This window comes from Lynx rufus, unplaced genomic scaffold (assembly GCF_022079265.1).
Source record: "Lynx rufus isolate CCGP_SWC_20201006 ecotype Redwood Valley unplaced genomic scaffold, mLynRuf1.p SCAF_12, whole genome shotgun sequence".
Taxonomy (NCBI): Eukaryota; Metazoa; Chordata; class Mammalia; order Carnivora; family Felidae; genus Lynx; species Lynx rufus.
In genome coordinates this window covers 36,450,126-36,521,085 of record NW_025814826.1, presented here as the reverse complement: position 1 = coordinate 36,521,085, position 70,960 = coordinate 36,450,126, and the positions used below count along the sequence as shown (strand labels likewise).

The following is a 70,960-nucleotide window of genomic DNA, read 5'->3' as shown; positions in this document are numbered from 1 at the left end:
ATTTTGCTTTTGACATAACTGGCAATTAATTAAAAGGACTTTCATAACAACTGGAGTTTTGTGACAACAGCTTTTTAACAAATTCATCTGAGTTACACATTTTTCTATTATGTCTTTTCAACTGGTAACTGGGGCTATGAAATTTATCTCTAACCTTGAGTGTACATCTTTCTTTGGCAATTAAAATGAATTGTGTACAGACAACTTCCTGCATTCTACTTAGCCATGCTGTGGCTTCACAATGGAACGGAGTAAAAGACTTGATACTCATCACTATTATCCTATTGTAATTCAGATGTTTTGAAATAACCTGCACCAATAATATTTTTCTTGGATAGTCAACTGCTCAAAAAAATAGATCACTTGCTTTTAAAAGTTCTGCATACAATTGCATGCAATTAGGTTCTAAAGTTTCTTGAGTATGATGATGATGATAATGATAGTCATAAGTATTTTGAGAGTGATCCATGTCAAGGAAAAAATAAGTGGGGCTGAATTACTGTCAGTCATTGCTAAGAATCTATTAGCAGAATATGAATCAGTTAAAAATCTTAAAAAGATCATCAATAGTATACTTGCTTATTTCACATTAATTTATACTTACTGAACTAAAGTCAAGTCTAAAATATGTTTTGAGCCCCAAATTTAGAATGTGTTATCTATTTTTTAAATTTTTTTTTAAATTTTTTTTTCAACGTTTTTCTATTTTTTAAATTTTAAAAGCAGATACTCTAGGGAAAAAATCATAAAGAAAATATACTCCAGTGCAACCTTGACTAAACACAGAAAAAGTCTGTCAAGCTGAACAGTTGACTGACGATGACCCTAGTTGAGATGTCTGTTCTCAGCTCTATTTTCAAAAGCATCAAAGTCATTCTGCAGTCTCCTGGTAAATTGTCAAATCTGTCTGGAATTGCTGTTAGGTTCCAGCCATATCTGTCTATTCATGAAAAGTCAAAAAAAACAACAACATAAAAAACTACCAGTAAACTTTGGCCTTTGAATTTGAGTTCTCATCAAAGAGAAGTCATTGTATATTTTTTTTTCTTTCCTAAGAGCATTTACCCTTTTAGTGAAGTGCCTGAATTACATTCTCTACAATAAAAGCAAATTTCAGAATAAGTTGAAAACGTTAGAACAGATATCTGAGACAACCAAGAATTCAACCGACACACAATTTTAAGTTAAAAGAGACACCTCATAAGACATAGTTTTAGCATTACTATTTATGAACCAATTGATACAAGAGGCTTTGCAGTGCTCTTCAGCACCAGAATATTTTGAGTATAAAGATATACCTAAGAAGTAGGTATAAATTAAGATATACCTAAGAAGTAGGTATAGGATTAAAATTATAATCCTACAACTTTTGTAGAGAAAAATAGAGGAAATTAAATTGTGATGGAGTTTTCAAGAAATCATCACTGACTCCTTCTAAATACACAAGTGCATGTAACCCCCACAATTATAATTGTTCTTTAGGCTATCTGGTGTTTTATGCAAAAAATTGAATTGCTAAGATAAACACCCCCTAGGAAAGAAGTGATAGTGAATTTACAATCATCTTATTACTTCAAAATTGGAAACAGGCTAGGTCCTTGGATTCCTGGGGTAGGTCACAGTTGTGAAATTCAGCTATGCCATTAGAACAAATGGCTGACCTAGTTGTTAACTGAATTCAGACAATTAGTAGATAAAAGCACACAACTGAAATCAGAAAGCAGGTAAAACATAGAGAAAAAGCTAGTATTGAATTCAAGAGAACAAAATTCATTCTATCCCAAAGAACCAGATGAGGTACAAAAAGGGCTACAGGAAAAATGTAGAATGTTAGCTTGTTCTCTGGGAGAATAATTATTCTGAAATGATGAGGACAGTCTATGACCTTTATCTTTGGAGGCCTAGACCTAATTGGACTGATCTGCTCTTTCTCTGAAGGATTCCTATGGAACAAGAGAATCAGTTCCAATCCTTCAAAGACAGTTAGGGTCACATAATCTTGCCTAAACTTTTGGAGAACATATTTTATTCCCTGTTCTGTCCCCAGTCCATAAAACAGTGCCTGGCACATAATAGACATTAAGTATTTTTACTTATTTCACCCAGAACTTATTAGAGGCATCTATGTCCTCAAGGGTTCAAAATTGTCAATGTGCCGTGATTAAATAATACAGCAACAGTATTCAACATGTATATAATACTTTAAGTGTATGAAGCATCCTCACCAATATTATCTCATTTGACCTTCACAGTCTTTCTGAAGTAAATATTAAGTGTAATCATCATCCCATTGATGTAAAAAAACTGGGACTCAGAAAGATTAAGTGACTTTTTTCAACTGATTAAGAGTAAGTAGAGGAATTGGAAATAGAAATTAGAGAGGTTGAGTCTAAGTACTGCTCTTATATTGTAGAAATCAAATGTTCAAAATTAGAAAAAATTCCATTGATTTTCTGATCCTGGTGGCGAAGAAAGGAAAGCATATATCCAACCTCGTATAAGTACTCAAACATAGGCCATATCTTAAACCCAACATCAAATGCATGCAGAGTGCAAATAAGATGTTTATCAAATCAAAACAGAATGTTAACTGAATATAGGTATTTTCTAAAAAGAATGAAAGAGTAAAATAAGAGACATGAACTTAATCTAAAATAAAAAAAATAAGATGTGAATATGATTTCCAGAAAAATGAGTGAGAGAAGAAAACAAGAGACCATTATTTGCTAATTTAAAGTACAGAAATCCTATTTTTCAAAAACTTCTTAATTTCCTGCTATTATACTCTTTATTACAACATGACAAAGGCAGTAGGGTATCAAAAATTATTTAAATAACTGAGTTATGGGGCGCCTGGGTAGCTCAGTTGGTAAAGTGTCCAACTCTTGATTTCAGATCAGGCCATGACCTCATGGTTCATGGGTTTGAGCCCTGCATCAGGCTCTACCTGATGGTGTAGAGCCTGCTTGGGAATGTCTCTCTCTTCCTCTCTCTCTGCCCCTCCCCCACATTCTCTCTCTCTCTCTCTCTCTCTCTCTCTCTCTCAAAGTAATAAACTTTAAAAAAAAAAGAGCTGGGTTATAAGTAAAATTTTGACCAGAAATTAAAAAACTAAGCTTTTTATATTAGATTCTTTCTGATTTCAAGTTTTAAAAGAAGACACTAGCAAAATGCTATATGAAGATGGTCATCTAAATTTTAGGACAAATTGAAACCTTTCATAAGAAGTGTTTAGACAATCTATTTAAGAGTAGTTTTGCTCTATCTAGCCCTATAAGACATTCAGGGAAAATGTGTTCCATGGCTCCAGGACAAAAATAAATAGGTATCTCTACTTCAAAATAGGGAAGTTCTAATATCTCTCCTATTCCCAAACATGTGGTCAATTCGGAGCATATTACTGCTTTGACATCTCTTCTGTCTTTGCTATTGGTTAAGGTAGCAGCATCTATCTAAACACGAATCCAGATCATCTTTGTCTGAAAGTTAGTTCTCTAGACAACTAAAACTCTGGCTGCCTTTCACTAGGGCATGCTCACCAAACATCTACCTTGGGTAACATTACACATAAAGCTCTACCCTGGAGGCAAATGTGGTAGCTGAGAGATAATCCTTCTGATGGTTTGTCCAAAAAAGACCACATTATGACTACTCTCTGACAAAAGTTGTTCTTTTTTTTTCTTATTGCGTCTGTACTCAGCAGGAAACTAGGGCCATTAGTACTTTCATATCATTTGGATACAGGGACAGCCATATAAAACTGATAATTTATCTAGCCTACTGGCTGGAAGTATGGAAGGAAGTGTGCCTTCCCATTCAGAAATAGAAAAAAAGTGTAACATGGTTAGTATTTAAATTCAATTTTGTTCATTGCAGATAATTCCATTTTCATACTAAGGAAAGTTCTGAGTTTCTGCACAAAGTCTGCAGAAATACCAGGTTTATTTATGATATATTGACATTGCTCTTATGCTAAACATAACCATGGAAATTCCTCAATTTGAATTCACAATTTATCGGGGCACCTGGGTGGCTCAGTCGGTTGAGCACCCAACTTCGGCTCAGGTCATGATCTTGCCCTCCATGAGTTCAAGCCCCATGTCGGGCTCTGTGCTGACAGCTCAGAGCCTGGAACCTGCTTCAGATCCTGTGTCTCCCTCGCTCTCTGCCCCTCCCCCACTCTCACTTCGTCTCACTCTCTCAAAAATAAATAAATGTAAAAAAAATTTTAGAAAAAAAAATGAATTCACAATTTACCTATGTGGATTAATAAAAGGGAAAGTAAGAATCCTTAAAAATCAAAGTTAATTCAAAATGTCAGTGTAACCTACACACTATTATTCATCAATCCATTCATCTATTTTAAAATACTTGTATTAAATCACTAAATTTTTATCAATGATATGTCCATTATCTATGATGCATCCCTTATGACTAAACATATTGATCCACTCACCTCTTATTCCTTCCACTTGTAAAATATTTTCCCTCTTTCAATAATGAACCCAAGTATCACATTTTCTACTTTGACATATTTGTTTTCCTCCTTCCCAGACATTTACTTGTTTATTATTATTATTTTTAATTCTATTTATTTATTTTATTGAAGTATACTAAACATACATTATTGTACTAGTTTCAGGTGTACAATATAACGATTCAATAATTCTATATGTTACTAAGTACTCATCACAACAATGCACTCTTTTTGGAGGGGGGATGCAGCAAAAGCAGATATTAGAGTGAAATTTATGCTATAAATGCTTGTGTTAAGAAAAAAAGTTCAAATTAACAACTTAACATTATACCACAAGGAACTAAAAAAGAAGCTCAGCTGAAATTTAGTAGAAGAAGAAAATAACAAAGAAAAATCAGCAATAAATAAAATAGAGATCAGAATGAACAGTAACATAACAATGAAAGTATTGACCAATTTTTCCAAAAAAAATAATAAGTAAAATTAGCAATGCTTTAACTATATTAACTAAGAAAAAGAGAGAGAGAGAAAACTCAAAAACCAAAATGAGAAATGGAAGATAAAACAATACAACAGATAACCATGTTGTGACAACAGATTACTATGATCAATTATACAGTAACAAATCAGATAACTCAGGGGGAAAAAAACCCAGATAATTCCTAAAAATACACAAGTTACCAAGATTGAATCATGAATCTTGAATCCAAGAAGTAGAAAATCTTCTAGACCAATAACAAGCATACAATTTGAAATATGAATCAAAAATCTCCAGTGCAGAAAGCCCAAGACTACATGGTTTCATTGGTGAATTCTAGAAAATATTAAAAAATATTAATAACAATGACAACCTTTATCAAAATCTTACAAATAATAGAATAAAAGGAACATATTCAAAATCATTCTATGAAGCCAGTATTACACTGATAGCAAAGCAGGATAAAAACAATACAAGAACAAAAGAAGTCTAGTTTGTCTGATGTAAGTATTGCTACTCTAGCTTTCTTTTGACATCCATTTGCATGATAAATGCTTCTGTACCCCTCACTTTCAATCTGCACATGTCTTTAGGTCTAAAATGAGTCTCTTGTAGGCTGCATGTAGATGTCTTTTTTTTTTTATCCATTCTGAATCGATGTCTTTTGATTGGAGCATTTAGTCCATTTACATTCAAAGTAATTATTGATAGATATGTATTTATTGTCATGTTATTGCTTGTTGTATAATTGCTTCTGGAGATTTCTTCTGATCCTTTCTTGTCTTTGTCATTTTGGGTCTTTCCTTTGCACTCAAAGTGTCCCCTTTAATATTTCTTGCAGGACTGGTTTAATGGTCACAAACTCCTTTCTTTAGTTTTCATTTGTCTGGGAAACTTATTCCGAATGATAGCCTTTCTGGATGGAGTACTCTTAGCTGAAGATTTTCCCTAATCAGCATATTAAATAGACCATGCCACTCTCTTCTGGCTTGTCAAGTTTCTGTTGAGAAATCTCCAGCTAGCCTTATGAATCTTCCCTTATAAGTTAAGGACTTTTTTTGTCTTGCTGCTTTTAAGATTTTTTTCTTTATTACTATATTTTGAAAGTTAAATTGAAAGATGTCTTGGTGAGTTGGCCTGCTTTTCTTGATTTTGATGGGAGTTCTCTGGGCCTCCTGGATCTGAATGTCTGTTTCCTGCCCCAGATTAGGGAAGTTTTCAGCTATTATTTCTTGAAATAAAATTTCTGTCTCCTTTTCTCTCTCTTCTGCTGGGACTCCTATAATATGAATGTTCTAATGTTTGATAAAGTCGCTGATCTCTAAGTCTATTCTCATGTTCCGCAATTCTCCTTTCTCTCCTTTGTTTCCCTTCATTATTTTCCATTATCGTGTCTTTTAGTTCACTAATTCATTTCTCTGCTTCTTCCTGTCTGCTGTTCATTGCATCAAGACAATTTCCCATATCATTTATTGCATTCTTCATGGCAGTGAAGTAGGAGGACCCTAGGCTCATCTTGTCCCACAAACACAACTAGTTAACTATCAAATCATCCTAAATACCCCCAGAAATTGACCTGAAGATTGACAGAACAAACCCTACAACTAAAGGGAGAGAAGAGGCCACATCAAAAAAGGTAGGAAGTACAGAGATGTGGTTTAGGGGAGAAAAGGATCATGAGTGCTGCAGAGGGGCGGGATCGATGGTTGTAGAGTGGAGAGAGAGAGAGAGAGAGAGAGAGAAGAGAGAGAGTGAAGCACACAGGGAATGCAGAAGGAAAATATTTCCCCAAAGCCATTGGCTTAGAAAACAAGAGGGGCTGAATTTTCATGAGTTCTTGCGACCAACTGGGCTTAAAGCCTAGAGTGTTAAAGGTCAGCAGCCTTGGCTGAGATAGAGCCTGAAGGGCACTACCTTGCTCCTGGAGAGAAGGCAGGCAGACAACCAGGGGTGTAAAAACAGTGATCTAAAGAATGTACACAGTGGGGAGATTATTCGCTGTTCTGGGAGCACATCCCTGAGAGGCAGCATTCATGGAGATGCCTCTGTGGAAACAAAAAAGCTGGCTGATGCCATTTCCTTCCCCTGCCCTTCAGCATAAATGCAAAGCCGCGAGCATGAAGCAACACAGGAGCACCAATACTGGCTGCTTAACTTGCTTACACCATGCCCCACACCCCTGGTCTCTGGCAAAACTGCCCTTCACAGTCAAGTTTGCCTCAGTCCCAGCACAATGGACCCCTCACCCAGAAGAATGGCACAAGCCCCTGCCCACACCACGTCTCCTGACCAGAAAGTTCTGAAGGCCTCAGTTCTGGTGGACGTGGTGTCAGGTCTCATTTCACAAGCAGACCAGAGCATAGCTAACTAAAACTAGCCACATTCAGGTCAGGGACCACACACTGTGCACAGCAGGCAAGGAGGACCTCTGCAGACCACTGGCCTGAATGATAGAGCAGCCAAAACACAACAGCAGAGTGCAGGTAACACACACCAGACACACTTCCTGAAGTGCCAGGCCCTGGGCACTACATGACCTCTTCTTCTTAAAACCATTAATTACAGAAACAGGAGACAAAACTAGCTTTTCTAACACAGAGAAGAAGGCAGAGACTTAAATAACATGTAAAGACAGAGGAATTTATCCCAAATGAAAGAATAAGATAAGGCCATCGCCACAGATCTAAATGAAACAGATGTAAGTGACTTAATTTTAAAGCAACGATCATAAGGATACTCAGTGGCTTGAGAAAAGAATAGAGGACATCAGTTAGACCCTTCCTAGACTTTTAAGTACTCCTCCATTAGGCCACCATGGCATTTGCACAAGACTCCAACACAGAGTTTATGCTATTTTTTTTTAATTTTTTTTTCCAACGTTTATTTATTTTTAAGACAGAGAGAGACAGAGCATGAACGGGGGAGGGGCAGAGAGAGAGGGAGACACAGAATCGGAAACAGGCTCCAGGCTCTGAGCCATCAGCCCAGAGCCTGACGCGGGGCTCGAACTCACGGACCGCGAGATCGTGACCTGGCTGAAGTCGGACGCTCAACCGACTGCGCCACCCAGGCGCCCCGAGTTTATGCTATTTTATCATATATACTTTTCTCTCCAGTACTAGACTGATTCATCCTAAGGAAAGGTATCTTGTCATCATCATCTATTGTTTATTTAACCTTCTATCTACAAGGAAAAGCATAATGCCTGGGACATATGAAGGATTCAATAAATGCCTACTGAATGATCAACTAACTGATTAAATGGTTGGATATTAGCAAGTAGGAGTAAAGTTAATCATTCAGCCGTTCTGAATTATATTTAGTCTTTCTCTTGCCCATTTCAAGCTGACTGAAATAAATATCAGAAAAGAGACAGCTATAAAAATTCTGAAGAAAAAAAATCTTTCCTGAACATACTGAATAGTAATTATTCCTCTAAAATTTTTCTGTTAAGAATTGCTTTATAGGTAAATTAGGTATTTGGGGAAGCTTATGAGATAATCAGAACATTTTCTGCTTTTCATAGACCTGATTTACTTATTTACTTATATTTACTCATGAATATGAGTTAATAAGTAGAACAACAAATATCCTATGAGTAGAGTTCTTGGTTATAAGCAATAGAAACAAATTCTAATTAAAAATAAAAGCAACTGATGGGAAATTTATTAGAAGGATCACAATGGGAAGTGGGCAGGAGCCAATAGGCAACAGAAATAGGCAGCAGAAACCAAAGGAGCAATTGTGAGTGCTAGAATAAAACATTCTAGTGATTAATCCACTGTTAGTTCAACCACTCTTCCCATTCTGGTGGGTTCTTCAGGTGGTCAATCAACCTAGCTTAGGTTCATAAGCCCATTACTTAGCAGGAAGAGGGAGGTCCTCAACACTTCTGCTTTCATAGGGGGCAATCATTAACCGGTATTACCTCCCATCAAGACCACAGATGAGAGAAGACAGGAAATTCCACAAAACAAAACAAAACAAAACAAAACAAAACAAAACAAAACAAAACAAAACGGCAGGTGCCATTAAGAAAGAAAATTGATGTTAGCCAGCCAGAAAAGTTACAAACATTCCTTATAAAGCTATCTTTATAAAACTATCTTTAAAAAACATGCAAAGCTATCTTTAAAAAACGGTAGAGATGTCAAAGATGAACCAGATATGAATCCTGCTGTTAAGAAACTTACAGTCTCTGAGGAACTAGTTACTTTGGAATCATACCATATCACCATACCTTGGAAAAATTAGGACAATATATTAGGTTGAACTGTATGTAATTACTAATATAACATCATTTTTTACTTATAAAAATGGCAATTTCACATCGTTCAACTTAAAACTTAGGTTAAACAGAAATAAACCATTAAATTACCAAATTATGAGAGTTCATAGGCAACCTATATTCTGTTTTTATTCCTGTAACCATTCTTCCAAAATATATAACATATATGTGTTTGACAGCATTAACCTCTATTTACCCAAGCATTCACCTTTATTTCTTTTACCTAAGTAATAGGGTTTCAGTTGTATCTGAAGACTCAAAACAAAATAAATTGTGGCATGTTTTATATTTCATATTATTCAAATGATTACATTTTAATGGGTGAAAATAAACATAGAGAATAGATAGTAGATTATATGACCAATAGGGATTAGCATTAGCCCAAGAGAAAAAACTTTTATGACCACTATATAATTGAATAGCTTTGAAGGCAATTATCATGCAAACTGATTGTGCTAGATGTTCAAGTTAGAGTAATATATTCAGAATAATAAGCAGGAAATATTTCTTTTCAAGAAAAGCACATAACTATAAATGGGAGAACAAATAGGAATCCGTATCAGAAAAGTATTGTGTTGTATCAGGGATTAGCAACCTTCTAAAATGTGCACCAAAATTTCAAGCTCTTACTCTTCAGGTTCTTCAGGATCATGGAGAAGATGGTTACCATGCCAACTTATAACAATGTTTCCATGCCAACTCAAATGATAACTAGTAAAAGTGTGTTATTTTTCCAATTCTCTCCTTAAGATAGCACCCTCAAGCAGTGAACAGTGAACCGTATCAAGTGTGGCAAACTGGTACTTGAAGATGCCTGCCCCTCTCCAAACTCAGTGGCTAAGATCTGATCAGTTTGACTCTGAATGAATTGGATGGATGTATTTGGTACTGTATAACTCTCATGTGACTCGTGTCAGATTCACTCAGCTGAAGAGTACCCTTGTGATTTGGAAGAATTAATGCAACTTTTCATATACTTAATTTATTCTCAGAAATTTTAACATGGGGAGAAGGAAGAAAATTCCAAAAACTTTATATATTTTCATTTGGTTGTGTTTTAAAATACTGAATTTCTTCTTTTTCAGTATTTTAAGGATAAAATTTGGATTTGTGTCAGGAATCTCCAAAACCACACTTAGGCTTGATGATTCACTAGAAAGATTACCAGACTCAGAAAAGCTCTTAAACTTACATTAATGGTTCATGAGAGCAAAAAGATGCCAACTGAAATCAGCAAAGGGAAAGGGCTTATGGGGAAAACTCCAGGAGAAACCAGACAGAAGTGTCCAGGTATCCTCTCTCAGTGGAATCACATGGATACATTCAATTCTCCTAGCAATAGTGTGTGACAATATGTGCCAATCAGGGAAGCTCACCAGAGTCCTGGAGTCCAGGGTTTTTAGTGGGGGGGGGGGGGGAGGAGGGGGCAGTAACATCGGCATGAGGAACTTCCTTGTACAACTGACCTCAACTACTTATACTCTAGCCCCTCACAAAGCACAAACAAGTGTTTATCACAAATCATACTATTTACAGAAATTAGATGATCAAACTTATCTCAAGGACTAGGGCCTCAGGCATAGAAAACCACCTATCAGGCAATATATTCCAAAGACTCAGAGCTCATCTCCCAAGAACCGATCAAGGATCAGTCCTAAAGGAAAACTTTTCTTTGAAATATGCGGAATTTGGCCTGCTAAGTTAACCCTTTCCTACATGGCAGATTGTTTATTGTTATATAAAATCTGTCTCCTTTATATATATGGTAATAATTTCACCCGGGCACATAGCAAAACAATTAGAAACTATATCCCCCATCCTCCCTTGCAGCTAATTGTGACCATGCGATCAAGTTCTCTCCCCTAGATTATATGAAAATCTCACCCTAGTGCTTAAAAGGAAATTGCTTTCCTGGGGCTTTCTTTGCTCATCCCTGCACAAATGATGATGAGTCAACAATCCAGCATCAACTTATGACCCAGAAATTCTGTATCACAAGAAATAATATATCACAAGAATTTCTCACACATGTCCATGAAGGGACATATACAGGGGAGCCTGAGTGGCTTAGTTGGTTGAGTGTCTGATTCTTGATTTCAGGTCAGATCATGATCTCATGGTTGTGAGATCAAGCCCCATGTCAGGTTCTGCACTCAACATGGAGCCTGCTTAAGATTCTCTCTCTCTCTCTCTCTCTCTCTCTCACACGCTCTCTCATTCTCAAAAAAATTAATAGAATATAAATAAATAAATAATAAAGGGACATATACAAAGATGTTCATCAAGTGTTGTTTGAGGCAACAGAAAATTGGAGGCTATCCAGTTGTCTGTCACTGAAAGAACAAATAAGCAAAATGTGACAGACTTACACCAATTAGTGTGATGCTCAAAATATGTAATAAATTTCATAATACCAGCCCCAGTCTAAATGAAAACCAGCCTTGGCAATGGAGCAGGGTCCTAGAGATCTCCCACCTCTCCAGCCCCGGAAAAAGAGAGCTTGGTGTTAACCCTGTAGATGCTGGATTGTGAGCAGATCCAAAGATCTAGTGAAGAAGCCCTCAGGAAACCCTAAATAGACTATTTCCCAATCCACGTAAAGGCATTTTTACATTTTAATAACTTTTATGACCACGACACACATACCAACTGAAAAATAGCCATGTATAAAGTACTAGGCATTGGTTAGAATAAGTGAACTACATGGTCACATTGCAATATAGATAAAAAATAAGAAATAAAATTAGAAATATAGCAGAAAACCATCTAACTTAAATATATTTGCACATAAGCAACACTATACACTTTGTAAGAACAAATAAACAAAATATATAACTTGTTTGCACTTATTACATGAGCAGAGGGAAATGGCAAAATGAAATGGGGATGAAGCACATTACTAAATAAGAGGGGGGCCTTGTGTAGATGAATGATGATATTCCATTTACAACTAAACTTTCTCTGAGTTCAATAAATGCAGTCAGCTTGTCTCCACAAATTTTCTTGTGTTAATGAACTTATGCAGAAGAAAATAACTGGATCAAAGGCAAACTTTTGCCCAGATAATTTGTTTCTACCAAAAAAAATGTTTTCAAAACTCAGTTCATAGGACAGAGACAACTTATCAAGGAATCTGAGGAAAAAATACAGAGAATATGGGATTTGGGATGAGTTTTAAATTCAACTGGAAAAGACTGAAAAGCACAGGATTTCTGCGAAAGAGAACATACCAAAAAAGCATAGAGCCTGAGGTGACTGAAGAGGGAATAAAATGAGAAAGCAAATAGGATGCACAAAAAAGAAAAGTGAGAAATACAACTGAAAACAGATCATAAGTGGAAAAGTTATGGATTCTGGTAAAGAAATCAGAAGAAAATGAGAAATAATTGAATTTTGTTGTTGTTATGATCATAATTAGCATAACTATTATGTATTCAGGGCTGTACTATAGGAGGATTAATCCTGCAGCTTTGTTTAGAACAGCTTATAGGAAGGGGGTCTAAAGTGAAGAAACCAATTGGAAGGTGTAGAGGTTCAGAGCCAGTCCACCCAAAATGTGTCACTTTTGCATGCAAATTATTTTGAGCTGAAAACAATAAAAAAACAAAGACTCAGGAAGAAACTTTGACTTTCCTCCAACTGCCTAGAAGAATTTAGATGGAGAACCTAAATCCAGGATTAGAACTATCACTGTAGATAGCTACAGTATAATATTAACTAGGTAGTGAACAGAATGGAACTTAGCAAAGCCTATTTGTTAAAATTCCTCTCTATGCCCCATTGTTTATGTGACCCAGCAAATATTTGTTTACCAATTGTGAACTCTTTTTCATCTTCCTGTGAATTGTCTTCCTTCCCTTTGAAATCTCAGCCTATACCCTTTTCTTCTTAGATCCAGAGGACATATATATGCCATTTTACTTGTCTTTGGAATCTTATGTTTATGGGGATTCCCATATATACAAACTTAAATTTTTCTCCTGTTAATCTGTCTCATGTCAATTTGATTCTCAGACTAACCAAAAGAAGCTCGAAGGGTAGAGTAAAAATTCCCCCCTGCCCAAGAAAGACAATTACAATAATTCAGATAAGAGATTATCAAAGTTTCATCCTGGGCAAGATCAGAAAGAAGGTAGATATGGGAAAAAAATTGATAGGTAAAAATCTATAGACTTTGTGACTGATCTGAAAGTAAAGGAGTTGAAATGACTCAGTTTTGATGTTTGAATGATAGAAAACTATTGTTTCTCCCATAAATAAGAGATTGGGAAGCAGCAATTATAACAGTAAGAAAAAAAGAGAAATAATATTAATTTTGGTGTTCAAAAATTCTTAAGGGAAAGAACTTTTAGACATGCAAAATGTGAGCATTTTTCTAGGCCAAGTAAGAAGGAATGGTTAAAGATGAAAATTCAAGATGGCAACATTTTAACATAAGGTCCAAAAGGAAAAGCAAAGGAAAATCATGACCTTGGTAAGCAGTAAGGAAATATCTTCCATCCTGGCTAGATGAATATATAAATACATTCATTATTTTGCTATGGAAATATCTCTGGTACCTTGAAAATCTTTTGTCTCTTTGAAACCTAGAAATAAGGTCGCAGCCTAAACCTGCCATTATTTTCTTTCTTTTTGTTTTAATTTATTTTGAGAGAGGGAGAGCGCAACCACATGAGTGAGCACAAGTTGGGGAGGGGCAGAGGGAGAGGGAAAGAGAATCTTAAGCAGGCTCCACACCCAGCTCAGAGCTAGACTTGGGGCTCAGGGCTCGATTTCACAACTGTGAGATTATGACCTGAGCCGAAATCAAGAGCCATATGCTCAACCGACTGAGCCAACCTGGAGCCCCAAACCTGCCATTATTTTCAAATAGTGAATTGTTAGAATACTGGAGTGATTTCTTTTTTTTTTTCAATGTATGAAATTTATTGTCAGATTGGTTTCCATACAACACCCAGTGCTCATCCCAAAAGGTGCCCTCCTCAATACCCATCACCCACCCTCCCCTCCCTCCCACCCCCCATCAACCCTCAGTTTGTTCTCAGTTTTTAAGAGTCTCTTATGCTTTGGCTCTCTCCCACTCTAACCTCTTTTTTTCACTGGAGTGATTTCAGGGAGGACTGAGGCAGGAGTACTACCCAGTCTTGATGATTCTATTATGCATTATGTGTGCACAAACCTAAAGGTGTCTACAGACACTCCTCCCCCGTTGATGGCTATGCCCTTTGAGTTGGGACGGAGTCATGCACTCCTTCCAAGCAATAATCATTTCTAGCATAATTTGAATCTGAATAACAAAGCAAACTTTATCATCTTTTAACTGTTATTTACTCACTAAGAACCCTGAAATAGTTTTCCATAATTTCACTGATAAAAAACAATAGTACAATAATGGATATGCAGATGTTATAAGTGAGAAATGGAGTGAGATTTGTCATTCTAATCCAGAAGCATTCTTCACTTTTAAAACAAATAATTTATTTGACATAGCGAGAGGATACATTTCAGAGAGCATAACCAGTACCACATGAAGATTTGCAACTATGATTCTAAGACACGTTAAATCTTTTATTTCTCTCAGGTTCAAAAGTGATTTTATAACAGAAAACCATATTTCCCAAAGTGGTTAGAGATTTTAGAAGGTAATTTACTCAAAAGCTATTGTCAAAGGGAAGTTTTTGCAAACAAAGTCATAAATTGATTATTTTAAATCCCTCTCCATTCCCTCCTATTGGGCCTGCATACTGACATTTGAAATATCAATGCAATATATTTTTCATTTTGTTCAGTTTCACCTTGATGATGTACTCCTCGGAAGTAAGTGATGAATACTGTGTGGAGTAATTTGTTAAGGTTCCCATGATCCCCTAAAATCATTTGAAAATTCATTCTACTGAACAATTATTTCTTTCCTTCAAATTACCTGAAGGCCATAATTCTGAGCCAAATATGTATTGAGCATGTGTTATTTGCCAGACATTGTGCTATGCTAATTAAATACAGTCCTGTAGGTATGGAATTATAATGATCACATGATTTGGAGATGGGAGTTATTAACTCATTTTCATACCTCATAGATATTTCATCTTTATTCTACTCTGTAGGCTAAATCTCCATACCACTTTCCCCATAATTCAAATTCATCTTTCATACATCAGTGATATTTCCAGAACATAAATTTGATGATTTTTTTCATGGTTTAAAACTCATAAGTAACTCTTTTTGTCATACATATTAAAATCAAAACTCTTGATTTGCTTTCCAGGTTTATCTTTCATTTTTACCTCTTCCTCCCCCTTTCCTCCTTCTCCTCCACCTTCTCGTCCTTCCACTCCTTCTTTTTACTTTTTTTTTTAATTTTTTTAACGTTTCTTTATTATTGAGAGACAGAGAGACACGGAGTGTGAGCAGGGGAGGGGTAGAGAGAGGGGGAGACACAGAATCTGAAGTAGGCTCCAGGCTCCAAGCTGTCAGCACAGAGCCCAACGCAGGGCTTGAACTCACAAACTGTGACATCATGACCTGAGCCAAAGTCAGACGCTCAACTGACTGAGCCACCCAGGTGCCCCTCCTCTTTTACCTTTTAAAGTGAGTTCCTACATTTTACACTGTCCAGAACAGTCAATGCTCTTCCATGTCTCCATGCCTTTTCTAACAGTTTCCTCTATCTGAGATTTTTTCCTTAGCCCCATCTCTATCCCTGACTAGCACCACCTAATGATCCTCATCCTACCCTATCCCCTACCCTCAGCTGGTCTGGTTAAAGATATATATTCCTGCAAAGACTCATTTCAAGAATTTATCTCATGAAAACTATCTTCTCAGGAAACTCCAACTCCACTTCCAACCATTACCAGTTGTATTCTGATATAATCACCTTTTACTTTTGGCTTCTTTTTTTCTCTGATCAGATTTGCATTATTGGATCTCTGAAATTCAGTCATATTTGTTTTTTTATCTCTCTATTAGAATATAATCTCTTTAGAAAAGGGGATAATATCTTATGTAGAAAGTTTATTGTTGGTGTTCAATAAATGTTAATTAATTGAATGAATAAATACTCAATACTAGATCTATCTTATTTAGAATTGTCTACTCTTCCTAGGGACTAAATTTTTAACTTTGAAAGTAGAACAAATTTCCCTTGACTTTTCCCCCCACTTTAAGAGATCTAGAGTAGTGATGTATTTATTGCATAAAAAGATGCTATGGAAAGAGCAGTAAAATTCAGTGATTTGGAGTTGGAGTTCTGCAGTCTTATAAAACTAGAGTTGAATCCCAGCTCAGTCATTTTCTGCCCATATAACATTGGGTATATTTTTAAACTCTTAAAGATTTTGTTTCCCCATCTCTTGAACAGGGATAATAAAAGCACCACTTTCACAAACTTGCTATGAAGGTTGAATATGGCGATACACCTAAAGGCTGGCCACAGAAACTTAAACAGAGAAAGCACTAGTCAGTTTTAGCTATAATTAAATGTTACCACTACTACCAAAGTTACATAATGGAATCCAATTTTAACTTTCCAGTTCCAGTCTATTCTTCTGGTTGATTAATGCATTATGAGCATGCAGACTCCTCCCTTTTCTTCAATTAGTCATTTAACATAGGAGCTCTCAGTGCCCAGAATAGTTTCATGAGAGGCTATTTGATAGGAGTACAGCCACAAACATTGTGCTGTGATCAAGGTACAAAGCCATTTAAGCAATCTTGCTAAAAATATTAGGAAACCTGGAAACTTAGTCATCACACTGATAAAGCGTACTCCATGACACTTCTCTGGAATATAGGATAAATAACTGGATGGATGCATAGCCCTGCTTTACTTTTTCTAACTTTCTACTTGTGATGCTCTGAAGGCTTTAGAATTTTAATTAAAATAATGATTCCATGTTTTTTAAAAGGATGTTATTTTTACAAGTTATATTTTATAACTTATTTCCATTTCCTCTACTTCCCTTCCTCTGCATTATCTCAAGTCCAGTTGTACACCTGACCATAACTGACCTACTCCAAAAAATTCCCCATGCAAAAAATATATACCCCTAATAATTAAGGAGAAAAGTGGATTCACTTTTTGTTTTATTTCACCTGCTTAAAAATACCTTTACATTAGAGATGATAATAGAGTTAATGATAATGATTTTTTAATCAAAAGTGTTCAATTTCAAAATAGATTCTCCATGAAAATTTGAAAAAAAAAGTCAAAGGGTGATTAGAGTTTCTTTTTTTTTTTTTTTTTTTTTTTACGTTTTGTTTACTTGAGAGAGACAGAGAGAGCTGGGTAGGGGCAGGCTCCACACTGCCAGTGCAGAGCCTGACATGAGACTAGAACTCACGAACCACGAGACCATGACCTGAGCCAAAATCTAGAGTTGGATGCTCAACTGACTGAGCCACCCCAGGGTGATTAGAGTTTCTTATTGCGTTTCTATCACAGACTATTTCTGTCTTCATGTACCTAGATGTGATGGTCTTTAATAATGGCTCATGCTTACAGAAAAGTAATGAAAGTAATAAATAAAAGTAGTCAAAGTAATGAATATAAGGGTAAAAATCTTATATGTGCTAACTGAATGACTAAATTGTGACTAGTGAGGCTCAAAATTTCCCCCAAATTTGATGTTTAGTAGTGCTACAAAGAAAAATATAGTCTAAAGCTGACAAGTGTATTGTCAATACATTTTTTTTTACTTATAATTCAATATACAACTGGGATGCTTTAAGAGATTAATCATTTCTATTTAATTTTATATAATTTCTTTCATTATGACTATGTTCAATTATTTTGTGGCAGCAATAAATATACATTGGTTCAAAAGATAATTAAAAAGTTGCCAAAATTAGATGCTTTTAATATGAACAATTGTATTTTCTCTTCCTCTTCCTGAATACTAAGCTATATAACTTGAAAATATTATTATAGGAATTAAAGAATTCTCCCAACTTCAGTGAATGTAGAGAGCAGCACAGGGCCTTGTCATAATAGATGTTCAATAAGGGTGTATTAAATTGAATCTAAGTTTTCAAATATTTAGTTTTGAGTAAAAATAACTAAATCATATGTGAATTAACTCTATGCTGAATTCTGAAAACACAACTTCAGATGAGTTATTTGGCTTGAAAATTCTCTACTATAAGTATAGTTACCTCATCTGCAGGCAAAACCAACAGATAAACAGTAGTCACCCCTTATTTATGGGAGATATGGTTCAAGGCACCTAGTAGGTGTTGTGAGGTGAATAACGTATGCATTGTGACATAGCACGAGGCTACTACTGACCTTCTGGCCATATATCTACAATTGACTGCTGGTAACTGAGTTTATGGAAAAAGAAACCACAGATAAAGGGGGACTGCTGTATTCAAGTTCCATTTTGTCTCCTGATAAAAAGGCATGAGAAGACTTTCTGATGTCAGTAGTACTAGAAAACTCTACTTTTCTCAGGTACTATGTATTTAACAGATATATCTCTGTTCTCAAGAAACAACATAAAACTTTGTAACAAATCAGAAAAGAATGGATGGAGGCTGAAATGGACCCGCCAACTTATTTTAAGTCCAATTATCTGCATTCCCAGGATCCCTTACACCAAAGGCATAACCATGTGGCCTAAATTTTGCCAATCAAATGTACCATATGGAGTTGGTTTTGTAATTTGGCGATGTAAAACAGAGGCTTCACTCTGAGGAATTGATCTTCTGGCAAGTTAAGTGGCAAAAGTATTTGTAAGTCTTTTAAACCTGTGTAATGTTCACTAGCTGATTGTCTCTAGTGGCAGATTGTATCATAGCATCAGTAATAGAGCTAGTGTCCAGTCCCAATAATCACCTGCAGTGAGCAGCAGTACCAACAGTGCCTTCGTTACAGAAGCTTTCAGGTATGGTTGTGCAATTGTGATGCCAGAACATCTTGGCTTCTCTGTGACCCTCTCAGAGGTTCTTAAACTACATAAACTCCATTAAAAAGTTCCTTTCCAATTTAAACTAGCCAGAATGGATTCCATATCTTGTAATCCTCAGCAAAAATGTCAGATTGTAGATATTAAAAAGTTGTGGTTGTTGTTTTTGCTCTGATACTCACTAGCTGTGTACTGAAGGAAGTCAGTTATCCTCTTTGGGTAATGTTTTCTTCAGCAATAAATGAGTACTTGTAAACAAATTCTAGATGTTTCAAAGACTTAAACATAAAAAAAAAAAGCTGAGGTCACAAATGATCTACAAAGAAATATGAGTGTGTATTTACAATTTTAATAAGAAGAATTTTCTAAGGCTAAGCTATAAGCCATACATTATAATGTATAAATCATTTAAATTACAGAAAAATCTTTTAAAATCATGGGAAGTAAATACCTTAAGCAAATCACAAAATGGATGAAAGCATGCAATATATATGACAGAAAAAACACTAATTTTTAATATTCAAAAGCTCATATTAATAAAAATAAAAAATAACATAAACAGATAATAGGCCTCTTGTACTCCCAAGTAAAATGAAATTTTATTTAAAAAAAATTTTTAATAGTTATTTATTTTTGAGAGACAGAGAGAGACAGAGCATGAGCAGGGGAGGGGCAGAGAGAGAGGGAGACACAGAATCCGAAGCAGCCTCCAGGCTCTGAGCTATCAGCACAGAATCTGATACAGGGCTCAAACTCACAAACCGTGAGCTCATGACTTGAGCCGAAGTTGGACGCTTAACCGACTGAGCCACCCAGGCGCCCCTAAAATGAAAATTTAAAAAGCCAATAAGCTCAAGGGAAAATGCTCATTTATGTATAAAGAAAGGAAAATCAAAATAACAATGAGATACTATTTTTCATCTGTCAGATTAGTAAATATGTTAAAAAGTTGTATGATACCAAGTACAGATGAAGATGTGGGAAACGAGGCACTTTTATTCACTTTTGATAAGAAGGTAAATTAGTATGGCCTTTGGAGAGGAAATTTGGCAATATCTATCACAAACAAAGCATATGTGCTTTGACTCACCAATTCCATTTCAAAGATTTTACCCAAAGGATAATCTTGCAAACTTTCATGAAAATATCTAAAAGGCTATTCATCACAACATTGCTTTTCATTAGCCAAAAAAACCCACAAACAAACAAACCCAGATTTCTGAAAGTATGAAAGTAGTCCTTGTATATACATATATATGATATGATATATATGTGTGTATATATATATATATATACATATATATATGTACATATATATATGATAGAGAATCATGGTTTTTTTAAGTTTATTTATTTGAGAGAGAGAGAGCATGCACATGCATGCATGTGTGCACATGGGTGGGGGAGGCGCAGAGATGGGGAGAGAGAATCCCAAGCAGGCTTCATGCTGTCAGCCCAGAGCCTGATGGGGGGGGGGGGTTGGAACTCACAAACTGTGAGATCATGAACTGAACTAAAACCAGGATTCAGATGCTTAACCAACTTGGCCACTCAGGGGCCCCAAAAGTAGGGTTTTTTTAATGTTTTTATTTATTTTTGAGACAGAGAGAGACAGAGGATGAGCAGGGGAGGGACAGAAAGAGAGGGGGAGACACAGAATCTGAAGCAGGCTCCAGGCTCTGAGCTGTCAGCACAGAGCCTGATGCCGGGATTGGACCACAAACTGTGAGATCATGACCTGAGCCGAAGTTGGATGCTTAACTGACTGAACCACCCAGGCGCCCCCCAAAAGTAGTTTTTAAAACAACGGTAGATCCATGGATAGAATGCTCTGAAATCATTAGAATGAATTTGATCTAGAATTAACATGAGAGAGATTTCCAAGATTAAATATTAAAAGAAAATAAGCATAGTGTACCTATAGCATTGTCTCTTTGGTAAGATTTTTAAAGCATGTTCACTAGTTGGTTGCCTCTGGTGAACAGACTATACTTAAAATTTTCAATACTTTCTATAGCTGTTCTTCTAACACGTGACTTTGCCACACCCCCTACCAAGAGGTGGAGTCTAATCACCACACCCCCTTCCTTGAATTTGTACTCCTTAAATGATTTGCTGTTGGCCAATAGAGTGCAGTGGAACTGTGACCTCTGAGGCTCTGTCAGGAAGGACCAGGATGCTTCTACCTGATCTCTTGGAATGCTTGCTCTCCTAGTTCTTCGTCTGTCACATTAAGAAAATGTGCCACCCAAGAACATAGCCAAAGCTAGGAAGGTGGCTTTTCAGACAGCTCTGGAGGAGCACAGAAACACAGGATTTTAAGCAGCAAACCTAAGGTTTATTTTTGCTCTGAAGGACATCACTGTTAGAAAACTCATCAAACCTGGAACCAGAAGGAGAACTAACAGTTCAGCAAAGAAGTGCACACCAAAAGAGCCGATGGAATTCTCCAGAAACCAGCAGTTGTCAATGCTGAGGAGGGATCCAGGGGATGTAAGACTGGCCTCTGAAGACAAGCGTTCCAGTGGCCCCCCTGGGCTCCCTGGCTGGCCTGGATCCCTCAATAAGCTCTTCCCGACTCTAGGGAGTCTTCAAAACAAAGTGGCATCTCCAGGAGAATGCCTAGCAGCCCTTAGCATGGCTGCAGGAAAATGTTCGCTCATATTCCTGAGAGAAAAGCATTACATCCACCTCCTTAATCCTGTTAGACCTTCCTGGGATGGCGCCCCAAGAAAGAATGGAGGAAGGACCCTGACAGAGATGTTCCTGGAAGCTCACACCAGGTCCCTGTTCGTAGGCCCCGGCCACTTAGTGCCCTCCCTGAGCTAGTGCAGACATGCAGCGAGGACGCCTCTGATCCTGAAACACCGCCCCCGCCGGCCCTTTGAAGGCTGGAAGGGCCTCGTCCTCAGAAGAAAGAAGCCAATAGCCAAATGGATACCTCTTCAAGGAGTGGGTCCATAAGGCTAGGATTCGACTTCTCTGGCCCTGCCGCCAGCAAAGAGTCACCCCCACCAAGAAAACTGGAAAAAAGACCCTCCCTCAAGGAGACGCGAGGCTGGAGACAGGAAAGGAACCCCGAGGAGGCGGGCGAGGGTCCCATTTCCGCTCCCTGGAGGTCTTACAAGCTTGATTGGGACAAGTTCAATGGCCCGCACTTTAACGGGTCGGAAGGTGGCGGTGAACCCAGGTCCCAAAGACGCCCCCAGAGTCAGCCTCGGGGCCTGTGTCAGAGCAAATGAGTGTTGTGCCTGCGGCGGAGGAAGACTTACCTCCCAGCAGCAGGTGGTTTCAGCCTCAGCGGGTGACCCTTCCTGATGCAGACAGCTGCGGGAGCTAGCGCAGCGGCGGGCATCCTGGGTCCCGCGAGTCTTCCCCGCGGGGGCTCCCCCAAGCGGTCCGGCGGAGAGCCGCAAGCTCGCCGGTGCCCCGCCTTCTCAGAGGGGATCAGCGCATGCGCGAATGCGGTGAGGTTCTAGGCACCCGGGCTGAGGCGGATAATCTGGAGCGCTCTTTGGGACTTACTTGTTGAAGCAGTTGGCCTTGAAGAAACAGTTTTTATACTTCAAGTTCGACCCACCCCTGAAGCACAACCTTCAGAGACAGGGTCGGTGGTGCCTGAGACGAGCAGAGCGCACTACCCACGCAGTCGCACCTTCCTCAGTAAGTCCGGCCTGAGGCAAAGCTGGTGGAATTTGATTTCTTCACGAGACACGTTCCTGTGTGCCCTCCACCCTGTGTGTCCTCAGGCTTGGGGTTGCTGCTGCCCATGGCGCCCATCATGGATGTGCGAAAGTACGCCCAGAAGGGCTTGGACACGGTGGGGGAAGCAACACAGAAGGATTGCTTGTTCCTGAAAACCAGGTGTGAAGAGCTCCGTGAGAAGAACCTGGAGAGGGGGGAAGAACACAGACCTGTCTGAGGGGATTGTGTACCAGGCCATGGAAGAGGGTCAAAACAGAAGGAACTGCCAAAGCCGAAATCCAGGGTTTTTTTTTGTTGTTGTTGTTGTTGTTTGGTTTTTGTTACCATTCAACTCTTTTACTTGGTGCTTTTCATGAAAGATAGATTTAAATCATTTAATTTTGGTAAAGTAAATAAGTGTGTGTGTTTCAGTATGGTGTCTGTACAATTCTGAATGGAAGGACAGGAGGGCTGTTACAGGAGCTGCCACTATGGTCTTGTAAGGATCTCAGGGAAGGCAAAAACCTTCCCCTTGGCTCCAGGAAATAAGTTTAAGTCTCTGAGTAATGCAGAGGTCATTCCTGTCCCCAGAGTCAAACCTGTACTGCCTCTTTACTGAGGAAAATATTCCTTTAACTTGAGTATTCCGAAGCATGTCCAAAACCCCAGGAAACTTAAGGTAAACTTATTTGTAAGCAGTATGTTAGTTACTTTATTTTTTACCAATCAGTAAAAAAATTTTGTTTTAGTTCATTTGTAATTCTTTTTTTTTTTCCATTCGCAGCTGCCTTTACTTTTTTTTATCGAAGTATAACTGACATGACATATTAGTTTCAGATGTGCAACATGACTCAATATTTGCATATATTACAAAATGATCACCACAATAAGTCCAGTTAACATCCATCACCATATTCAGTTAAAATTTTTTTTCTTGGGATGAGAACTTTCAAGATCCACTTTCCTAGATACTTTGAAATATGCAATGCAGTTCTATAAACTATAGTCACCGTATTATACATTACATCTTTGACTTATTTTGTAAGTAGAAATTTGTACCTTTGGACCACCTTCACCCATTTCAGCCACCCACATGCCCCTGCCTCAGGCAATCACAATCTTTTCTTTATGTCCAAGACCTTGGGTTTTTTTATTTTTAGATTCCATATAAAGTGAGATCATATGGTATTTATCTTTTTCTGTCTGAGTTATTTCATTTAGTACCTTCAAGTCCATTCATGTTGCAGATGGCAATATTTCTTTTCTATGGCTGAATAATATTCCATTACATATATATATACATACACACATATATATATATATACACACACATACACACACACAGTTTTTCTTTATTTTATATTTATTTATATATATATTTATTTATATATATTTATTTATTTATTTATATATACACACACACATTTTCTTTATTCATCCATGATGGACATTTTAAGTTGTTTTCATGCCATGGCTATTATAAATAATGCTAGAGTGAACATAGGAGTACATATATCTTTCAGTGGAATTGCTGGATCATATTTTTAACTTTTTGAGGAAATCCCATACTGTGTTTAATAGTTACTGCTCCAATTAACATTCCCAGCTACAGTTTAAAAGGGCTCCCTTTTCTCCACATCCTGATCAAAATTTGTTATTTCTTATCTTTTTGATAATATACATTCTAACAGGTGTGAAGTGATATCTCTATTATACTTTTGATATGCAAATTCCCTGGTGATGAGTGATGTTGAGCATCTTTTCATGTACCAGTAGGCCATTTGTTTATCCTCTTTAGAAAAATGTCTATTCACCTGCAAATAAAAAGAACAAACTGATGGTTACATGAGGAGAGGGGGCCAAAGAATGGACAAAATGGACTGAGGGGTGTAGGAAGTCTGACCGAGATTGGACCCTTAACGGACTCAGCCACAGGTGCCCCGTTTTGAGTTAATTTTTGTGTACGGTATAAAATAGTGGTCTAGTTTCATTCTTTTGCATGTGACTGTTCAGCTTTCTCAACACCATTTATTAAAAAGATTGTTCTTTCCCCATTGTATATTCTTGCTTCCTTTGTCACAAACTAGTTGACCATACATTTATAGGTTTGTTCCTGGGCTGTCTATTCTGTTCTACTTATCTATGTTTCTATTTTAAGCTGATAACATAATGTTTTGATTACTATAGCTTTGTAATATAATTTGAAATCAGGGAGTGTGATATCTCTAGTTGTGTTCTTCTTTCTCAAAATTTGTTTGGCTGTTTGGGATCTTTTGTGGTTCCATATACATTTTAGGATTATTTGTTCAATTTCTGTGAAAAAATGCCATTGGAATTTTGATAGTAATTGCATTGAATATGTAGATTGCTTTGGGTCGTATGGGCATTTTAACAATATTTATTCTTCCAAACCATGAGCACAGAATGTCTTTCCATTTATTTGTGTCTTCAGTTTCTTTCATCAGTGTCATAGTTTTCAGTTTACTGGTCTTTCACCACCTTGGTTAAGTTTATTTGTAAGTATTTTATTTGTTTTGATATAATTGTAAATGGAATTGTTTTCTTAATTTCTTTTTCTGATAGTTCATTTTTAGTCAATGGAAATACTACAAATTTTTGTATGTTGATTTTGAATCCTGCAACTTTAATGAATGCATTTATTAGTTCTAACAATTTTTTTTAGTGATGTATTCATGGTTTTCTGTATATAATATGTCACCTGAAAATAGTGACAGTATTTCTTATTCCTTTACATCTTGTATGCCTTTCATTTCTTTTTCTGACATAATTGCTCTGACTAGTAATATAAGTTTTTATATTCAAATAGTATTATGCTCAAGAGTGGGCATCTATTGTCTTATTCCTTATCTTAGAGAAAAGGCTTTTAGCTTTTCATAGTTGAATATAATGTTAGCTGCAGGCTTGTTGTATATTGCCCTTATTATACTGTGGTGTTTTTTCTGTCCTCACTTTGTTGAGAATTTTTATGATAAATTGATGTTGAATTTTGTCAAATGCTTTTTCTGAATCCGTTGAGATGATCATATAATTCTTATCCTTCATTTTGTTAATGTGTCATAGCACATTAATTGATTTGCAAATGTTAATTTCCCTCACATACTTGGAATAAATCCCACTTGATCATGCTGTATGATTCTTTTAATGTATTGTAGAATCTCATTTGCTAGTATGTAGTTGAGAATTTTTACAGCTATGTTCATCAGGGATATTGGCATGTAATTTTCTTTCCTTGTGGTGTCTTTGGTTTTGGTGTGAGGGTAATGCTGGCCTCATAAAACAAGTTTGGAAATTTTCCATTCTCTTCTGTTTTTTGCAAAAGTTTGAGAAGGATTGGTATTAATTCCCCATTGAATGTTTGGTAGAATTTATTAGTGAAACCATCTGATTGTGAACTTTTGTTTATTGGGATGTTTTTAATTACTGATTCAATCTCCTTCCTAGTAATCACTCTGTTCATATTTTCTATTTTTTCATGATTCAATCTTGAAAGGTTGTATGTTTCTAGGAATTTATCAATTTCTTCTAGGTTGTCCAATTTATTGCAAGATAATTATTCATAGTATTATCTTATGATTTTTTGTATTTCTTTTTGTTTGTTTTTGCAGTTCTATTGAGATTTAATTGACATACATCACTGTATAGTTTTTTATTCGATTTGTTTTTTTCATCATAGTAAGTGTATTCTTTAATTCCCAATACATACTCCCAATAACCTGATTCTTTGTATTTCTAATACCAATTCTAACATTTCTTCTTTCATTTTTGATTTCATTTATTTGGTTCCTCTCTCTTTTTTTCTTGGGTAGTCTAACTAAAAGTTTATTTACATATTTTGTTTCTCTTTTCAAGAGGTAGGTCTTAGTTTCACTCATCTTTTCTGTTGTCTCTTTAGTCTCTATTTAACTTATTTCCATTCTGATATTTGTTATTTCGTTCTACTAACTTTGGCTTTGTTGCTTCATTTTTTATAGTTCCTTGAAGTGTGAAGTTATGTTGTTTATTTGAAATGTTTCTTGTTTATTTGTCATGATGAACTTTCCTCTAAGAACTACTTTTGCTGAATCCCATAAAGTTTGGCATTTGTATTTTAATTTTCATCTGTCTCAAAGTACCTTTATTTCTCTTTTTTTTTTTTAATTTTTTTTTTGTTTGTTTTCAACGTTTATTTATTTTTGGGACAGAGAGAGACAGAGCATGAACGGGGGAGGGGCAGAGAGAGAGGGAGACACAGAATCGGAAACAGGCTCCAGGCTCCGAGCCATCAGCCCAGAGCCCGACGCGGGGCTCGAACTCGCGGACCGCGAGATCGTGACCCGGCTGAAGTCGGACACTTAACCGACTGCGCCATCCAGGCGCCCCCTTTATTTCTCTTTTGATTTCATTTTTGACTTTTTGGTTTTTTAGTAGCATATTGGTTAATCTCAACATATTTGTTAATTTTCCAATTCTTTCTATGTAATTGATTTCTAGTTTCAAACCATTGTGGTTGGAAAAGATGCTTGATAGGATTTTAAACTTCATAAAATTTTTAAGACTTATTTACTTGCCTAAAATATGATCTGTCCTGGAGAATGTTCCAAGTACACTTGATGATTGTTTCCTTTGCAGTGCAGAAGCTTTTTATCTTAATTAGATCTCAATAGTTAATTTTTGCTTTTAATTCCCTTGCCTTTGGAGATGTGTCGAGCAAGAAATTTCTGTGGCTGAGGTCAAAGATGTTGTTGCTGGCTTTCTCCTCTAGGGTTTTGATGGTTTCCTGTCTCACATTCTGGTCTTTGATCCATTTTGAGTTTATTTTTGTATGTGGTATAAGAAAGTGGTCTAGTTTCATTTTTCTGCATGTTGCTGTCCAGTTCTCCCAGCACCATTTGTTAAACAGACTGTCTTTTTTCCATTGGATACTCCTTCCTGCTTTGTCAAAGTTAGTTGGCCATACATTTGTGGGTCCAGTTCTGGGTTCTCTCTTCTATTCCATTGGTCTGTGTGTCTGTTTTTGTGCCAATACCATACTGTCTTGATGATTACAGCTTTGTAGTAGAGGCTAAAGTCTGGGATTGTGATGCCTTCCGCTTTGGTTTTCTTCTTCAATATTACTTTGGCTATTTAGGGTCTTTTGTGGTTCCATATAAATTTTAGGATTGTTTGTTCTAGCTTTGAGAAGAATGCCAGTGCAATTTTGATTAGGATTGCATTGAATGTGTAGATTTCTTTGGGTAGTATTGATATTTTAACAATATGTATTCTACCAATCCATGAGCATGGAATGTTTTTTTCTATTTCTTTGTGTCTTCTTCAATTTCCTTCATAAGATTTCTATAGTTTTCAGCATACAGATCTTTTACATCTTTGGTTAGGTTTATTCCTAGGTATTTTATGGTTCTTGGTGCAATTGTAAATGGAATCAGTTTCATTTCTCTTTCTGTTGCTTCATTATTGGTGTATAAAAATGCAGCCGAATTCTGTACATTGATTTTGTACCCTGTGACTTTGCTGAATTCATGTATCAGTTCTAGCAGACTTCTGGTGGAGTCTGTCGGGTTTTCCATGTAAAGTATCATTTCAGCTGTGAAAAGTGAAAGTTTGACTTCTTTGCCAATTTGGATGCCTTTTATTTCGTTTTGTCATCTGATTGCTGATGCTAGGATTTCCAACACCATGTTAAACAATGGTGGTGAGAGTGGATGTCCCTGTTGTGTTCCTGATCTCAGGGGGAAAGCTCTCAGTTTTTCCTCATTCAGGATATTAGCTGTGGGCTTTTCATAAATGGTTTTTATGATGTTTAAGTATGTTCCTTCTATCCCGACTTCCTTGAGGGTTTTTATTAAGAAACGATGCTATATTTTGTCAAATGCTTTTTCTGCATCTATTGACAGGATCTTATGGTTATTATCCTTTCTTTTTTTAAACATTTTTTAATGTTTATTTATTTTTGATAGAGAGACAGAATGCAAGTGGGGGAGGGGCAGAGAGAGAGGGAGACACAGAATCTGAAGCAGGTCTGGGCTCTGAGCTGTCAGCACAGAGCCTGACACAGGGCTTGAACTCCTGACCCACGAGATCATGACCTGAGCTGAAGTTGGATGCCTAACCAACTGAGCCACCCAGGTGCCCCTATACTTTCTTTTTTTAATGTGATGTATCATGTTGATTGATTTGTGAATATTGAACCAGGAATGAATCCCACTTGATCATGATGAATAATTCTTTTTATAGGTTGTTGAACTCAATTTGCTAGTATCTTGTTAAGAATTTTTGTATCCATGTTCATCAGGGATACTGGCCTATAGTTCTCCTTTTTTGTTGGCTCTCTGTCTGGTTTGGGAATCAAAGAAATTCTGGCCTCATAGAATGAGTCTGGAAGTTTTCCTTCCATTTCTATTTTTTGGAACAGCTTGAGAAGGATAGGTATTAACTCTGCTTTAAATATCTGGTAGAATTCCCCAGGGAAGCCATGTGGTCCAGGACTCTTATTTGTTGGGAGATTTTTGATAACTGATTCAATTTCTTCACTAGTTAGGTTCTTTTCAAATTTTCTATTTCTTCCTGTTGAATTTTGGTAGTGTGTGGGTGTTAGGAATTTGTCCATTTCTTCCAGGTTGTCCAGTTTGTTGGCATAGAATTTTTCATAGTATTCCCTGATAATTTCTTGTATTTATGAGGGATTGGTTGTAGTAAACCCATTTTCATTCGTGATTTTATCTATTTGAGTCCTCTCTCTTTTCTTTTTGAGAAGCCTGGCTAAAGGTTCATCAATTTTGTTTTTGTTTTTGTTTTTGTTTTTGTTTTTTTTTCAAAAAAAACAACTCTTAGTTTCATTAATCTGTTCTACAGTTTTTTTTAGATTCTATATTATTTATTTCTGCTCTGATCTTTATTATTTCTCTTCTTCTGCTGGGTTTGGTGGTTCTTTGCTGTTCTGCTTCCAGTTCCTTTAGGTGTGCTGTTAGATTTTGTATTGGAGATTTTTCTTGTTTTTTGAGATAGGCCTGGATTGCAATGTATTTTCCTCTTAGGACTGCCTTTGCTGCACCCCAAAGGGTTTGGATTGTTGTGTTTTCATTTTCATTTGTTTCAATGTATTTTTTAATTCCTTCTTTAATTGCCCGGTTTACCCATTCGTTCTTTAGTAGGATGTTCTTTAACCTCCATGCATTTGGAGGTTTTCCAAACTTTTTCCTGTGGTTGATTTCAAGTTTCATAGCATTATGATGTGAAAGGGTGTATGGTATCGTCTCAATTTTTTTATATTTACTGAGGGCTGTTTTGTGACCCAGTATGTGATCTATCTTGGAGAATGTTCCGTGTCCACTTGAGAAGAAAGTATATTCTTCTGCTTTAGGATGAAAACTTATAAATATATCTGTCAAGTTCATCTGGTTCAGTGTATCATTCAGGGCCATTGTTTCTTTATTGATTTTCTGTCTGGATGATCTATCCATTGTTGTAAGTGGAGTATTAAAGTCCCTGCAATTACCACATTCTTATCAATAAGATTACTTATGTTTGTGATTAATTTTCTTATATATTTGGGTGCTCCAAATTTGGTGTGTAGACATTTATAATTATTAGCTCTTCCTGATGGATAGACCCTGTAATTATTATATAATTCCCTTCTTCATCTCTTGTTATAGCCTTTAATTTAAAGTCTAGTTTGTCTGATACAAGTATGGCTACTCCAGCTTTCTTTTGACTTCCAGTAGCATGATAGATAGTTCTCCATCCCCTCACTTTCAATATGAAGTGTCCTCAGGTCTAAAATGGGTCTCTTATAGACAGCAAATAGATGAGTCTTGTTTTTTATCCATTCTGATACCCTATGTCTTTTGATTGGAGCGTTTAGTCCATTTACATTTAGTGTTATTATTGAAAGATATGGGTTTACAGTCATTGTGATGTCTGTAGTTTTCATGCATGTAATGATGTATCTGGTACTTTGTGGTCTTTGCAATATTTCACTCACAAAGTCCCCCTTAGGGTCTCTTGTAGGGCTGGTTTAGTGGTGATGAGTTCCTTCAGTTTTTGTTTGTTTGAGAAAACCTTTATCTTTCCTTCTATTCTGATTGACAGGCTTGCTGGATACAGGATTCTTGGCTGCATATTTTTCCTGTTCATCACATCGAAGATTTCCTGCCATTCCTTTCTGGCCTGCCAAGTTTCAGTAGATAGATCTACTACCCTTATGTGTTTACCTTTGTATGTTAAGGCCCGTTTATCCCTAGCTGCCTTCAGAATTCTCTCTCTCCCCTTGTATTTTGCCAGTTTCACTATGATATGTCATGAAGAAAATCGATTCAAGTTATGTCTGAAGGGAGTTCTCTGTGCCTCTTGGATTTCAATGTCTGTTTCCTTCCCCAGATCGGAGAAGTTCTTGGCTATGATTTGCTCAAGTACACCTTCAGCCACTTTCTCTCTCTCTCTTCTTCATCTGGAATTCCTATGATACAGATATTGTTCTATTTGATTGAATCACTTAGTTCTCTAATTCTCCCCTTGTGATCCAGGATTTTTTTCTCTTTTTCTCAGCTTCATCTTTTTCCATAATTTTATCTTCTAATTCACCTGTTCTCCCCTCTGCCTCTTCAATCCACACTGTGGCTGCCTTCATTGTATTTTGCACCTCACTTAGAGCATTTTTTAATTTATAATGACTATGTTTTAGTTCCTTGATCTCTGCTGTCTTCTATGCTTTTTTTCAAGCCCAGAGATTAGTCTTATGAATATTATTCTAAATTCTTGTTCATTTATATTGCTTATATAGGTTTTGATCAATTCTTTACCTTTCATTTCTTCCTGGAATTTCTTTTGAGGAGAATTCTTCTGTTTCATCATATTGGCTAGTTTTCTGTCCCTTGTGTGTTTTAAAAGCTTGTTACATGCTTGACAACTGCGAGCACTGCTATATTAAAAGGGGGTCATACCTTGTCCAGGGCCTGGCCCTTCAGGAAGTGTTTTTTGGAGAGTGCTACTTGTTCTCTGTTGTTGGGACTTTGGTTATTTTATTTCCCTACTCATAGTGATGTTTTAGACCCTCCACCAGGTGTGTTTTGATTTGTTCCTTGGAGTAGCCCTGGAAAGGAAAGCAAACAGACAAACAGAAAACAAAAACATGCAAACAAACAAATAAAAAAAGAAAAGAAAAAAACAAACCAAAAGCAAAAAGCCAGAAACACCAGCTACAAGTAAAGAACAGGATGGAGGTGGTGCTGATGGAGAGCACATACAATGAGAAAAATGACAGGGGCAGGGAAAAAGAAAAAATAAACATGGACCAGGCAGGGAGACTAAACAGCTTAATCTGGAGAGAGAGAAAGGAAAATAAAGAAGGAGGCGGGGGGGAAAGAAAAGAAGATAAAGTTGCCCAGACAGAGAAATTATATAGTTTAATTATTCCAGAGAGAGAGAAAGGTAAGAAGGAGGTATAGAACATGTATCAAGAAAATGTATTAAATATTTCTGCTTAAACAAACCAACAACCAGAGTAACCAGACTAGAGGAGGGAAGAGATAAGAAGAAAAGGAAAGAAGAATATATCTATATAGCAAGGACTGTCTGAGAATTGATCCAGGCAATGCAGCGCTGCTGATCTGGTGGTGGGGAGAACAATGGCGACCCCTCCACCTGCCCAGTCTCTCCTCCACAGACTCGGTGTCCCAAACCACTGTGTTCGAGCTGTCCTCACTGTGCCATGGGTGCAGAGGAGGCAGTCTCTCTTGCTCTGCCGATTTCAGTGCCCTGGTGCTTAGATGGGATTCAAACTCCCACTCCATGCGCCCCGGTACTGGGAAAGCACAGCTCCATGCTACCCAGTATGTGGACCCCAGATAGCTTTGTCCTGTGCCACATCACTCCAGGAAGAGGATCACTTTCTCCTACTATGGACTGTGCCCCTGGCCTAGCCACTGAGAGGCTGGCAATTGCAGGCAGACTTTGTCCTGTCCCACAGCACTCCAAGGAGGCTATCTCTTTCTCTTACTGCAGAATGGGCTGCTGACCTAGCCACGCAGCCTGGGGCCTGCAACCCCTCTCCCCAGGTGTGGGAACAGGGCAGCCAACCCTGGTCCAGAGAAAGTCCCACAGTTAGAAATTGGATTTTCTGTCCTAGTCCGAGGTTTTTCTCTTGTCCCGACAGTCCTATGCTTTCCCAGCACTCTTTCTCTTCCCTTTGTCTCCCAGCCACAATTTCTCTTCCTTTTGTCTCTCCACAGAAGGGGATCCCTCCCCTCCATTGTTTTATTTCTCCCAGTTCTCAATCACACACCTGTGTCCCCGTGTATCCCTGGTAGTGACTCAGTCTCTTTTTTTCCCAGACTCTTGGAGTTCAGTCTTTTGACTTCAACCCTTCTTTGAGAAACACATGAAGTTCAGATCCCCCTACTTCTCTGCCATGTTGCCCCCCCCCAAGTACACTTGAGAAGAATGCATATTTTCTTTTTAATGGAATGTTCTGTATAGGCATACCTCAAAGATATCGTGGGTTCAGTTCCCAATAAAGCAAATATCACAATAAAGCAAATCAAATGAATAATTTGTTTCCCAGTGCATATAAAAGTTATGTTTATACTGTAGACTATTAAGTGAGCAATAGCATTATGTATGAAAACAATAATATACATTCCTTAATTAAAAAATACTTTATTGGTAAAAAATGCTAACTATCATCTAAGCTTTCAGTGAGTAATAATCTTTTTCCTGGTGGAGGATCTTGCCTGGATATTTATGGCTGCTTACTGATCAGGGAACTAGTTGCTGAAGGTTGGTTGGCTTAAAATAAGACAACACTGAAGTTTTCCACACTGCATTAACTCTTAATAGGAGTCAGCCTTTTTTTTTAATTTTTTTTAATGTTTACTTTTGAGAGAGAAAGAGACATAGTGTGAGCAAGGGAGGGGCAGAGAGAGAGGGAGACACAGAATCCAAAGCAGGCTCTAGGCTCTGGGCTGTCCACACAGAGCCCAAAGCAGGGCTGGAACCCACAAACTGTGAGACCATGACCTGAGCTGAAGCTGGACACTTAACTGACTGAGCCACCCAGGTGCCCCAAGAGTCAGCCTATCCTTTGAACCTTTGAAACCGGGTATTGACTTTCTCCTCCCCAGCTATAAAAGTCCTAGAGTCACCTTCTTCCTAATAGATGACTGTTTTATCTACATTGAAAATCTATTGTTTGGGGTAGCTACATACAGATAATTATCTTAGCTAGATATTTTGGTAAGTTGGTACAGCTTCTACATCAACACTTGCTGCTTAACCTTGCACTTTTATATTATGGAGATGACTTCTATCCTTAAACCTCACATTTTTTCTTCTGCAGCTTGCTCATCTCTCTCTCAGCCTTCTTAGAATTGAAGAGAGTGAGGGCCTTGCTCCGGATTAGGCTTTGACTTAAAGGAATTTTGTGGCTGGTTTGATCTTCTCTTCAGACCACTCAGACTTTCTCCATATCATCACTAAAGCTGTTTTGCTTTCTCATCATTCATGTGTTCACCAGAGTAGCACTTTTAAATCCTCCAAGAACTTTTCCTTGGCATTCACAACTGGCTAACTGACCAAAGAAGTCTAGTTTTCAGCCCATCTTGGCTTTCAACATGCCTTTTCAACATGTCTCACTAAACTTAATTTCTAGGTTTTGATTTCAAGTGAGTAACATGTGACTCTTCCTTTCACTTGAACACTTAGAGGGTATTATAGGTTTATTAACTGGCATAATTTCAATATTTTTGTGTCTCATGGAATAGTGAGGGCAAGAGATGGGGGAAGAGCCAGTTGGTGGAGCAATAAGAACACATAGAACATTTTTCAATTATGTTTGCTGTGTTATATGGGCACAGATCATGGCACCAGAAAATAATTACAATAGTAACACAAGAGATCATTGATCATAGATTACCATAACAAATATAATAATAATGAAAAATTTGAAATATTGTGAGAATTACCAGAATGTAACACACAAAGTAAGCAAATGCTGTTAGCAAATGCTACTGATAGTCCTGCTTGACTCCAGGTTGCCACAAAACTTCAATTTGTTCAAAATACACTATCTGTGAAGCATAATGAAGTAAAGCACAGTAAAACAAAATATACCTGATGCAAATGTATGGAAAACCACTGTCCACCTACATGTACCTTTTATAAAGATTTCTCAGAGTATATTTGCATTAATTATACTTCAGTGCTTTAAATAAAAGGGTTTTAAAATAGAAGGCATGGCTGTTCATTGGAAAATCAATACAGAAGGTACAATATGGCAAATAGGAATTATGTTATAATAATGATTGAACTTTAGCAATAATCTGACATGATTTGCTGCTATGGTGTGAGTTTATATGTATATAGATAATAACATATATATGCATATATATAGTCTGACATTCACTCTGCATTTTTACTGTTTTCTGCCATTGCTTTTTGTTTGTTTGTTTTTATTTATAATGTGATATACTTGACATGTTTGTTTCTGTTTATTGCTAGGTTATCCAGATAACTTTTGAAGAATTTGATCTGAAGATTGGCTATGATACCTTGATAATGAGTGATGGAGGTGAAGTTGGAGACCCCAGGACAGTGTTCCAAATGTAAGTTCTTAATGTTTCATTCTTTACTTCACCTATCAGGTCCTTATGAAAATTAACCCTTTTTCTTCCATTGGTCCCTCCCACTACCATCAACAGAAGTATAGGACCTCAGTTACTATCAGCTCACATGTAAGTATTTATTAGTCCTTCTTCAATGAGGCTTAAGGTACTTGATCTAAACACAATTTCTTAGAACCCATGGCCAGATGGGAGCCACTGGAAATGGAGACCTGGAGTGAAATTGCAAAGTGGTTGATTGGGACTTACTTTGGAAAACACTTTTGCCCCCACAGAGTTTAAAAAGAGACTGAAAAGGGGCACCTGGCTGACTCAGTACAGCATGTGACTCTTATTCTCGGGATTGTGGATTCAAGCCCCATGTTGGGTATAGAGATTACTTAACAATAAAATCTTCAAAAAAAAATAGACTGAGAAAATAAGCATAAAATATATCCCAGACAGTCTATCCTGAAGATGGTGGGAGCTGCTCGTTTACCAGCGGCAGAATCATACCTAACTAAGTTGTGAGTCTATCAGTGGTTTGACATTTGACATACTTAGCAATGATAACTCTCAGAGTTAAGATAGTTAAAACAGACTAAACATGATTCTTTTTTTTTTAACTTTTTTTAATGTTTATTTATTTTTGAGAGAGAGCGAGAGAGCATAAGCAGGGGAGGGGCAGAGGGAGAAGGATACACAGAATCTGAAGCAGACTCCAGGCTCTGAGCTGTCAGCACAGAGCCTGACATGGGGCTTGAACTCACAAACTGTGAGATCGTGACCTGAGCCGAAGTCAGATGCCTAACCGACTGAGCCACCCAGGTGTCCCTAAACATGATTCTTAAAGTGAGCTGAAAGAATGAGCATATATTGAAAAAAGGAAAATGTTAAGAACTTATTTACTGCCCACCTCTTGGACTATTCATTCCAATAATCTATGATTGTGGCATGAAGAAATGCTTCAGGGAGAGTGTATTGCTTTCTCTGCTATGAACCTCAAAAGCTTAGAGTATACCGTCTCTCAGAATTCCTTTCATAATTGTTGATTAGCAATTGAGGTTTTATCAACCTGATTTTCTCAAAATGGGATCGTTTTGCATCCCAATTACCTGGTCCACTCTTTTAAAATGTAGAATTCTGGACTCCCATATCTGACTTACTGAATCAGTATGTCTGGGCTTTGGAACCAAAAGTCTACACATTTTTAATCTTTCCCTAATTTCATATAGGTACCTAAAAATACTAAGGATTTCTATAAAAGTTGAATATTTTTCCACATTCCTTGACATTATACAATGTATGAAAGACATTTACCAAGTGGGATAAAGGAGTAGGGAATAGTCAAAATACTACTACTTTTAAGTAGTAGTTGACATACAATATTATATTAGTTTCAGGTGTACAGCATAGTAATTCAACAATTATATATATTACAAAGCGTTCACCATGATAAATGTAGTTACCATCTATCACCACACAAAGTTATTATATTACTGACCATACTTCTTATGCTATACTTATACTTTTCATCCTCATGACTTATTTATTTTATAATTGGAATTCCATCCCTCTTAATCCCCTTTACCTATTATGCTTATCCCCCCACAGAATCCCCACTGGCAACTACCAGCCTGTTCTTTGTATTTGTGAGTCTGTTTATGTTGTGTTTTTTTCATTTGCTTTGTTTTTTTAGATTCCACATATAAGTAAAATCATAATGTATTGTCTTAGTCACCCTGACTTATTCTTTTTAGTAAAATACCCTCTAGGTTCATCTATGTTATTACAAATGGCAAAATTTCATTCTTTTTTATGGCTGAGTAGTATTCCATTGTATGTATACTGTTATCTTCTTTATCCATGGAGAATCTATGCCCTCTCTAAAGAGGGCAGAAGATAGTTCCAGCCAATTTTTGCTATGTGATAATTCAGACCTAAGGTTGCTAGTTTGTGAAAAGAAATCACAAATTCAGATTTTTGATATGTAAATTTCTATTATGTGAAACATTCCACTTCCCAAATAACAATAAAAAAATATACTGATCAGATTAGCTCTGTGCTTAGCAATTTTTAATACAGTATTATGGTATAATGAAATATAAACTATCAGATATAAAACCAAAGGAAATCTGGGAGAAATTGTAGATTATGTCTGGAAGATATTAGTCCAGTGTAGTGAAATATCTACCAGGCTCATCATCCAGATAAAAAATGCTGAGCTTTTTTAGTGGGAAGTATTAAAAATGAAATCACAATTTGAGCAACATAACCAAACATGTAGAACATGTAAAATACATGCCTTTTTATCCACCATACCTTAGGAAGCACAAAATGGAATTGTAGTAGGCTCTGAAATAAACAACTAGTTGTGGTTGAGCAATGATAATCCATGTTGTAGGGGAAGGAGAAAAATTGAAGTTGAAGTCAATGTGCATTAAAATAAGAAAGAAGAGGTTTGGGGGGATTTTGTTTGGAAAAATTAGAACTAAGAAGGAATAATATTGGGATATTATGTATACATAAGGCAAAAAAAATTCCTAGAAAAAGAAAATAAAAACACACATAAAGAAAATACCATTGTTTTTGATTATGAAATTAACCAGACAAAATTACTCCTTCAATTAACATAGAAGTTTGAAAGACTTACTCCCAGTTTCTGTACATAATCATATTGGAGATTGGAAACTAGTCTAGAATCTCAAAGGACAAGGGGGGGTGGGATGCAGGTGCCAGCCAGGCACATTCCTGGGCAAGAGCTGAGCTACAGAAAGGTCAGAGGAGGATCCTGTAGGAAAGGGATCAGGAAAGGAGCCTATCTTGCCCAAGTTTAAAAACAATATTGGGGCACCTGGGTGGCTTCTTTGGTTAAGTATCCAGTTCTTGGTTTCATCTCAGGTCACAATCTTGCATGATCCCACGTCGGGCTCTGTGCTGATAACACAGAGCCTACTTGGGATTCTCTCTACCTTCCTCTGTCTGTCCCTCCCCCACTCATAGCCCCTCTCTCTCTCTGTTTCCCTCCCTCTCTCTCTCTCTCTCAAAATAAATAAATAAAACTTTAAAAAAATTTTAAATAAAAAGTATTATGTATGTGGCATGGCAAATTGTCAAGAAATTATTTTTAAAAACCCATTTGAAGGGAATTTATTCTTATTTATTTATTTTTCGTTTTAATTTCAGTATAATTAACATAATTTATATTAGGTTCAGGTGTACAATATAGTGACTCAACATTTCTATACATTACTCAGTGCTTTTCGTAGTAAGTGTATTCATAATCTACTCCACCGATTTAACTCATCCCCCACCCACCTCCACTCTGGTAACCATCTGTTTGTTCTATACATGTAAAAGTTTTGTTTGTTTGTCTCTTTTAGTCTTTGTTCATATCTTTTGTTTCTTAAATTGCACATGAGTGAAATAGTATGGTATTTTCTTTCTATAACTGATTTATTTCAATTAGATCCATCCATGGTGTTGCAAATGGCAAGATCTCATTCTTTTTATAGCTGAGTAATATTCCACTGTGTGTGTGTGTGTGTGTGTGTGTGTGTGTGTGTGTTCTTCTTTATCCATTCATCTATTGATGGCCACTTGGGTAGCCTCCATAATTTGGTTATTATAAATAATGCTGCAGTAAACATAGGGTTGCATATATCTTTTCAAATCAGCATTTTCATACTCTCTGGGTAAATACCCAGTAGTAGAATTACTGGATCATATGGTAATTCTATTCTTGAGTTTTTGAGCAACTTCCATACTATTTTCCATGGCAGCTGAACCAGTTTGCATTCCTACCAATAGTGCACAAGTGTTCCTTTTTCTCCACATCCTCACCAACATTTGTTGTTCCTTGTGCCTTTGATTTTAGCCATTCTGACATGTGCAAGGGGATATATCATTGTGGTTTTAATTTGCATTTCCCCGATGACTGATGTTGAGCATCTTTTCATGTGTCTGTTGGCTATCTGTATGTCTTCTTTTGAGAAATCTGTTCATTTCTGTTCATGTCTTCATCTCGTTTTTTAAATGGATGATTGGGTTTGGGGTATTGAGTTATATAAGTTCTTTATGTACTTTGGATACTAATCCTTTTTTTGGATGTGTCATTTGCAAATATCTTCTCGTGCAGTAGGTTGTCTTTTAGTTTTGTTGATTGTTTCCCTCACTGTACAGAATCTTTTTATTTTGATGTAGTCCCAATAGTTTGTTTTTGCTTTTGTTTCCCTTGCCTCAGGAGATACATTAGAAAAATGTTGCTATGATTGATATCAGAGATATTATTGCCTAGGCTCTCTTCTAAAATTCTTATGGTTTCAGGCCTCAGATTTACATCTTTGATGCAGTTTGAGTTTATTTTTGTGTATGGAGTAAGAAAGTGGTCCAGTTTCATTCTTTTCCATGTAGCTGTCCAGTTTTCCATACAATATTTGTTGAAGAGATGCCCTTTTGTCATTACATATTCTTGCCTCCGTTGTCAGATTAAGTGACCATGTAATAATGAGTTTATTTCTGGGTTTTCTGTTCTGTTCCATTGATCTATGTGTCTGTTTTTGTGCCAGTACCATACTGCCTTGATTACTTCAGCTTTGTAGTATATTTTGAAATCTGGGATTGTGATACCTCCAGTTTCATTCTTCTTTTTGAAAATTTCTTTGGCTATTTGGGGTCTTTTGTGATTCCATACACAAAATTTTAGGATTACTTCTTTTAGTTCTGTGAAAAATGCTGTTGATATTTTAATTGGGATTGCATTAAATGTGTAGATTGCTTTGGTAGTATGGACATTTTAATAATATTTGTTTTCCCAATCCATGGGCATGGAATATCTTTGCATTTGTTTGTGTCATCTTCAGTTTCTTTCATCAGTTTTATAGTTTTCAGAATACAGGTCTTTCACCTCAGTTAAGTTTATTCTAGGTATTTTGTTATTTTAGTGCAATTATAAATGTGATTATTTTCTTAATTTCTCTTTCTGCTACTTCATTATTAGTGTATAGAAATGCAACAGATTTCTGTATATTTATTTTATATCCTGTGATCTTACTGAATTCATTTATCAATTCTTGTAGTTTTTTGTTGGAGTCTTTGGGGTTTTCTGTATATGGTACTATGTTATATGAATAGAGACAATATTTTTCTTTCTTACCAATTTGGATGCCTTTTATTTCTTTTTGTTATCTGATTGCTGAGGTTAGGACTTCCAGTACTATGTTGAATAAAAGTGGTGACAAGGGGCATCCTTGTGTTGTTCCTGTCCTTAGGGGAAAATCTCTCAGTTTTTCACCATTAAGTTTGATGTTTGTTGTGGGTTTTTCACAAGTGGTTTTTAGTATGTGGAGGTATGTTTCCTCTAAACCTACTTGTTGGCAGTTTTTGTCATGAATGGATGTTGTACTTTGTCAAATGCTTTTTCTGCATCTTGAGAGGATCATGTTGTTCTTATCTTTTCTCTTGATATGATGTATCACATTGATTGATTTGCAAATATTGAACCATGCTTGCATCTTGAGAATAAATCCCACTGATCTTGGTGAATAATTTTCTTAATGTATTGTTGGATTCAGATTGCTAGTATTTTGTTGATGATTATTGCATCTTATTTATCAGAGATATTGGCCCATAGTTCTCTTTTTTGTGGTATCTTTTATCATTTTGATATCAGGGGAATGCTGACCTTATAGAATGAATTTGGAAGTTTTCTTTCCTCCTCTTTTTTTTGGAATAATTTGAGAAAAATGGGTATTAATTCTTTTTTAAATGTTTGGTAGAATTCACCTGTGAAACTGTCCAGCTCTGGACCTTTGTTGGGAGTTCTTTGATTACCAGTTCAATTTCATTGCTGATAATTGGTCTGTTCAAATTTTCTATTTCTTCCTGATTCAACTTTGGAAAGTTATATTTTTAGGAATTTATCCGTTTCTTCCAGGTTATTCAATTTGTTGGCATATAATTTTTCATAATAAACTCTCATAACCCTTTGCATTTCTCTTGTGTTGGTTCTTATTTCTCCTCTCATTTGTGATTTTTTTTAGTTGAGTTTTCTTTCTCTCTCTTTTTTTAATGAGTCTGGCTAAAAGTTTAGCAATTTTGTTGATCTTTTCACAGAACCAATCCCTGGTTTCATTGATTTGTTCCATTGTCTTTTGTTCTATTGCATTGACTTCTGCTCTAATCTGTATTCCTTCCTTCCTTCCAATGGTTTTAAGTTTTGTTTATTATTTTTCTAGCTCCTTTAGGTGTAAGGTTAGGTTTTGAACTTGAGATTTTTCTTGCTTCTTGAGATAAGCTTGTATCACTATAAACTTCTCTTAGAACAGCTTTTGCTGCATCCCAAGATTTTGAACCATTGCATTTTCATTTTCATTTCTATATATTGATTTCCTCTTTGATTTCTTGGTTGACTCATTCATTGTTCAGTAGCATGTTTACTTAACTTCCACATATTTGTGTTCCTTCCAGATTTTTTTCTTGTGGTTGATACCTAGTTTTGCAGCATTGTGGTCAGAAATAATGCATGATATGCCTTAAATCTTTTTTGAAGTTTTTGAGATATGTTTGTGTGATCTATTCTGGAGAATATACCCTGTGCATGTTAAAAGAATGTGTATTCTGCTGATTTAGGATGGAATGTTCTGAATATATCCGTTAGATCCATTGGGTCCAATGTGCATTTAAAGCTATTCTTTCCTTATTGATACTCTATTTAGATGACCCATCTATTGATGTAAGTGCAGTGTGAAAGTCCCCTACAATTACTGTATTACTATTGATTGTGTCATTTATGTTTGTTATTAACCATTTTATGTATTTGGTGATTTTATGTTGGGTACATAAATATTTACAAATTGTTGTATCTTCTTGTGAGATTGTTCCTTCTATAATTATTTAGTGTTCTTCTTTGTTACAGTCTGCTTAAAAGTCTATTGTAAACAGTATAAGTATCACAACCCTGGCTTTCTTTTCACTTCCATTTGCATGATAAATGCTTTTCCATCCTTACATTTTTCAATCTGCATGTGTCTTTAGGTCTGAAATGAGGCTCCTGTAGGAAACATATAGATGGCCTTTGCTTTTTTTAATCCATTCTATTATCCTATGTCTTTTGGAGTGTTTGGTCCATTTGCATTCAAAGTAATTATTGATAAGTATGTACTTATTGCAATTTTATTACTTCTTCATTGTTGTTTTTGTAGTTCTCTGTTCTTTTCTTCTCTCATGGATTTCTGGCTTTCTTTACTGATATACTTGGATTCTTTTTTCTTTATTTTTTGCATATCTATTACTGGTTTTTGATTTGTGGTTAGCATTAGGTTTATATATAACATCTTATGCATGTAACAGTCTATATTAAGTTGATGGTTACTTAATTTTGAACCCATTCTGAAAGTACTAAATTTTTATTCCTCTCTGGCTTTAAGTATATGATGTCATACTTTACATCCTTTTACTTTATGAATCTTTTGACTGATTTTTATAGATACACTTAATTTTACTGCTTCTGTGCTTCCCACTTTTCTTATTCCTGAATATGGTCTTTCCTTTCCACTTAGAGAGTCCCCTTTAACTCTATAGTATCTCCATGGGGCACTTTGTTGTACTATATCTTTAAGGACGGGGACTTGGTTTCCTATCACCCTCTGGCCCTTCCAAAACCTAGCTTGTAGATATTTAAACTTCTAGATGTTAAGATAAAACAAAGCAGCACTGTTCTGCAGGCTGGGCAGGCAGCTTGGACGCAGAGTGAAGTCAGAGACCTGAAGAATGCATGGGACACATGAGGGGAGATTGTTTGCTCCTCTGTGAGGGCTTCCTGAATAGCAGTGGGCACAAACTCCCTTCTTCAGGCACAAGAAGGGATGCTATTTTGCTCCTACCCATCAGCGCAGATGGACTTTAGTGATCATCACAGTGTCCACAGTGAAGGCTTGAGCAACTTACACCAAGGCCTTACTCCCTGTGCTCTGGAGGTGCATTTTTACTAGGGTAAGTGTGCTTGAGAGCCAGAGCAGCAGCAAGCCCCTCCCCAAGAAGACCAGCACAAACCCCCACACATACCCACCAAGTCTACTAACCATACAGTCCTGCAAATCTTCAGCTCTAGTGGAAATAGGATCTAGCCTCTTTGAACAAGCAGACAAAAACACACTTAGTTAAAACGCACCACACACTGGATACAGTCCAAATACTCCCTACTGCAGGCAAGGAGAAAGTTTGCAGAGGACTCACCTGAGGGAAAGAGAGCCAAAACAACAACAGAGTACACGCAGCATACACCAGAAACACATCCTGAAGTACCAGGCCCTGGACAGTATAGGACCTCTTCTTAATATAGCCATTACTGTCAGGAACAGGAAACATAATAGGCTTTCCTAACACACAGAAAGCAGAAACCTAGACAAAATGCCAAGACAGAGGAATTCATCCCAAAAGAAAGAAAAGGCCATGGCCAAGGATCTAATCAAAATAAGTATAAGTAGTATGCCTGAACCAGAATTTATTTATTATTTTTTTATGGAGTTTATTGTCAAATTGGTTTCCATACAACACCCAGTGCTCATCCCAAAAGGTGCCCTCCTCAATACCCATCACCCACCCTCCCCTCCCCACCCCCCATCAACCCTCAGTTTGTTCTCAGTTTTTAAGAGTCTCTTATGCTCTGGCTCTCTTCCACTCTAACCTCTTTTTTTTTTTAATATCCTTATGATTGTTATTTTAAATTCTGAACCAGAATTTAAAATAACAATCATAAGGATATTAGCTGGGCTTAAGAAAAGTATAGAAGACACCAGGGAGTCCCTTACTACAGAGATAAAAGACCTAAAAACTAGTCAGGCCAAAATAAAAAAATGCTATGACCAATATGTGAAACCAACTAGATGTAATTACCACAAGGCTAGAAGAAACAGAGGAACAAATAAATGATATGGAATATAAAAATATGGGAAATAATGAAGCTGAAAAGAAGAGTGAAAAAAATATTGGATCATGAATGTAGACCTAGGAATTCAGCGATTCCGTAAAGAGTAATACCATTCATATCATAGGAGTCCCAGAAAAAAGAAGAGAGGGAAAAGGAGATTTATTTGAGGAAATTATAGCTGAAAATTTCCCTAATCAGAGAAAGGAAACAGACATCCAAATCCTAGAAACCCAAAAACTACTGAAACTGAAATGGGAAAAAATAGAAATTTTGAACAGACTTAGAACCAGCAACTATATGGAATTAGTAATCAAAAATATCACAACAAATAAAAGTCCAGGGCCAAATGGCTTCCCAGGAGAATTCTACCAAACATTTAAAGAATAAACTGCCTATTCCTCTCAAACTGTTTCAAAATATAGAAATGGAAGGAAAACTTCCAAACTCATTCTGTGAGGTCAACTTTACCTTTATTCCAAAGCCAAAGACCCCACTAAAAAGGAGAATTACAGGCCAATATCCTTGATGGAAATGAATGCAAAAATTCTCAAAAAGATACTAGCAATTTGAATCCAACAGTACATTAAAAAAATCATTCACCATGATCAAGTGTGATTTATAACTGGGCTGCAAGGGTGGTTCAATATTTGCAAATCAATCAACATGATAGATCACATTAATAAAAGAAAGGATGAAAACCATATTATCTTCTCAATTGATGTAGAAAAAGCATTAGATAAAGTACAGCATCCATTATTGATAAAAACCCTCCACAAAGTAGGGATAGACAGAACATACCTCAACATCATAAAGATTATATATGAAAAACCCATAGCTAATATCATCCTCAATGGTGAAAAACAGAGCTTTTCTTCTACAGTCAGGAACAAGACAGGGATGTCCACTCTCACCATTGTTATTTAACATAGTACTAGAAGTCCTAGGCTCAGCAATCAGACAACAAAAAGAAATAAAATGCATCCATATTGGCAAGGAAGAAGTCTAACTTTCACTATTCTCATGTGACATGATACTCTATGTAGAAAACCTGAAAGACTCTACCATAAAATTTCCAGAACTGATATAAGAATTCAGTATAGTCACAGTATACAAAATCAGTGTACACAAGTCTGTTAAATTTCTATACACCAAAATGAAGCAGCAGAAAGAGAAATCAAGGAATCAATCCCATTTACAATTGTAAATTGTATTATTTTACATAATTTATTGTACATAAATTGCATTTATGTACAATTGTAAATTGTAAAATGTATGCCAACAAGCATAAGATACCTAAGAATAAACTTAACCAAAGAGATAAGGATGTGTACTCAGAAAACTAGAACACTTTTGAAAGAAATTGAAGATGACACAAAGAAATGAAATAACTTCCTTGATTATGGATTGGAAGAACAAATATTGTTAAAATTTCCATACTACCAAAGCAATCTACACATTTAATGCAATACCCATCAAAATACCACCAGCATTTTTCACAGAGCTAGAACAAACAGTCTTAAAATTTGTGTGAAATCACAAAAGACCCCAAATATCCAAAGCAATCTTGAAAAAGAAAAGCAAATGTGGAGGCATCACAATTCGAGACTTCAAGCTATATTACAAAGCTGTAGTTATGAAGACAGTATGGTACAGGCACAAAAAACAGATACATATAGAAAACTCAGAAATGGACCCACAACTACATGGTCAACTACTCTTTCACAAAGCAGGAAAGAATATACAATGGAAAAGACAGTCTCTTCAACAAATTGTATTGGGAAAACTGGACAGCAACCTGCAAAAGAATGAATCTGGAACACTTACACCATACACAAAAGTAAATTCAAAATAGATGTGAGACACGAAACCATCAAAATCCTAGAGGAGAACACAGGCAGCACCTCTTTAACATCAGCCGTAGCAACTTGTTACCAGATATGCCTCTGAGGCAATAGAAACAAAAATGAAAACTGAACTATTGGGACTCGATCAAGAGAAAGCTTATCTTGAAGGGTAAGTAAAGGAAACAGTCAACAAAACTAAAAGGCAACCTTCAGAATGGAAGAAGGTATTTACAAATGACATGTCTGATAAAGGGTTACCGTCCAAAATATATAAAGAACTTATCAAACTCAACACCCAAAAAAACAAATAATCCAGTTACAAATGGGCAGAAGACATGAATAGAAGACATTTTTAAAATTTTTTTAATGTTTTATTTATTTTTGAGAGAGAGAGAGACAGAGCATGAGCAGGAGAGGGGTAGAGAGAGAGGGAGACACAGAATCCAAAGCAGGCTCCAGGCTCCAAACTGTCAGCACAGAGTCTGATGCAGGGCTCAAACTCACGAACAGTGAGATCATGACCTGAGCTGAAGTCAGATGCTTAACCAACTGAGCCACCCAGGCCTCCCCATGAATAGACATCTTTTCCAAAGAAGACCAGCAGATGGCCAACAGACACATGAAAAGATGCTCAACATCACTCATCATCAGGGAAGTACAAATCAAAACTACAATGAGATACCATCTCATACCTTCAGAATGGCTAAAATTAACATAGGACACAAAAGATGTTGGTGAGGATGTGGAGAAACTGGAACCCTCTAACACTGCTGCTAGGAATGCAAACTGGTGCAGCCACTCTGGAAAACAGTATAGAGTTTCCTCAGAAAGTTCAAAATAGAACTACCCTATGACCCAGTAACTGTATTACTAGGTATCTACCCAAAGGATACATATTGGTTTGAAGGTACACATACACCCCCAGTATTTATAACAGCATTATCAACAATAGCCAAATTATGGAAAAAGCCCAAATGTCCATTCAACTGATGAATGTATGAAGAAGATGTGGCAGGGGCACCTGGGTGGCTCAGTCGGTTTAGCATCCGACTTCAGCTCAAGTCATGATCTCCTGGTTCGTGGGTTTGAGCCCCACATTGGGCTCTGCACCGTCAGGCTGACAGTGTGAAGCCTGCTTGGGATTTTCCCTCTTTCTCTCTCTCTGTCACTGCCCTTGCCCGACTCGTGCCTTCTCTCTCTTTCAAAATAAATAAACTGTTTTTAGAAAAGTTGATATTTAAAAGAAAAAGAAGATGTGGCATATATATACAATGGAATATTACTCAGCCATCAAAAGAATGAAATCTTGTCATTTGCAATGACATGGATGGAGCTAGAGTGTATTATGCTAAGCAAAATAAGTCAGAGAAAGACAAATATATGATTTCTCTAATGTGTTTAAGAAACAAAACAGGCGAACATAGAGGAAGAGAAAAAAGGGAGGGAGGGAAACCGTAAGAGACTGTTAACCATAGAGAACAAACAGAGGGTTGCTGGAGGGGAGGTAGGTGGAAGATGGGCTAAATAGGTGATTGGTATTACCAAGGGCACTTGGAGGGTAGAGCACTGGTGTTATATGTAAGTGATGAATCACTAAATTCTACTCCTGAGACTAATATTACACATATGTTAACTTACTAGAATTTAAATTAAAACTTGAAATAGGGGCATCTGGGTGGCTCAGTCTGTTAAGCCTCTGACTTCAGCTCAGGTCATGATCACGGCTCGTGGGTTTGAGTCCCATGTCAGGCTCTGTGCTGAAAGCTCAGACCTTGGAGCCCACTTCAGATTCTGTGTCTCCCTCTCTTTCTGCACCTCCACTGCTCATACTCACTCTCTCTCTAAAAAATAAACATTAAAAAAAACTTGAAACAAAAAAATAAATCTAAATAAAATAAAATAGTTCCAGGTATTAAGCCCCACCGCTCATGAAGTTAATTTCCTCTCGTTTTCAAAGCCAAATGTGAGAGATTTGTGTTCCCAGTGTGCATCCCCTGTGCCTGGGATGCCTGGTGTGGGATCTATTCCTCTCCCCTCTCTGCGTATCACTCCCTCCTGCAGACTGTCCAGGGGATGATATTGGCTCCCAGCCCTGACTCTGCGCTTTCTGACCTCTTTGTCATGGGCTCTTTTCTACATTTACCTGTGGAGAATCTGTTAAACCAGTCTTCAGATCCTCTGTTTGGATTATTTGCACTGATATCGGTGTTATCTAGGTATATCCTTGAGACAAGGTGAGCCTAGGATCCTCCTACTCCGCCATCTTCCCCAGAAGTCCAAAGGGAACTTTATTTTATTTTATTTTATTTTATTTCATTTTATTTTATTTTTAATTTTTTAATGTTTATTTATTTTTGACAGAGAGAGAGAGAGAGCTCACACACATGCACACACATGCACGTGCACAAGCAGGGGAGGGGCAGAGAGAGATGGAGACACAGAATCTGAACAGGCTCCAGGCTCTGAGCTGTCAGCATAGAGCCAGATGCAGGGCTCAAACTCATGAACTGTGAGATCATGACCTGAGCTGAAGGCAGGCACTTAACTGACTGAGCCACCCAGGCACTCCGTAAAGGGAACTTATTTTAAATAATGCTCTTTTAGCAATTAAATATAATCTCCATTTAGACATCTTATTTAGCAGTCTGTTTACTCATCTGTAAACTCCTTTTTGCTTTTTCTTGTTTGATCCATGTGCTAGAGAATCATTTCAGGCACCAGAATTATTTTTTAAATAGACTTATTTTAAACGATCAAATATTTGAAAGTCTGAAAAAAATGGAAAATACATTCATTTAACAGAAAGCCATGTAATATCGTAATATTTGAAAGTATTCTATAAGAGGATAAATTCATCTTATATTAAATTTTGTTAAGTTCTAGTTAATTTAATAACACAGGATGCATCATTTTGATAAATATTTAACCAAGTATAAAACATTCCAATCTACTCCATGTAGGTCATAGGACTGAATTAAACATTGGAAATATATGATGTTTTTGTTTCTCATTTTCTTTCAATATTTGGGTTGTGAAAGGCAAAATCAATTGTTATATTCTCCATTAAAAATGTAGTCCAGGGGAGCCTGGGTGGCTCAGTCCCATGATCTGACTTGGGCTCAGGTCATGTTCTTGCAGTCTGTGAGTTTGAGCCCTATGTCATCAGGCCCTGCGCTGACAGCTCAGAGCCTGGAGCCTGCTTTGAATTCTGTGTCTGCCTTTCCTCTGCCTCTCCCCCATTCATTCTCTCCCTTTCTCTCTCCCTCTCTCCCTCTCTCTCAAAAATAAACATTAATTTTTTTTAAATGCAGTCCATAAAGTTGTAGCATAATAAACAGCTAAAATATTCCTCTAAAAAAGTATTAATTAGGAGGCACCTGGGTGGCTCAGTCGGTTAAGCATCCTACTTCGGCTCAGGTCATGATCTCACGGTCCGTGAGTTCGAGCCCCACGTCGGGCTCTGTGCTGATAGCTCAGAGCCTGTAGCCTGTTTCAGATTCTGTGTCTCCCTCTCTCTGACCCTCCCTCGTTCATTCTCTATCTCTCTCTGTCTCAAAAATAAAATAAACATTAAAAAAAAGTATTAATTAGGGGCAGCTGGGTGGCTCAGCCAGTGAAGCATCCAACTTTGGTTCAGGTCATGATCTCGTGGTTTTTGAGTTTGAGCTCTGCATCAAGTTCTGTGCTTGGAACCAGGATCTGCTGCAGATTCTGTGTCTCTCTCTCTGTTCCTCCCCTGCTCATACTCGCTCTCTCTGTCTCTGTCTCTCTCAAAAATAAATAAACATTAAAAAATGTTTTTTAAGTATTAATTATAAAAAGTTTTTAAAAAATAACTCACATAATTTGTTTTTGCAATTCAGTAACCAAAAATAATTTAAGTATACTACATCTCTTCACCTTGACACTTTGGCTCCAAAGAAACACTCATGACAAAGTTATCAGCAATAAAATTATTAATTATAAAACAATATACTATAATTGGACATTATATACAGTACTTAATTCTCCATATAGTTTTATCAAATGAAAGTTCTGAAAATAATGTAAATTTAAGCTGAAAACTTAAATTCACATTCAGATTTGTTGCCTCTGCCATTTGTTGTCCCATAATCTATTTTTAGCCTTTTCTGTCTGTCATTCTTGTTCATTTTCTCTCCAATGGGGTTACTTGGAGGGCATTTTCCCCCCATTTTGAAATAGGATTTTTCATTCCTGGCAACTTCATGGTCGTGTAGTGACAGGCATCAGTAGAGATCAGAATATCAGCTTGACCAGTTGATAAATCAGATAATGGATTTGAACCATCATGCTGTTATATTTTAAAAGCTGTGAAAAGAAAGTTAGCTTTTTCACAGATTGTTTTTCATGCACTGTTTTCACACTTAAGCATAAATTCACCTGGTAGTGGAAATGGATGTAATAAACTTGAGAGAACTAATTGTGATGATAGTGCAGTTACTGGCATTGAATTCACCTCCAACCCTCATTTCATCTGCAGAAAGATAGAGATGTTTATGTCATCTGTACAGCATTAAACTAAGGCAATTAGAAATGCATTCTGTTAAGCATGTGATTCCCTTTCCATGCCTTTTTTCTCACATGCTTTTCTATTTCATTATTGAATCCATAGTAACACTGTAAAGAATAATTAAGCAAAAACTTGCAAAATAACAGATGAAAAAACATGTCTTCCATTCCAAAATACCCTTGGAAATTTTATGAGTATAACTGATACTGGATGACATTGTATTTGAACAAGAAAAAATTGAGGTGCCAGGCAAGGTATAAACTCCTTTCTGGGAGATGGTGGCAAGCTGGAGCAAGGCAGAGGGAGCCTGCAAAGATTGTATCCACCAGCCTCCATTCCCTAAGAGCACCTCTTTAGGCCCCTAGTTGAATGACAAACCAGAAATCTGCCCTCACGCCAAAGTTCTTCAATAAGCAAATAGGCCTCTTTCCTAGAAAGACCGGAGGTATGTTTCAGTCAGCTATCTGTGCAATGCCCTGCGGGTGGTAGTCTACCAAGAACTGTCTCTCCAACTGTTACTGGCTCGTAGGATCCAGGATCCCAAGTTCCTCTGGCCTTTACAACTAGGTGATTAAGGGGTGTCCTCTGGGCAATAGCCACAAAGCCGAGGGCACAAGATGTATATAAAAGCTCCCCTCTGGAAGATACTAGTGCTCTGGAGCACTGCAGAGGGAGAGCTTAAAAATGGCACCCACCAACTAGAGTGAGGCACAGAGAGAGCTTATAGATACCATCCACCCGGAGAAGGGAAAAATTTTTTTAATTTAAAAAAGAAGATGGCCCCTGCTGGCTAGAGCACAAAGATGACACACACCAACCAGAAAGAGGCAGAGGGGGGAGTGTATAGATGGTGACCACAGGAAAAAAAAGAGGAAAACAGAGATGACACACACTGAGAGAGACAGAGAGAGAGCATGAGATGGTACCCACCAGCCAACATGCCCCTTGAATATGAGAATGTGTGCTAAATTAGATGCTTGCCTCCCACGCCAAACTTTAAGATTACCAAATGAGCCTCAATCACATAAAGTATGGGCATCTCTTGATCAGCTGTTTCTGTGCTGGGCCCTGAGGCAGGTGAGTCCAAGTACACAAACCCTTTAAAGAGTCATTTCTCAGGTTGTCATAGCTTTGTGTGTCTCATGGATATGAGTCTAGTTGTTTTTCAAAGCTAGATGTTTTGGGTCTCATCTCTCAGGTGCTAGGTGTTAAAAATAGGATGCCCAATGTGGGGTTCAAACTACTTCGATGTGGGCCTTCTCATTCTCCAGATGTTTATGGGTTGCTCAGACAGTTTTTAGGATTTTTCAGAGGAAGTTGTTCCATATATAGCAGCACATTCAGTGTGTTCATGGAAAGAGGTGTTCTCTGGACCCTCTACATCATCTTGAGCTGTAACCTCTCCAAATCCAAATGGTTCTGAAAGAAAAGGACAAACTTACTGTAATTATAAACTCCATGGAAAAATCTTTCTCTGACTTCTTCAAATGGTTTGAGAAACAGAAGGAAGTGATTAAAGGCTACCACATAAGTAATGAATCACTGAAGGTATGTACTGAGGATTAAATAATAATAATTGAAAAGGAAGGCCAGAAATACCAAGTGCTAAAGACCCACACAGAAAAGAAACTCACACTGCCAAATGAGGACATCACTCAGGTCTGGAGCAAGGCCCAAAATGAGGCCTTGGCTTCTCAGGTAAGCCTGAGGAAGGAGCAGATGCACATCCGTTCTCTAAAGAAGACCACTGAGGAGAAGACTAAAAAAAAATGACCTCATTGTGGCAACCTCATTTCTAAGATGGAGAAGATCTGACACAGAAGTCTTTCCCCAGTGCTCATCCTCCCTCCTTTCTATTTTTCTGTATGAGTTTGTCTGTTAGAATAGTTCATGTTCTTTCTTCTCAACCTCCACTCATTTTTAGACTAGATTGGTTTGAAAAGAAGACTAAATAAAGTTTACTTTAAGAGAGAAAGAAAGAGAGGGCACTTCTGTGCAAGTGCTCTGGTCAACAGCCTCAGCTGAGATCCACCTATATACATTCCAGACTAGGTCCCTGAAACATGAGTAAAGAAGTCTCCAGAAGATCTCAGTCCCTAGCCTTTCAAATATTCCCATATAATACATTAGACCTTATGAAGACAAGCTGTTCTCACTGTGACTTCTCCACATTCCTCATACACAACCAGGGAGCATGATAAAATAATAGTTCCTTTAAACCACAGAATTTTGAGGCAGTTTGTTATGTAGTAAGAGATAACTGGAATGTTTCCCCATCTTTCCCATCCCATTTTCCATTTTCCAAATGTCCCCAGTTCATGTGGGGTCCATGTCATTTGAGACAACTAAATTCTCCCACAGCTCCAAGGGTGAAATACGTTGATACAAGGTAATCCAATTGTCAGTGCTATTCCTCTAGCAACAAAGACTAGTACATGCAAGTGCACATGAACTAAGCCAGACTCTAGTATTCAGGTTGACCATTAAAAGCTATGCTTGGAATTTACTGTAACAGGTGTTTTTCTTTTCTCCTCTTTTCTTTTTTCCTTTCTCTTTTCTTTTCTTTTCTTTTCTTTTCTTTTCTTTTCTTTTCTTTTCTTTTCTTTTGCCTGAACAATTTAGACTTACAGGAATTATTTGTTTTAATCAGCAGGAAGCCAATCTGAAAATAAAGGCAACACATGGAGGAAAAGAGAGTTGAGAACCTCAAAAACTCATACCTGGGGCCCTGATGACATCATAAACTTTTTTTTTTAATGTTATTTTATTTTTGAGAGAGAGAGAGAGAGCGAGCATGAGTGGGGGAGGGACAGAGAGGGAGACACAGAATTCAAAGCAGGTTCCAGGCTCCAAGCTGTCAGCACAGAGCCCGACATGGGGCTTGAACTCATGGACTGTGAGATCATGACCTGAGCCAAAGTCAGACGCTCAACCGACTGAGCTACCCAGGCACCCCAACATCATAAACTTTTCAATTAAACTCTTCCCTTAAATTTGTTCTTCTGGATATTTTAGTTACATACTCTTCCTTTATTATTTAATCCAGTTTGTGTTGAGCTTTCTATTGCATCCAAAAGCATTATAAATTTTCTATGCATAAACCTAAAAACTTTCTGGAAAGACTCATATCAGTGGCTACCATGGATGAAAGAACTGAGAAGGAGGAAACCTTTTATTTTTCATCTTATAATTTTCTCTGTGTTTGAATTATCTAACAATATGGACCAATTATTTTTTTTCCACATTGACAGGAATCATCTCAGTGGTGAAATAGGCCATTTTTTGGTGTTGCTAATCATATTTTTCTGTATGATATCCAACCACTCTCACATGATCCATAAGTTACTCCTTCCTATAATACAAAAAGATATCAAGTAGTTAGTATGCTGGGTAATTTCACAGTAAGTCCAGTGTTTAACCCATGCTATCCCCGAGCAGAGCAGGAAAATAAAGCTGAGAGCTATTCAAGAATTTCCCAAAGGTGACAAAACAAGTTAAGTAGTCAAATTAGTATTTAACTAGTGGTAAATCAAAGTCTGCCTGATACCATAGTCAGTGCTCATAACTGTCTTACCATCAATTATTCAAGTGCTTGTCCAACTAGTATTTGAACATTCAATCCCATGATAAAGATAAGTCTGTCAACCTTTCTTTATGTTGAAAAACAACAAAAATTAGTTATCTCTCTGTTAATTCCACCTGAGAAAAGTTTTTTTTTGTTTGTTTGTTTTTTGTTTCTTTTTTTTTTCCTGACTATGCTGAACAACCTAATCTCTCATCCAGGTACTTTTCTTTTAAATATTTGAAGAAAGTTATGGCTCCCCCTTAATAGCTCCCTACATGTATCCACCATATCCACTCTCACATGCAAATACATACGTACCCAACATACACACACACGCACACACACACACTCACATACACAAAAACCATTCCTTTTCTAAATGTCTTTAAATCCTATAAAATAATCTATCAAACCTTCCTTAAAGCCACCTTGTCCATTTTCTCACTGTTGTGATCCCATTTTCTCACCACTATCTTGTACTTTCTCACCCTTTTAAAACTAAAGACTGCAAAGTGTAATTGATTTTCCCAAGGACACAATGCTACCTATTGATTGAATACAAGATGTCTGAATACTACTTTCTTATGCATCAATATCAAATACTCCTCATCAGGCATAGCCCACACAATTCTATATAGTGGTATTTATGTGTGTTTATTCCCATTCAGACAGACAGACAGATAGGTAGATAGATAGGCAAACAGATCATTACTCTGATATCCCACTAATACATTAACAACTTTGGATGAAAATCCAACTAGAAAAGGCAAGGCTGAATATTTCAGACCAGAGACTAAGAATTTAGAATGCTTACCGATGTGATAGAATAAATAACAATTGAGATTTTTTAAGTGCTATGACAGACATTCAAAGAAGCAGCGTATCTAAATCAGCCTGTATTTAGTTGTGAGTTGGAAACAATTCCTGGCTAAGAACATATGCCCAGTTTAAAATTATGCATTTCTCTTCCAGAGAGAGCATTTCACAAGAAAGTTTTCTCATGCCCATCATCAGAGTCTATGAAAAAAATGGTATCTGGGAAAATTGCACAGATGCCAATAAAAAGGCAACAACATAAGCCCATATTCAGTCTCCGGCTCCATGCACAAAGAGGAATTGTGCATTGGAAAAAGAAAGATTATCACATAACATCTACCATAGCTCTCCTTTGCTTCCAGACAATGCAGATAACATAGTCCCATAGTACCCACCTTCCAACCTCCTTTCCCTGTTCCTTGCAATCCTCCAATTTCCTATATATACTATTGAACCCTATAGACATACCTTATATATAAACGTGTGGGAATTTTACCCATTCATCCACAACCATCTCTATGATTCCTAAGTACAAGTCTTCTCACAATTTGCATTGTGTTCATTAGGTGTGATAGGAGAGCATTAACCAATGAAAGGACCAGGCGACCCCCCTAAATTGTTTTTGCTTCTTTCTCTAGTCCTCCCTGAATTACTATCTTTAGTATAAGGTTGCAGGACAATTATATACATAATGCATTCCCTCAGGCCATTCCCCTTTAAACAGGCTTCCATTAAAGGGTTCTATCTTCCAGCTTCCTTTAATCATCCCTACACCAATCTGTATTTCCTTACAAGGTCCCAAATCATTTCCCTTTAATTTTTTCCTTGATCATATTCTAGACTTCACTTCTAAAAAAACAGGTTATTATTCTGCTCCAAGCCTTAATGTCTTGATTATACTTAAAAAAATGCACTTAAAAATACTTTATTAGCATGTGCCATAAAGAGTAATGTTGCTACTCTGATTGGTACTGCAGGGATTTTCCTCTTCCAGTCACTTAAAATATTACGTCTTAAACAGAAATATTCTTACTGTGACTCTGAGCAGAAAAACTGTTTCTTTATCTCCCAAAGATTTTCCAGAGCCTACCTTATTTCCTACCTAAGTCCTTGAAAGACTTGTGAACTTTGTCATCTCATTAAGTATAAATTCTTTGTTTTATGAAAACATTTCCCTATAGTTGGTGATAGTAGCTTCCTTACGTAAAGTTCTGTAAGCTCTGTACGTTACCTTGGAGTTATGCACAGCAACATAAAAGCCCAGACTGACTTGAACATACTGACTAATTTACTTGGTCTTATTCTGACTCACCACACGTCATTGTTTACGTCAAAGTTCATAAATCTTCACTTGAGGGGCGCCTGGGTGGCTTAGTCGGTTAAGCATTGGACTTCAGCTCGGGTCGTGATCTCGCAGTCTGTGAGTTTGAGCCCTGTGTCAGACTCTGTGCTGACAGCTCATAGCCTGGAGCCTGCTTCGGATTCTGTGTCTCCCTCTCCCTCTCCGCCCCTTCCCACTTCCTCTCTCTCTCTCTCTCTCTCAAAAATAAATAAACATTAAAAATTTTTTTCAGTAAATAAACCTTCACTTGGAAAGGGTGATTCATATACAAGTCTCAACTGTTGAATAAAAACTAAGCTTGTGTACAATATAGTAAAGAACAAAAGTGCATGTGTTTTTGTTATATACATTTTCTTTTGATGGTAGTAAACTACTACAAGTGGGTTTTCATGTTTCAACTTAATAAATTCCGCAGCTCATTATTGTGTAAATTAAGACAAGGCCATTGTGAAACAGCAGTTAAAACTACACTATGAAACAGCCCTATATTTTTGAGACCCCAAATACTCTGTGTTAAGTTTAAACTCAGGAGAGTAATATTTGCCCATCTTTAACCCTGAAGCTCAGAAAAACTTCATTTAGTTAAGATTTAGGCTATATGCCCCATCAATAAAGTAAACCCAGGGGTGCCTGGGTGGCTCAGTCGGTTAAGCCTCCAGCTCTTGGTTTTGGCTCAGGTCATGATTTCATGGTTTTGTGAGTTCAAGCCCCGCATCAAGCTCTGCACTGTCAGCATGGAGTCTGCTTGGGGTTCTCTGTCTCTGTATCTCTCTCTGCCCCCTCCCACACTTGCATTGTCTCTGCTGCTCTCAAAATAAATAAACTTAAAAAAAAAAGTAAATCCAAATCACCTAATGTATACTGAGTATGTACTATAAGACACCTATGTAGAACATCCAATCGTGATCTAAACAGACTGTTAAGACTGGCCAGGTAGTTTTTCTCACATGAACAGTCATTATTCCACTTTGCTTATGATTAGATCCTATCTGTTTGACCCTACATGTTTCTAGTTCTAGAATTGTCTCAATAATTGAAGTATTGTTAATTTGACAGAATAGCTTAAATTAGATTGAGTCTTCCCAGATGAGGAGTACATCATTAGTGTCAAGTATAGAAAAGTCTAGTGCTGAATTGATTAAGAAAAACCTAAAACAAAGAATTTTAATCCATTAAAGTGAGGCCAAAAGATTAAATAAAGAGAAATTCTCAGTACAGGTATAAACATATGTGACAATACTGGACAGATGTTTAAATGTTACGTGGCTTCCTTGAGCAGATGCATCATTCACTGTTCTATTTCAGTAAGCAGGGAACATCATAATGAAATAAACAGACACATTTGGCAACAAGAGATCATCATTTTTATGAATTATATTTTTTGAAGATGGGACATTTTAAAGGATTTTGCTTCCATATATCATCATACCTGGTGTAAATTTATAATGTGTCCTGTTTTTCAAAACTAAATCAAATCAAGTTTCAGGGAGATGAAATGAACTGATGAAAAGCTGTTTTTGAATCTTTGACAGGGTTTCAGCTTTTTTTTTTATCAAGGCAAATCTGTCTTGTAGCATGTTAATGTAAATTATGGTAGTGAATGTCATATCTCCATCTGCTCCAACAATCTGTTAAAACACACAATTCTTTTCTAGGGAAGAGTTTATAATCTTCTAGCATATTGCTATCAATACCCCTCCTGAATAATCTATGTCTTGGCAAAATCTATTCTTCACCAATGACCTAATTCCCTGCCCTGGCAGAATTTCTTGGTGATATCCCCAGAAGCATATAAATATTTCTTCTCTATTCCTAGAGAGAGTTTTATCAGCTCTTGATACCATCCTCTGTCCTGTGTGCATCCGTCCACATCAATGCAGCAGACACTTCATTTAGAAATCACTATGGGAGCTAGTTCTTCACATCAGAATATTCACTTTGGAAAACAGGGAAAGAAGTCAAAGGGAAAAACAGAGATTTTAATCACAGCAAGTGTGGACTTAGAACATCCTTAGAGTTCAGTTTTCCAAAGCACCAGCATTGATTTGATGGAAAGAGCCTATCCCAAGAATCAGGTTTGGTGGCTCTGCTGTTTTGAGATCTTGTGCAAGTTACTTAACATTCAAAGTGTCATTCCCCTCGTGTATAACAATATCTACATCAATGAACAAGTGAAATCTTTTGTGAAAGTATCATAAAATTCTATAACTGTATTAGTTATTTAAGGTAAGATAGCCTTACTTCTCTTTTTCCTGTAAACATTAAGAATACAAATCTGTGTTGTAGACTCTTAAGTCTAAAGTTCTCTCTTGGCCAGCAAGATAGCGGGATGCAGGATTAAAGTGAGAGATGGCTAATATCCGGGAAAAGACAAGAGCCCAGAATAAGGATCATTGCCCCGTATTTATTAAGATCAGAAGGCTACAAATGTGATAGATGTGCACAAAGAGACAATGAATCTGTGAAAATTAACTCATGGGCATGAGGGAAAGGGGGTTTTGAAGATACACAATGTTCAGGGTTTGGGTCAATATAAAACAAAATCCTGGCACCAGGCAGATGGGCAGATGGTTGTTAGCAGCAGACAGGAGGCACCATGTCTGTTTATCTTGCTAGCCTAGGGGATAAGACAGATAGGGCAAATAACCTCAGGGTTAACAAGGCACCTTTTCTTTTGCTTGTCATTTCTGCTCTGGGCAGTATCACCCACAGTGCAGCGTGGTGGTCTATAGCCCCATTTACCTGCTTACCTAATTTGGTCCTTACTTCCTGTGAAAGCAGCTTTCTGTTATAGTACTAAATTGGGGGGCGCCTGGGTGGCTCAGTCGGTTGGGCGTCCGTCTTTGGCTCAGGTCATGATCTCGCAGTCTGTGAGTTCGAGCCCCGCGTCGGGCTCTGTGCTGACAGCTCAGAGCCTGGAGCCTGTTTCAGATTCTGTGTCTCCCTCTCTCTCTGACCTTCCCCCATTCATGCTCTGTCTCTCTCTGTCTCAAAAATGAATAAACGTTAAAAAATTTAAAAAAAAAATAGTACTAAATTGGGGGGGGGGGGCGTTTTTGCCCTGAATGCCTTATCTTGCTTACTTCATATACCTATGTATTGGGGTCCTTTGCCCTCCTCTCTATTCTGGGTGCCTCTACACCCCCTGTATATTCTGGGGGCATTTGCACTCCCCTCTCTATCATGGGTGCCTTTGCATCCCCCTCTCTCTTGGGGTCCTAATCTTGTTTACCCAAACTCATGTGAGCATCCTATGGCTTTGTAATTCTCTGTCCCTTGTTAACCCATTGGTGTAAGCCCAGGAAATTTCTAAGCTTATTCCCCACAAATCTGTACATTATTTTCACATGCTGTGTTTTTAACTCCTAATTTAAGTTTCACAAAATAAATAAAACATGATAACTAGCATCTTAGAATATTAACTTGGAAGATATCTTAAGTAGCATTTATTTTAATTCCCTCATCTTAAAGAACTTTTTAAAAGTGATTATCAGAAAAGTTAAATGCTTTGACACTGATCTTAGTGCTGTGATTATTTAAAACTGTGCTAAAATATTTTATTATAAAACCATATTAAGGTCAGAATTTTTTGCTTTTAACAAAAGAACACTTTATTTTATACATATTTGTATATTGCATGTATACTTACATGTAATTTAAGATTTTACTGAGACAGTGTTGGGCTATTCAGGGTAAGACTCAGCTAGATGACATTAGGACAGGTACTGAGAAAAATAAACACACTCTCTGTCTTCAAGGTACTATAATCTATAAAGGGAAGAAAACAAACAAAAAATTACTGGTTTTTTTATGTTTATTTTTGACAGAGAGAGACAGAGCATGAGTGGGGGAGGGGCAGAGAGAGAGGGAGACACAGAATCCGAAGCAGGCTCCAGGCATCAGGCTCTAGGCTCTGAGCTGTCAGCACAGAACCCGAAGCGGGGCTCAAACTCACAGACTGCGAGATCATGACCTGAGCCAAAGTCGGACGCTCAACTGACTGAACCACCCAGGCGCCCCCAAAAATTACTATCTTTTATAAAACTAAACATACTCTTACCTAGTAGTCCAGCAATCACAATCCTTTTTAATTATTTGAAGGAGCTGAAAACTTATGTCCACACAAAAGCCTGCACACAAATGTTAATAGCAACTCTATTCAAATTACCAAAACTGGAAGCAACCAGTGGGTGAATGGATAAATAATGGCCCATCCAGACAATGGAATTTTATTAAGTACTGAATAGAAATGAGCTATCAAGCCATGAAAACAACCCATGAAACATGGAGGAAACGTAAAAGCATATTACTAAATGAAGGAAGTCAATCTGGAAAGGCTACATACTGTATGATTTTGATTATGTAACATTCTGTAAAAGGCAAGACTGTGGAGAGATGGAAAAGAGCAGTAGTTGATAGGTGTTAAGGAAAAGGGAGAGCTTATTAGGTAGAGCACAGAGAATTTTTAGGGCAGTGAAACTACCCTATGATATGGTACTGACATGATACCATAATGACATGATACAATGATATGATACTGCACGATATGATAATGATGTATGCACATTTCTATACATTTGTCCAAACCTACAGAATGTATAACAGAAGTGAACCACAATGTAAACTATGGTGATAACAACATGTCAGTGTAGATTCATAAATTGTAACAAAGTACCACTCCGGTGGAGGATGCTAATAATGGAGGCGTATTTGCATGTGTGCGGGCAGTGCAATGTGGGAAATCTCTGTACCATTGTTGTATACCTAAAACTGCTATTAAAAAAATACTTTAAAAAATATTAAGTCGTGGGCAAAGGCAAAGGCCATAATAAATATGTATGACACACTAATGTTTACAAGAAGAGAAACAGCTCACATCCCAATCTATTATTTCTCAATTGTTAGTAACCATTGACAACCCATTCCTTGTAAATTTGAGTAGACCGTTTTGTACCTCCTCTCTTGTGGACCTAATTGGTCTTTGATTCACATTTATTTATTTTATTTAGTTAGTTAGTTAGTTTTCATTGCTATGAATTGCTAAGCCATTTCATGACACACACCTTCTTCCAGTCTCCGTTCATTACTTTTTAAATTTGTTTTAAGTTTATTTATGTATTTTGAGAGAGAGAGCACGCATGCAACACATGCATTGGGGAGGGGCAGAGACAAAGGGAGAGAGAGAATCCCAAGCATTCTCTGTGCTGTCAGCACAGAGCCTGATGCAGGGCTCAATATCATGAACTGTGAAATCATGACCTGATCCGAAATCAAAAGTCAAGCTTAACCGACTGAGCTATCCAGGCGCCCCTGATTCACTTTTAAATGATTATGGATATACAACTTTTTCGGGACAAACTTCTTAAATGAATTCTCTCTTCTCTCCCCCAGGTAGAAGTCACTAATGGAATTCTGGGCATATTACTATTACAGCACTTATTACTGGGAGCATATGGCAACTCTTGGTTTATTCATGTCTCCCCTCTATAATCTGAGATCCATGAAAAGGGAAAAGATTGCCTTCTCCAGCTGAGGATTTCCTCAGGCTGCCATCCCTTCCTTGCTCCCTATGCAAATGGCATGGAGTCTGTAACCAAGAGACTCCAGGAAACGTTTGTCCAATCAGCGTAAGTGCTTTAAAGTGACAGTGAAACAAAAGGGTTGAAACTGCCTTCTACAAAGAAACACAGTTTAATAATTAAAGTAGTCAAAGTTGCTCTGCTGTGGGAAGACAGTTTTGACTACATCAATCAAGGACTGTAGTAAGTTCCAAGCTTCCAATGCCCTCAAGCATTGTAGGAACAATGTCATAAACAGAGTACAAACCAAGTGAAAATGGAACCAAGGAACTTGAAAATTCAAAGTTAAAGTGAGGGGATGAAGAATTTGTTCTGCTTGGGAAAATTAAACATATAGGTCTATTTTTCCACATTGACTTAATTAGTCAACAGTGTCACTTCCTATGTTAGATTATACATCTGTTCATTGATTGCTACATGCCAACAAAACCTTGAATTAAAAACAAAAAAATACCCTTGAATTTGCTTATTCAATGATGATTTTTAAAGATTGAAAATTTTAGACATGAACAGACATTTCTCCAGAGAAGGTATATAGATGACCAACAGACACCTGAAAAGATGCTCAACATCAGGGAAATTCAAATCAAAACCATGATGAAATATTACCTCACACCTATCAGAATGGCTAAAATCAAAAATTCAAGAAATAAGTGTTGGCAAGGATGAAGAGAAAAAGGAACCTTATGCATTGTTGGTGGGAATACAAACTGGTGTAGCCACTGTGAAAGACAGTATGGTGATTCCTCAAAAAATTAACAGTAGAACTACCTTACCATCCAGGAATCGCACTACCAAGTATTTATCCAAAGAGTATTAAAACACTAATTTGAAGAGATATATGTACCCTTATTGCAACATTATTCACAATACCCAAACTATAAAAACAACCTAAATATTCATCAAGAGATGAATGGATACAGATGTAGTATATATACAATGGAATATTATTCAGCCATAAAAAATAATGAAATCTTGCTATTTGCAACAACATGAATGGATCTAGAGAATATAATGCTGAGCTAAATAAACCAGTCACAGAAAGACAAATACCATATGATTTCATTCATCTGTGGAATTAAAGAAGCAAAACAACAAAGAAAAAGAGAGAGACAAACCAAAAAAAACAAAAAACAAAAAACAAAAAAGACTCTTAACTACAGAGAACAAATTATAAGAGGAGAGGCATGTGGGAGAGTGGGTGAAATGACTGAAGGGGACTAAGAGTACACTTACCTTGATAAGCATTGAGTAATATATGAAATTGTTGAATCACTGTATTGTACATCTGAAACTGATATAACACTGTATGTTAACAACACTGGAATTTTTCTTTTAAGTTAAAAATAAATAAATAAATAAATAAATAAATAAATAAATAAATAAATATTTTGGAAAAAATGAAATAAAAATTGAAAACTTTAAGAAGAAGCATTAAAACATTTTCATGCTCACATTTCTATTGATAAAAATTTTAAAGACACTATTATATCAAGACTTGAAAATATGCATTTTGGGAATTTGTTTACTCTTCATTTTAAGGACATTTTAAAGTGTATTTGCCCACAAATTTGCACTATACTTTAAGAATAGAGCTCACATGTAACATAAATATTGGAGATTTAAAAGAATATGTGTCACAAGAAAAATGACAATCATTACATATAAGCCAATGTAAGCTGTCATGAGGACGTATACATGGTTTTAGGTACATTACAGCAAGGTTTTACTCAGAAAACATGATGGATCTGCCTGCATTGCTGAGAACTGGTGTGTCAATGGGCATTAAGAGACACTTTTGGAGATTTGCTGCACAACAAAGCACGTAAGTGCACATTCAGAAAGAAAAGCTTTCTGGAAACATTATAAATCCTCTCCTAGAGTTTTGACGTTTTCAGAAATAGTATGGCTTTTTGATCTTTACCAAAAAAAGTGTATTTTGAATCTTTGCCCCTAAATCCACCTAACTTGTATAATAAACTCTATTCATTTTAAAAAGCAAAAGAAAACACATTCTTGAAGCTTAGAGAGGGTATTTCTCACCTTTTCCTAGTGATTTTGTGTTGTATATTCTTACACAAACTCTTCCCAGGGAAAGGAATGCTAAGTTGGATTATTCAAATGTAATATTTAGAATTTTTAGGAAATATGTATCAGGGTCTTTGCTTAAACTTGAATACAAACTTCACGTTTTAAATTCACTATTGAAAGATTCCAGAAAAATTAAAAATCAAAAGAAATCATAAAATCTAAACACTAAATACATAACAGGATTTTAATCAACCATGACTGAATACCATAGTGGAAAAAAAGGAATTATTGTGTTTTTCTCCATGTCCATAAGTTCATGAAGGGATATTTTAATTGAGATCAGAGAAAGTTTGACAGCTGTGGCCTGACTGCAGAAAGCCTATCTTTTTGGCTTCCTAAAATGTGAAACTGGAGCCATTAACTGCATAGACATTATCCTCCTTGCTTAGGTACACTTGGAGAGAAAGAGGAACTTTAGCATTAACAGGAGCCTCACTTTGAGCAGACCTTCATCAGCAAAATCCCAACACCCAATTAGGGTTCATGGTGTTTGCCTGGTATTTAGGAATTGAAGATGTTCTCAAGATACATAACTCATACAAAAAAATTCTTTGGACCACATACATACAATCTTAAGGAATCAAGATGATTTAAAGAAATCTGAACAGACTGTAGTCTTTAAAAACAACTCCTGTTTCATTACAGTTTTACAGAAGTGACCCAAATTATTCTGGATGGCTATTTGGAATAGTTGGTGCCAATATGGACTGCATATGTAAAAATGTTATAATGTGCTTCCTAAGTTATTTTCTTATTCCAAAATTGCCAGGTTCCCTGATTAACAGAAGCTAAAAATGCTAATCAAAATAATATAAAATCTCCATTCAAAAAAAAATATATATATAATAGACTTTTTTATGTTACATGAGCAAAGGATGGATACGAGAAGATGATAGGTTATATAGATAAATTAAACAGATAGATGAGAGAGAGAAAGAGACAAGACATGAGACAGGTATATGTATCACTCATGAATTTATTTTTTTTCTCATTTCCATTTAAAAAAATTTTAATTCCAGTATAGTTAACGTACAGTGTTATACTATTTTCAGGTGTACAATATAATGACTCAGCAATTCCATATATCACTCAGTGCTCATCAAGGTAAGTGTACTCTTAACCCTTTATTACTTCACCCCCTCCTCTGGAAATCCTTTGTTTTTATAGTTAAGAGGCTGGGTTTTGTTTTTGGGTTTTTTTTTTTTTTGTCTCTTGTTTTTCCTTTGCTCATTTGTTTTGTTTCTTAAATTCCACATATGAGTGAAATCATATGGTGTTTGTCTTTCTCTGACTGACTTATTTTGCATAGCTTTATACTCTCTAGATCCATCCATGTTACAAATGGCAAGATTTCTTCTTTTTTATGGCTGAATAAATATCCCATTGTGTGTGTGTGTGTGTGTGTGTATACACCACATTTTCTATATGCATTCATGTATCAGTGGACACTTGGGATGGATTTAAATTTAAATATATATATACACACATATATCAAGAAATATAAATCAAGATATATATATATCAAGAAATATGTAGTAGGATATGAACATTCATCTTATTCTAATATGTAAACTTAACTTTTAATTTTTCTTTTTATGTCTACTGCATTAGAAGCATAAAGTACAATAATTTATCTTCACCTCCTGACAGAGTTGAAAGATTTTGCCCCTCTTGACCTCTAGTTTTCATTTGCTAATAATTCATACTTAATGGATTCTCAGTATCTATTGGGAAAAAATGAAAAGAGTATGAAAGGATTGGAGTGACAGGTGGTTGGGGGAGGAAATAGAGTGATCAAGAAGGTTTAAGGGAAGAATTGAAGGAGAAAGGAACAAGTTTACTTTTAAGGTTTACCAAACAGTGTCCTGTAAATCACAGAACTCATCCCAGAGAACTTGTCCCAAAGGAAGAAGGCTTACTACCAAAGCAGAGTCTAATTTTTGGACCAAGAAACAGTCATCTTATTTTAATTGCTCAGTCTTTACCTGTTACCCCCTTCTTAGTCAGAACTTCCCACCACCTGCTCCCTCTGGATCTAGACCAGGATTTTCAACCATCAGTACTCGAGAGGACTTGCCTCTGTATGTAAGCATCACCTCACTTATTGGCTGCCCATCAGATAATACCACACATGACAAGACTTCATTTCATTTCATAATTATGCCATACGGACAGTCCTCATAATGCCCTAAAACATTGTTAAACCCAAAATTGCAAGGCATCTGGAAACCTAGTCAAGTCGCCACGCAGGCACCAGAAGGGGCTTAACTTAACAAGTCCAGTTTCCCTAAGCTGAGACATGATTATTGTTGCTACCTTTATAAATATCAATGTGAAAATTAAATTAAATAGCCTTTAAACTTTCCTTAATGAGACAGATGACACTTCAGGAACTTCTAATCAACACTTCCACAAATATGTATTAACTACTTAGTTTCATTATGGCACCGTAGAAGATGCTGGATAATACAAACCCTCCTTTGAAAGATGAAAAACAACAAATACACTTGAGAATGTTAAACTGCACCAACCAGTTTATTATGTGTTAATTGACCACCAACAAAAAAGTTTTTAAAGTCTAGAGAGCTTTAGGGATTAGAGTATTTAAGACAGACTTGAGGAAATGATGGAGTTTTAACTGGGCCTTGAAGAATTAACTCACATTTGAGAATGTAGTGAGAAGGAAAATGTTGTTAGAAGGTAAGAAAAGACAAGAATACTTTGTCTCATCATGAATCTAGATTGCATACCAAGGAAAGTATCTTAAATGAAGGCTTCAAGTTATAAGTCAAGTTGTATACCAGATGACTTCAAATGACTCTAATGAACTAGTAGTAATGGGTCATAATGATCATCTACTATGGGCAGGCATCATACAAGTCCCCTACTTTTTGCCAAGTACACTGCTCACCACTGTGAGCAAAACTGAAACTGTGAGCAAAAATGGCCGTATTTCCACCGTTGGCATAATGAAGACAACAGGCTTTAATCAGAGATACTCACAAGAATACAAATTGATGCAGCCACTGTGGAAAACAGTATGGAGGTTCCTCAAGAAATTAAAAATAGAGGGGCATCTGTGTGGCTCACTCAGTTAAGCATCCAACTATGGCTCAGGTCATGATCTCACAGTTTGTGAGTTTGAGCCCCACGTTGGGCTCTGTGCTATCAGCTCAGAGCCTGGAGTCTGCTTCAGATTCTGTGTCTCTCTCCCCTCCCTCCAACCCCCCATCTCTCTCACTCTCTTTCAAAAATAAACATTTAAAATTTTTTTAAGAAATTAAAAATAGAGGGGCACCTGGATGGCTCAGTCGGTTAAGCGTCTGTCTTCAGCTCAGGTCATGATCTCACAGTTTGTGAGTTCAAGCCCCACATTGGGCTCTGTGCTGATGGTTCAGAGCCTGGAGACTGCTTCAGATTCTGTGTCTCCTCCTCTCTCTGCCCCTCCCCTGCTCATCCTCTGTCTCTCTGTATCTCTCAATAATAATAAATAAACATTAAAAATGTAAAATAAAATAAAATAAAATAAAATAAAATAAAATAAAATAAAATAAAATAAAATAAAATAAAAAGAAATTAAAGATAGAAATAACAGGGGTGCCTGGGTGGCTCAGTTGGTTAAGCATTGGACTCTTAATTTCAGCTCATGTCATGATCTCACGGTTTGTGAGATCAAGCCCTGCATCTTGCTCTGCCTTGACAGTGTGGAGCCTGCTTGGGATTCTCTCTCCCTTTCTCTGCCCCTCCCCTGTTCTTTCTCTATCTCTCTCTCTCAATATAAATAAATAACTTTTTTTAAAGAATATAAAAAAAAATAAATGCCATACTATCCAGTTAATTCCACAACTGGGTATTTACCCACAGTAAATGAAAACAATAATTGAAAAAGACATATGTACCCATGTGTTTATTGCAGCATTATTTACAATAGCCAAGATAGGGAAGCAACCTAACTGTGCACTGATAGATGAATGGAAAAAGAAGAAGTGGTATGGTGTATATACACGGTGGGATATTACTCAACTATAAAAAAAAGAATGAGATCTTGTATGTTGTTGCCAGATTTTGCAACAACATTTTTGGACCTAGAGGGTATTATGCTAAGTAAAATAAGTCAGACCAGAGACAGACACATACCATATTATATCACTTATATGTGGAATCTAAAGAAAAAAACAAATGAACAAATAGACACACAAACAAAAGCAGAAACAGACCCATAAATACAGAGAACAAACTGGTGGTTTCCAGAGGAGAGGAGAATGGGGAATGGGAAAATGGGTGAAGAGGAGTGGGAGAAACAGGCTTTCAGTGATGGAATGAATAAGTTATGGGGATGAAAGAGAATATAGTCATTGGTATTGTAATAGCATTGTATAGTGACAGATGGTAGCTATACTTCGGGTGAGAATAGCATAACATATAGATTTGTTGTATTCCTGACACTAATGTTAACATTATGTGTCAACTATACTTTAATAACAATAAGATACAGGTTCATATGAGACTGAGAAAGATCAACAACCTGTTATACCACAAGTGAACAGAGCAGAGAGTATATTAATTCAGGACAAGGTGACCCAAAGCTCATGTTCACTACACAACAATGTCTCTTGTGAAAGTGGAAAAGTGATTGTACTTGAGGTAGCAGAGGAGGAAAAGATTGGTTCCAAGTGTTTAATGAATATGGACATGAACTTTAGTTCAATGGGTTTCTATACAAATGCCCCAAATTAGCCTGACCTTCTTTTCAGTTGGAAATTTAATCAAAGAGTGAATTGCTGCATACCTACAGTAGTGTAAGGAGAATTCTTGCACTGGAAGTCCCTTTCAACTTTATATTTCTTTTTATTTTTCTTACTTTTTTATGAATATAATTTATTGTCAGATTGGCTTATATACAACACCCTGTGTTCATCCCAATAAGTGCCCTCCTCAATGCCCATCACCCATTTTACCCTCTCCCCCAACCCCCATCCACCCTCAGTTTGTTCTCTGTATTTAAGAGTCTCTTGTACTTTGTCTCCCTCCCTCTCTGTAACTCTTTTTTTCCCCTTCTTTTCCCCCATGGCCTTCTGTTAAGTTTCTCAAGATTCACATATGAGTGAAAACATGGTATCTGTCCTCTGACTTATTTCACTCAGCATAATACCTTCCAGTTCCATCCACATTGCTACTAATGGCAAGGATTTCATTCTTTCTCATTGCCAACTAGTATTCCATTGTATATATAAACCACATCTTCTTTATCCATTCATCAGTTGATGGACATTTAGGCTCTTTCTGTAATTTGGCTATTGTTGAGAGCGCTGCTATAAACGTTGTTGTATACATGCCCCTATGCACCAGCACTCCTGTATCCCTTGGGTAAATTCCTAGTAGTGCTATTGCTGGGTCATAGGGTAGGTCTATTTTTAATTTTTTGAGGAACCTCCACACTGTTTTCCAGAGCGGCTGCACCAGTTCATGTTCCCACCAGTAATACAAGAGGGTTACCGTTTCTCCACACCCTCTCCAGCATCTATAGTCTCCTGATTTGTTCATTTTGGCCACTCTGACTGGCATGAAGTGATATCTCAGTGTGGTTTTGATTTGTATTTCCCTGATGATGAGTGATATTGAACATCTTTTCATGTGTCTGTTGACCTTCTGGATGTCTTCTTTGGAAAAGTGTCTATTCATGTCTTCTTCCCATTTCTTCACTGGATTATTTGTTTTTCAGGTGTGGAGTTTGGTGAGTTCTTTATCGATTTTGGATACTAGCCCTTTATTCGATATGTCATTTGCAAAGATCTTTTCCCATTGCGTTGGTTGCCATTTAGTTTTGTTGATTGTTTCCTTTGCAGTGCAGAAGCTTTTTATCTTGGTGAGGTCCCAGTATTTCATTTTTACTTTTAATTCCCTTGCCTTTGGAGATGTGTCCAGTAAGAAATTGCTGCGGCCAAGGTCAAAGAGGTTGTTGCCTTCTTTCTCCTCTAGGGTTTTGATGGTTTCCTGTCTCACATTTAGGTCTTTCATCCATTGTGAGTTTATTTTTGTGTATGGTGTAAGAAAGTGGTCTGGTTTCATTCTTCTGCATGTTGCTGTCCAGTTCTCCCAACACCATTTGCTAAAGAGACTCTCTTTTTTCTATTGGATGCTCTTTCCTGCTTTGTCAAAGATTAGTTGGCTCTACGTTTGTGGGTCCAATTCTGGGTTCTCTATTCTATTCCATTGGTCTATGTGTTTGTTTTTGTGCCAATACCATACTGTCTTGATGATTACAGTTTTATAGTACAGGCTAAAGTCTGGGATTGTGATGCCTTATGCTTTGGTTTTCTTCTTCAATATTACTTTGGCTAATTTGGGTTTTTTTGTGGTTCCATACAAATTTTATGATTGGTCTAGTTTTGAGAAGAATGCCAGAGCAATTTTGAAAACCATGATTTTCTTCTATATGTAATATAATTACTGAACTAACAATAAACATTGATCATCCCTATACAAAGAGATGCATGATAATTTTTTTAATAATTATATCATCTCTAAAAGGATTGGATGTTCATCTAATATCATTGGTCTTTTCATTGATTATTATTTCTAAAGTCTTCCTACCAATTCTCACCTGAAAGCTTTTCTGTTGATTATTCCACTTCAACATTATCAAATCACAGGGAAATTTGAAACATTTGGCTTTCTTAAGCAGCTTTTAAATGCTTAGCATAGTCTATATCAAATTAGTATTCAACAGCATTTCTTCAAAACCTTAAATTAAGACTTGATTTTAATTACCTCTCAATTACATCTTGCACCACTCCTCTGAGTTAGCTATTTTGAAGGAAGTGAAGCTGCCTGGAAG

At 36.8% G+C, this 70,960-nt stretch overlaps 1 pseudogene; it reads left to right on the top strand.

The window, feature by feature from the left end:
* The first annotated feature begins 22,602 nt into the window (after positions 1-22,602).
* Positions 22,603-66,306, top strand: LOC124507549 (transforming acidic coiled-coil-containing protein 3-like; annotated as a pseudogene).
* Positions 66,307-70,960: the final 4,654 nt, after the last annotated feature.